We start from the raw sequence: 72,089 nt of genomic DNA, 5'->3' as shown, positions 1-72,089 counted from the left end.
TATCAAAAATGACAACAGTTCTCATTTTCTACAACTTTTCTCAAAAGATTTTTTTGCTCAACAAAAAGAAAGTCAACCTTCGAACTGTACGCAAAAAATTAAGTCTACCTTTTAATTATACCTGAATAAGTCAACTTTTATACCCCATCAATTTTAAACAAGTCAGATGATCGGGTGACTTGTGTAGTTTCGGTAAACATGTCAATTTTTAACTTTTTTGTTTGGTATTTCACTTTTTTTTATAAAAAATTTTAAGTTTTTTTTTTTTTTTATTTACCGACTTGATTTTTGAGTAATCATCTTAACCCATTTTTTCGAGGAATATTTTTCACACATTTTTTGAGCCATGATTTTTGAGCTGATATTTTAACACGTTAATGCACATTTTTCGAGATAACTGTTAGTACATAGTGTACAACGCGTTTTTCAAATGACTTTTCGGCATGTTTTTCAATGTGAATTTTTGATGCGATTTTTTAGGCCTCTTCTTGACACAATTTTATGGGGCAAAAAAAACATGACACAAAAAACACCTTAAAAAAAATAAAACCATAAATAAACAAATGAAAAGAAATGGTAATTAAGCAGAAAATCAAATACAACTTTTAGAAACACGAAACTATAATTCAACCGTTAGAGATAAGGATGGGATAACAAAATAACTTGTTAAGATTTGGTGACGATCAGAGAAAAATGGTCTTCCAATTACACATCTTTCATGTTCAAAGTCGATATTTGATTTTCGACTATCAATTTATTTAGATTTTCCCTTAGTTTTATTTTTATTCTTAAATTGATTTTTTTTTTGATTTGTTGCCTCGAAGAACATGTCTTAAAGGTGCCTTGAAATAATCTTCCAAAGCTCCACTCCGAAAACGTGTCAAAAGTGTCTTGAAAAGCGTATCGGAAGTTCAGCTAAAATGCATATTAAATAGTCGCATAAAAAATGTGTCAAAATTTTGGTTGACACGCATGTCAAAATTTATCCTAATAACGTGCCAAAAAACTCAACGAAGAACAAGCTCAAATATCATATTTTTAAGATTAAAAAAATAATAAAAAAGAGAAAAAAGTAAGTAATTACCTGTGATGTCACCATCCCGCCATCTATAACCGGTCAAAACAAAAAACGAGTTGTTTAAAATTGACGGGGTATAAAATTTGGTTGATTCAATTATAATTGAAAGGTTGAATTATTTTTTATCGAGTTGACAAAGGTTGACTTATTTCAATCAATTTCTAAAAATAAAAAAGTAGGGAAAACAAATACTTCATTAATAAATGAAAAATTATTATTTAAGAGTATTGCCAGCGGTGGTCATAAAAATTCTTGCTAGCGGTGAGGTAAGAATTTTGGGGGAAAATAATAAAAAATAAGAAGATAGATGAAATGAAGAGAGATGGAGTAACGACCAGGTCGTATCCACGACCCAAAAAAAAATTGTGGAATTCATTATAGGTAAGACACGTGTGTTGCTTTTGAGCAAAAAATAAATGTCTGATTTTTTATCATGATTTGCTGACATCAAGAGTATGCAACGAGTATCAAATCAACGGCATGAAATAATCAAAATCAACGGCTATATGTGTTTCATTTTGAAATAATTATTAACGTTACCTAAATTTCAAACGGTAATATCTGAAAAAATACAAAGTAAAAAATTACAAAATTTATACCAACGGCTTTATTTTTTTTTTCCTCTATAAAATGAGACCAATATTGAGATATTTTTACAAAACTTTACATTTACCCAAATCTTCCAATCTATAAACGTAATTTATTTCATTCTAGACAATCCAACCTTTTTTCTTGAAGATGAATACCAAAAAATCTAGTAGGAAAAAAAAATCCCCCAAAATCCAAAAATTCTTCACAAGTCCCAAATAATCCAAATGTTACACCTAATTTGTCATGTTATACAATTGATCTAAAATCTCAAGAGGTCTCAAACTCAAAAAAAAATCCGCAGTTTCCAAATTATGGATCACTAAATCTCAATTTCTCCAATCCGAGCTCTTTCTCACCAATTGCTTCAAGATCACAACAAAAATTTTCAACTTATGGGAATTATCAAATTTCACAAGATCAAACAACATTTCCCATGTCACAACATTTTCACATGTTAGAAGGTGAAAACGTTCTTCCGAATTTCAATAATTCATACAGAGAAACCGCGGTATCGGAAGATGACAATGACGATGATGATGTTGATGATGATGATGATGCCGAAAATGAAGGAGGAGGCAATTCATCGTCCAGAAGATTTTGGCCGCATGCTGAAGAGTGAAGACGAGGTCCTTGTGAAGGCTTGGCTTGAGGTTGGTTGTAATAAGAAAACTAACACCAAACAAAAGGGCTTGTATTTTGGGGTGAAATTGTAAAAATGTTTGATAATGTGAGATTATATAAAGAAAAGTTATATAATGAAGGTGCTGAAGGGGTTACAAAGAGTGAATTGTTGAAGGTAAGAAATTTAGAGCAACTTAGAAATCGATGGAAAAGGGTAGCAACTTCATGCGCCAAATTTTTTGGAGCATATACAAGTGCGGTAGAAAGGAGAGCAGGTGGTGAATGTGATGATGATGAAATGAAGCTAGCACACAAACTATATAGGGCTGACAATACCAAAAAAATACCTCTAAGGTATTTCATGACAAGCATGCTTGGGATATTTTGAAAAATGTTTCAGGATGGGAGCCAGTTGAAAATATTGTTGATACTTGTAAGAAAAATACATCAAACCAAGGAAACAACTCAAAGAGATCACGGGTAAATGAAGCCGGTAACTACTCTTCTTCAACAAACCCGGATACATCAACCAGTGGTGATATTTGGTGTTTTGGGTTCCCCTTAAGTGACAGATCAAGCAAAAATAAAGGTAATAACAAAGTGATGAATGTGCCTTCAGATTCATTTCAACAATGGTTATATGTTGTGCAAAACATGAACATTACAAGACAATCGTCTGAAACTTAGATGGAAAGAGAAATATTGAAATATGAAAGAGAAAGAGAGGTTGAAAAGGCTCTATTCGAATGAGAGAAAGAAGCATGAAAGCAACGAAAAATCAACATGGAGTTATTCAAGATACTTGAAGCCAAACAGTACTTGTCGGAAGAAGATCAAGAACGCCGTAGCAATTTAGTGAGGATATTATTCCCATGAAATTAGTGTAATATTTACTTAAGGCTTAAGTTATTTATTCTTAACGTTTTAATGGTAGTTAGTTATTTATGTTTAATATTTTAATGTTATTTTCTAAATCCTGATGTTTAAATTAAACTATTATTAGTATTTGTTTTGAAATTCATAACATTCCAATAATGTAATTGTTTTTTGTTTGAAAATTATTTCATAGCTCTATTATTGTTCCTGATAAAATTACTCCATTATTTTGAGTGACAAGACTTATCACTATGACTTATTGCTATGACAATGTTGGGTAATAATTACATTGATGAAGTGAAGTATGATTGCACCTTCATTACATGACCCATATGAAGTGATGTATCACTGCTACCATTTATCACATCAATCAATTTTTGCAGTAAATTATTGTATTCATAATGCTCATTACTGAATTAGATAGCTTCAATATTGTTTTATAAATTGAGTGAAAACATTTCAGTTTCACTCCACTCACCCTTAGTATCTTTTTATATCTTCAATCTCCTACGTGGTATCTTTTAATTTCAATCTAAAAATTTTCACTTCAATCGGCTTGCTTGAAGTGGAAGATGTCCTCAAACGAAAGTACCAATTCTTCAAATTCTTCTTCCATCTCTTCCAATAATTCTGATAATAGTAACCAACAATCTATCACTGATTATAACCGAAATTATGAAAAACGCAGACAAACAAATCGTGTAGTTGATCGTATGATGGATGAGTTCATGCTGGAAAATAATCCATTTGAATTTTTTCAAATGGCTAATCAAGTTCCAAGAGCACCAAGGGTCCTTGTACAAAGGAATCGTGATGATGGAAACGACCGTTTGTGGAATGACTATTTTGCTGACCAATCGGTGTTCCCCCCATCTTTATTTCGTCGGAGATTTCGCATGAGAAAACATGTGTTTCTCCGTATAACGCAATCTGTGGAAGAACGTCATGAGTTCTTTCAGCAACGTCTGGATGCTACCGGTAGACTCGGTGCATCATCATTGCAAAAATGCACTGCGGTTATGAGGTTGCTAGCGTATGGTACCGCTGCTGATAGTGTTAAAGACTACTTACGGGTCAGCACATCTCTTGCGCGAGATTACTTACAACATTTTGTTGAAGGGATTGTATCTTACTTTAGTGATGAATACCTCAGAAGGCCAATGGAAGCGGATATAGCAAGACTTTTACAAATTGGAGAAGCAAGAGGATTTCCAGGCATGATGGGCTCCATTGATTGTATGCATTGGCGATGGAAAAATTGTCCTCTTAGATTGAAAGGGTTGTTCTCTGGAAGAGCTAATAAGCCAACATTGATATTAGAAGCTGTAGCATCGCAAGACCTTTGGATCTGGCATGCTTGCTTTGGAATGTCAGGTAGGTGTAATGATATCAATGTTCTTGATAGATCTCCATTATTTACATATGTTTTTGAAGGTCGTGCACCACCTATTAATTATGCCGTGAATGGCCACCAATACAGTATGGGATATTATCTCACTGATGGTATATACCCAAAATGGGCAGCATTCATTCCCACGATATCCCTCCCCGAAAACGTAAAGGAAGGCTTTTGTGCCAAATTACAAGAAAGTCGACGAAAGGATGTGGAACGTGCATTTGGTGTACTTCAAGTTCATTTTGCAATAATTCGTCAACCTGCTCTAGCTCGTAATACATCAATGCTTGGAAAAATTATGATAGCTTGTATTATTATACATACATGAGTGTTGAGGATGAACGAGATACATATTTAAATTATAAGGACCCAAGTGAGTATGACCAAGCCGTGGAACAAACTTCATCCTCGAACAAAAGAAATAATGGAGAACTATTTCAATTTCACAACGGTGCTGAGAGGATAGCAAATTTGGATACTTACATGTCTAATAGAGTTCGAGTTCGTGATGAAGTTATGCATAGAGCCCTCAAGTCAGATCTGGTAGAACATTTGTGGCTCAAATATGGGGGTAATAATAGGAAAGAGGGTAATAATAGGGAGTAACGGACTTGATATCGTAACTATAATCATATTTATAAATTATGTTATGTTTATCGTGTGTATTGTCGTATCCTTTTAAGATGTGTTCTCGTATTACTGTATTATTATCTTATTATAATGTAATTTCGTTTTAAACTATATTTTCTTTGTTAACTTTTAATTAAATATTTATCTAATGTTGATTAGTGTTTAATTATAAGTCATAATTTAATTAAGAATAAGGTTTAATGCATTTATTAATAATTATTTTAAGTTATAGAAGATAGAGAATTGTGGTGGGGTAGGATAAAAGTAAGAGATATAAAATGGTGACCAAAATAAATTGGGCAACCATTGGGGATATTTGAGCATTGTTGGTCATAGGCTTTGGTTATGGTTGAGTGGGAAGATTATAAAATACTTATTTGATGACCCAAAATGTTGGGTCATCCATTGGCCATACTCTAAGAGTCCCAGTTGAATGTTAAGTCTCAAAAGGGATTTCAAAAATAAGGACTCACCATTGTTGGGGGGAAAAATACGAAAGGTTTTGGGGGTTCTCTACATTGTACCCCATGTGTTTCTTTGATTTCTACGTTATTCCCATGCATTTGAATCTCTTCCACAATATACCCTTGCACTTGTAAAATATAGTTAACTTTATCCTTGTTTTTAATCCTACGTTTAAAAATTCTGTTAGTTTTTAAACAAACAAATGCTTTTCTAATAATATAATCAACCTTATAGAAAATTCTTGATTTTTTAAAAACATGACGAAACTTGTTAACATTGAGTTAATGATAATTAACATTTGCAACTAAAAGGGTACAATATGTAAAATTTAAAACGTGTGGGTACAATGTAAAATTCGATGAACCATAGGGGTATAACGTAAAAAACACCAAAAATAAATAAATTACTGTAATAATCGCATTGATGTCAACAAAAAAAATACTCCACAATAGTCAGAGGTTGGAGAGGGGGATATCAGATATGTGTGGCAAACACATATGACCCCACAAAATGACAAAACACATACCACAACATGACAAAGTTGGAAAACTATAAGAGATAAAAACAAAACATTAAATGACAAAATGCAACAATTAGAACAGAAAAATAAGAGAGAAAAAGAGAAAACAAGTAGAGAGAGAATGAGAAAAATAAATAGAGAGATATGGAGACGATAGTAGAGAGAGAAAGTGACAAAGTGGAGAGAGAAAATACCATTTTTTTTAAAGTATCATTCCTTCTAAAACAAGTAGTACCATTTCTTTTAAAACAAGTATCATTCCTTTTAAAACAAGTACCATTTCTTTTTATAAAAGTATTATTTCTTCACTTTTTTCGTATTCATAACAATCTCAAAAAAAAAATTTGCAATTTTTTTTGTGTTTTTTCTATTTTGTCTTTTACTATGATATGTGTGTTTCCATACATATCAGATATGTATTTGTAGTTTCTCCAATAGTCACGGAGTATTGGTCATTTTCAAAAAAATATTTCATTCAAGGTCAAGTAATCATTGTCCTCGTTTACTGCAAATCTTGAATGCTTTTACTAGGAGGGACAATAAAGAATTATGAAACAATATGCAATTTATACAATTATAAATAAATTTTAAGGGGGGACCCGAGACATATAGAATATCCTCCACTGCTCGTGTATACGTAGTATATCATCATTTTAGTTTGCATACAGTCTTTAAATTTGGATAATATATTATTAAGGACAAATTATTTTTTACCACCTATGAAAATCGAAAAATTATTTATTACCACCTAAAAAACTAAAATTTGTTTTTTACCACCTAAAAGATAATTAAAACTTATTTTTTACCACTTGAAAAATAATGGTAATATTTTTGATATTTTCTCTTATTTCACGATTTTATATATTTAACTCCATTCTATTCTCCTACTTCATTCTCTTCCATGAATTCACGTAATTTTTTCCCTCTTAATTAACAAAATTGACAAAATTCAATGGTAGTAAAGAGAGGAGGGTGAAGGAGTTAAAGAAAGTCATACAGAGAGTGTAAAAAATTGGTGGAAAATTGAATTAGTGGGCCCCACATAAAGGTTACATCTATTTTCCGTTTTTAGGTGGTAAAAAAACAAGTTTTTTTTAGGTAGTAAAATAGAAGTATTAGTTTTTTAGACAGTTAAAAATAATTTTTGAATTTTTGTAGGTGGTAAAAAAACTTATCATTATTAAAGTAGACAGATTTGGGTGGATAATATAATATAATTATCCTTCGACACTATTGAAATTAAAGAAATAATTACTCCGTATTAGTTTTCTCTTGTTTAATTGTTTAATGAGAAAACTGTTGAAAAATAAAATATTTAACTTAGTTTTTCATTGCTTGGTTAGTTTGATGAGGAAAACTATTGAAATTAATAAGAGTATTTTAGATTTTCATAGTTTTCCACAATTTTCCCGTTGATTTTGAAAGAAAAAATATGGAAAACTAATATAATTAGGAAGTTTTGTGAAAAATAATCCAACCTGTATCCGGTCTACTGAAAAAAGTTTTACCTCCACCGTAAACTAAGAAATTATCCTTAGTCCTTCGCAAGTACTTAAGGATATTCTTTGCTACCATCCAGTGCGCCTCTCCTGGGTTTGATAGGTATCTACTGCACATACTCAAAGCATATGCAACATGCGGTCGAGTGCATATAATGACATATATAATGGATCCTACTGTAGAGGTATAAGGAACATTACTCATACGCTTGACTCATCAGTAGTCGAAGGACGCTGAGTCTTGCCAAGTGATATGCCATGTTGCATGGGAATGAAACCTCTTTTGAAGTTTTCCAGCTTGGACCTTGCAAGAACCTTATCAATATAAGTCTCTTAGCTAATTCCAATCAACCTTTTGGATCTATCTCTATGGATCCTTATTCCCAAGATGTACTCAGCTTCTCCATAGTCTTTCATGGAGAAACAACTTTTAAACCACTAAAAAAAGTTTTATCTATAAATAATCCAACGTGTATCCGGTCTACTGAAAAAAGTTTTACCTAATACCTAAACAACGAGTTAATTATATTTTTACAAGTTAAGTATGCACTAGGGATGTCAACGGATCAGAGGTGGATCGAGTGGGGCTCAATTCACCTCCATCAGTCAGCAGTTCATCTACCTACGACCCATCCATCACCCGCTAGAACCTTCGTCCATATCCGATCTACAGGTGAATCGGGTGGGCCGGGTTCTTAACGGGTTAATGTTTTAATATGTTCACCTACACTTTTTCATAACGCGGAAAACTTATTGCATCGCATAAATTACATCATATTGTTTTTACAAGTCGTAGCTTAGCAAAAAAGTACATGTATGGGCCAAAATAATCCCAATAAAGGGCGAGGGAAAAATAAATCCAAATAATGAAACGTAAAGTTCTTTAATTAATACTAATACATTGATTTCCTAATTAGCAACAAATACAAAAGACAACAGATCGATGATTCAGCAAATTCAACATCCAGCAGTTCTTCTAAATGTTCAAATCACAGATCCTAAACCTCTCCATCATATCATGAATTAAAGGAAAAGATCAAAACTCAAATATTATCAAGAAAAATAAGAGAGAGAAGTGATTAAAACATGAATAAAGAAGCATAATTACAAAAGCAACCTACAAATTAAAAATCAATATAAGAAACAACAACCAATCGAATAAAAGTCAATATAAGAAACAACGTCTAATTGAAAAGAATGAAGAAGCGTAATTACAAAAGCAACCTACAAATTAGATGAATTCAGGATGTTTCATTGAGATTTTATAATGGGAAATTATTCTATTAAATAAAAAAAATAAAAAGGTGTCAAAAAACAGGAGTTTATTCAAGATTATTGAAGAATTCATTTTTACGTTGGGAAAATAAGAAAAGAAGAAGATTAAACTACAAGAAGGAGAACGAAAAGAAGGCGATACCTTGTTGGCTTACCGCTTTGCCATAGATGTCTTTGTAGGATCATATAGATGCATAAAGCGGAATTTCAGGAAACAATTCCCTAACATCTATCGTAAGATCACATGCATAACAATAATATGAATTAGATTTATGGTGGAAAAATAATAACCTTTGTAGCGTGTTCTTCCGTTTGTATGCAAGCTTCGAAGATTTGAGAGCCCTAAGTGTTGCTCCTCTATTTAGTCCACGAAGACCAGTTGAACACCAACGTCTGCTAGAACATAAGAGACAAATTTATCTTGCTTTTGGTGGCAGTCTAAACGGCGTTTCCAAGGGAAGGGTTTTGGGTTTTCTTTTGTTTCAAAGTTACTGATTAACTTGTCGTACGTAAACCCCAATATTATATAATATATATAATATTAGAGTTCTAGGTTAGTTAGGAGAACTAATTCTCCATCCTTTTACCTTTAGAGCCGACAGGTACAAGGCCCACTAATGGGCTTAATTGTTTGCTTTTGTTCAACTAGTGTTGCAATGTGTGGCCTCATAAGATTAATATATTTTAGTTATAGGCCCAATAAATATTGTCCTACTAATCACGGAAACCAAATATGATTACTAAAATAATTAACTTATTATCTTCATAATTAATTCCTATTTATATTTAGTAATTGGCGGAAATGTCTTGGCATATCACTTGGCAAGACTCAGTGTCCTTCGACTCCTGATGAAGTCAAGCGTATGAGTAATGTTCCTTATGCCTCCGCAGTAGGATCCATTATATATGCCATTATATGTACTCAACTGGATGTTGCATATGCTTTGAGTATGTGCAGTAGATACCTATCAAACCCAAGAGAGGCGCACTGGATGGTAGAAAAGAATATCCTTAAGTACTTGCGAAGGACTAAGGATAATTTCTTAGTTTACGGTGGAGATAATGAGTTGGTTGTCACTGGATACAACGATGCAAGCTTCCAGAGTGACAAAGATGACTACCGATCACAATTTGGTTTCGTTTTTGCCTCAATGGAGGAGTTGTAAGCTAGAAGAGTTCTAAGCAGAGTTCCATCGCTGATTCTACAACAGAGGCTGAGTATATTGCAGCAAGTGATACAGCAAAAGAAGCTATTTGGATCAAAAAGTTCAGTAGTGAACTTGGGTAGTTCCTAGCATTGAAAATGGCATTTAGTTGTATTGTGATAACAATGGTGCCATTTCTCAGTCTAAGGAACCCATATCACACCAAAAGTCCAAAAACATGTGCTCTGGAGATTCCATCTTATTCGAACGAGAGATCGTAGATAGAGGGGATGTTAAAGTAAGTAAGGTTCATACTGAGGATAACGTGGCTGATCCTCTAACTAAACCGCTTGCTCAACCTAAGCATGAGAGTCATACTAGGTCTATGGGGCTTAGGCATATGGGAGAGTGGCTTTTGGTTGTTTACTTCGAGTTTACAATTGTAAAGACATTTATTATGGTTTGAATGTTTATCAATAATAGTTCATTCTTATTTAATTGCTTGGTGAAAATGTCCAAGTAACTTGTGTTTTCAAATAGGATTATCAAAAACGTTTTGATAATGGAACCCTATAAAGTGAACGAAAATCACAACTTTTTAAAGTCCCTAGTCTAAATCACTAAATTGGACATAAGTGATTTAATTTAAGACTAGCATATAATTAATTGATAACGCAGTTCCATGGGCTATGGAGATATAGAGATGTCTAATTGAATATATGGATGTATACTTGATGCATTGGTACGTACATAACCTAACTAGATTCTAAAAGTATAATCAAACTTCCATATTTAGTGGAGTCCTCAGACATGAGTATGTCTTAATAACCATGATACAATTAGTTTAACCTTGACACTATTAAACGTCGTGCCGTAAAATGAGGTTATAAAGGCAGTGATCAGGTTTGCTAAGAATTGAGTGGGATTTATGGTAACACAAGAGTGAATAAGTCCTCCTATTATATAGGAATGGTGTATGGGCCTCTTGATGAGCGAGAACTGAAAAATTGCATGGCCATGCGGAGTAGGATTAATCTTTATTTGAAAAGTTCGAACTCAACAATTAAGAAACAGAAATTTGAAATAACATTTTGTTTATTTGGCATTTAGAGACTTAAGGAATTTAGCATTGCGTCCTTGTCTTTGGACAAGTGGGAGATTGAAGGAATTATATCCTGTTGCATGGGAATGAAACCTCTTTTGGAGTTTTCCAACTTGAACCTTGCAAGAACCTTATCATTATAAGTCTCTTGGCTAAGTCCAATAAACCTTTTGGATCTATCTCTATGGATCCTTATTCCTAAGATGTACTCAGCTTCTCCAGGGTCTTTCATGGAGAAACATCTTTTAAGCCATTCCTTGGCTGACTCAAGCATGGTCTTATCGGTTCCTATGAGAAGTATGTCATCCACATACAAGATAAGAAAATAAATACTACTCCCAATTAACTTCTTGTATACACAAGATTCCTCTTTATTTCTAAGAAAGCCAAAAATTTTGACTGGCTCATTAAATCTGAGGTTCCAACTCCGAGATGCTTGCTTTAGCCCATAAATGAATTTCTTGAGCCTGCAAACCTTCCTTGGACTGTTTGGATCTTCAAAACCTTGTGGTTGTGTCATATACACATCCTCTTTCAAGAAACCATTCCAGAAAGCGATTTTGACGTCCATCTGCCAAATCTCATAGTCATGAAAGGAAATAATCGCAAGGATTATCCTAATGGATTTCAGCATGGCTACTGGTGAGAAGGTTTCACCATAGTAAATACCATGATTTTTTCTAAAATATTTTGTCGTTAGCCTTGCCTTAAAGACATCAATGTTTCCATCTTTGTCTTTTTTCAGTGTGAAAATCCATTTGCAACCAATAGGTTTAACCCCATCAGGAACAACAACCAAGTCCCATACTTGATTTTCAAACATCGAATCCATTTCAGATCTCATGGATTCGAGCCATTTCTCGGAGTCTTGACTAGTCAAAGCATTTGTGTAGCTATTAGGTTCCTTATGTTCTAAAATCTCTATTTCAGAACTTTTAGTCAAAGGGAATCAATATATGGAATGACGGTCCTACTTGACCTACTATGGGGAACAACAGGAGAAGTTTCTACCTCATTAGGTTGAGGGACATCGCATGGATTATCTCCAAGTGGGACGGTTGAAGGCACGTGAATGGAATGCACCGCCTCCTGAGCATATTCATGTCGGGCCACCTCTAACGAGGTGTGAACCTTATCCTTTTGTTGCTCATCTCGAATTTCTTCGAGATATACATTACTCCCACTTGTTTTTTTGGAAATGAAATCCTATTCCAGAAGGACACCATCACGAGCAACAAACACTTTGTTTTCTCTTTGGTTGTAGTAGTATCCCTTAGTCTGTTTTGGGTAACCCACAAAAAGACATTTATCGGACTTGGGTGAAATCTTATCAGAGAGTAAACGTTTTACATAAACTTCACAGCCCCATATCCTTAGAAAAGACAATTTTTGAAATTTTCTAGTCCACATATCATATGGCGTCTTCTTACCGCTTCGGAAATTGCTCTGTTGAGTGTGAATGACGCTATTTCAATCCCTAGAATGAGACAGGAAGGTCAGCAAGACTCATCATGGACTGAATCATATCTAATAGTGTAATCCCCCGTAAATTTATAAATTTTATTAATATATTTTAACGTATAGTTAATTATATTTAAATAGAATTTATGGATTTTAGTAATAAATATATAATTAACGTATATTTATTTTATTTAATTACATTCTAAATATTTTAACGATTTATGCAATCAAAAATAATTTTAGAATTTTATTTTGAAAAGAATTTGAATTACGAAAACACGTTTGAATTTAGAAAACAATCCTAATCGGTTTTGGATTCAAACACTAAAACTCAATCCTAATCCTAGCCCAAATTGGTAAAACCCAAAATAAATAAACCCATAACTCTCTCTCCTCTCCTTCACTTCACTTAAAACCCAAATACTCTAAACACCTCCTTCTTCTTGCTTCAGCATCCACGTGAACGCACAAAACCCTGCTCCTCTCCTTGTCGCCACTGTCCAGCCAATCATGCCGGACCACCGTCGCCCCTAGTTGCAGCCCTTCACCACCGGTAAATCCTCCTTCTCCCTTCTCTCTTTCGTTCTTCTTCTTCTTCTCTCTTTCGTTCGTTTTCTTACCGCCGCGAGTTTCCTCGCCACCAGTCCTAGCCGCAACGAGCTTGACCGTCGGCCCCTTTGCACGGTAGTCTTCTCTCCCCTCTTTCTTCGTCCTTTCTTCCATTTCCTCCTCCCCTTAACCGTGGTTCTGTTTCGCACAGCCACCAGTCGCGTAGCCACCTTCACACTGCGACCACCTGCTCACCGTCGTGCCTCTGATCGCTTGCCGCCCACTCTCTCCTCCTTATTTGGTTATTCCTTAAACCCTAAACTAATTAATGAATGTAATTACGTTTTAATAATTTAAATTCAGATTATATATTATGCTTAAATAATAATTTAATTTTCAGATTATGTAATTGCATTGAAATAAGAATTTTAATTTTTAAAGCATAAATTTCAAGGTTTTAATGGTTTTAAATCATGGTAGGATGATTATGAATTATTAAACTTATTGTTTCGATATTCTAAGCTTGTTAATTTGGTCTTGGCAAAGTTTTAAACGAGTTTATATTGCTAGAAATTTAAAAAATGATGTTTTGAAGAGTTTTTAATGAATTTCAATCATTAATTCAATAATTATTATGCTAGGAGATTAAATGTCCAAGTTTTGATATTGGGGAAGGTTCTAAATATGTTTAGGATGTATTTAGAATACCTTATTGTTGATGTGAATTATTGGAAGTTGATTGGGAATCTTTATTGGTTGTTTTGGGCGGATAATTCTCTGTAGGCGACTTTTGAAATTGTTAAAGTGGCCTATCAATTTTTTTACACAAGGTACGTATATACCTTTGTGTTTGTGGATGTGTGCTATTGTTGAAACTATGTTGAACGTATGTATGAACTGGTTTATGTTGAAACTTCATGTTCAATGTCGTTAAATGAATGCGTTGAGCATAGAACTTCATTATAAGAATTATAACATTTTAGCATGGATGATTGGTGCAAGCATGCCAGTTGGGAACTTTATATTATTTTATATATTGGTTTAGATCGATTGATCGTTGTTCTCTTTTAGCATTTCACTACTATATGAGGGCCGAGGACCTTGTTTAGTAAGTTGATACTTTACACCTATATAAAGGTGGTTAACAATTGTTAAGGAAAGATTGAATTAATTGGAATGAGTTCTTGATTAATAGCTTGTGATCGCTTACTTAATTCCAAGATAAAAACAGTGTGAATACTTGTTGATTTGTGTGATTGACGAGTAATAACAAGGTATTAATTGGTAAATCATGTAAAGTGAAACTGAATAGCAATAGCTTTAGACTGTGCACGTCTAAAGTGACGGACAATCAGGAGTTGGAGTTCATGGTGGTAGCCCATGGCTTTTTCAGTGACCGGATTGATCACCACGTTCTATTTTATTTAAAAGGTTCCTCGATATCGCAGGTCATTGAGGTTACGGAGTCGCGCCCGTACCTCGTCTTCCTTAGTGAAGGCTTCTAGTTAAACAACTCGGTGCATTGACTATTTCATTTAAAATCATATTAATGTTATACAAGTCTAGTCTAGTCCAGTCAAAATTTGGTCTTCAAGTTAATATGTTTCGGTTGTCCTTGCTTATATTTTATTAGTATCATGTTAGGAATATTTATTCATTGATTTAGTATGTAGTACTCAGCTTTGCTGATTACGTGCTTTGTTTGTGTGTGTTGATCATGGCTATGCCTTATTGATCCTGTGATGACCCATTTTGGTGAGCAGTATCTAAGGATCAATAAGCATTGTCCATCTACAGGTTTGAAGATGATGCATCATTGGGTTCAGGATTGGAGAGCTTGTATTTTAGTTTTGATTTGTTAAAGTAATTTTGGTTTGTTTAAATTGGACTTTAAACTTGTTTAATCAGTTGCATTGACTTTATTTTCATTAGTTAGTTTTGGGAATTTATTCCGTAGTTAACTATTTATAAATTTAAAGTTAGTTTTTGTTTTCCGCTGCAAAATTCTGAATAAGCTGTTACGTTTTCACACGGGCGATAATACTTTGATAATTCTATATAGTTATATTTATTAAAAATGTTATTATAGAAAAGGGAGAATTGTCGGGGTGTTACAAATAGAGTTTGATTCCTTCTTTCAGAAACCTCATCCAACTGTGGTGTCCCCGGTGGAGTCAATTGCGAAAGTATGCCACTATATTTCAAATGATCAACAAACTATTGAGATAAATATTCACACCACGATCTGATCGCAATGCTTTAATTTTCTTCTCAAGTTGGTTTTGTACTTCATTTTGGAATTCCTTAAACTTTTCAAATGATTCTGACTTAAGCCGCATGGGATAAACATATCCAAATCTGCTCACATCATCGGTAAAAGTAATGAAATACTTGTACCCTCCCCTAGCCAAAGTACTCATAGGTTCGCACACATCAGTATGTATAAGGGATAAAAGATCAGTGACCCTTTCCCTTGAGCCTGTGAAAGGAGACTTTGTCATTTTTCCCATTAAGCAAAACTCATATACTTCAAATGATTTGAGAATTCCATCCTTGTGAAGTTTCTCTATGCGCTTTGAGCTTATGTCGCCTAATCGGACAATGTCATAGGTAAGTAGGGTTCAAGTCATTTGGTTTGTGTTTCTTGTTTTCTATGTGATAGATATGAATTTTTAAGTCTAGTACATATAAACCATTTGCTAATTTAGTAGAGACATAGAACATACCATTCAAATATGCAGAACCAAAATTATTCATAATTTGAAATGAAAAAACCTTCCGAATCCAAAATCGGAATCGAAATTATGTTCTTGGTTATAACTGGAACGTAATAACAATTATGTAGTTTTATTATTAAACCAAAAGGCAAGCGTAAACTATAATCTCCTACAGCTAAAGCAGCAACTCTTGCTCCATTGCCTACTCGGAGATCCACTTCACCTTTGCTCAAGCTCCTACTTCTTTTTAGTCCCTGCACATTACCAATAATGTGAGATCCAAAAGAGGTATCAAATACCCAAGAAGCAGTAGTAGCTAAATTAACTTCTATGACATAGATACATGATATTGAAGCACCAGTCTTCTTATCCTCCAGATACTTGGGGCAGTTCCTCTTCCAATGGCCAATCTTGTGGCAGTAGTATCACTCATGTTGAGTAGCTACCTTAGCATTAGGAGTGGCCTTTGTCTTGTTAGAAGAGTTGTCATTGGCAACTACCGTTCGCTTGTTCTTCTTCATGGGAGCCCTTTTCTTCTTGAACTGCTTGCCTTTTCTAACCATTAGAATATTCTTATGTTCAGGCTCCCTAGGTAAGTTTTTCTCTGCCTGTACCAACAAACCATGCAACTCTTGCATGGTAGCCTCCCCTCCTTGCATATAGAAGTTCAACTTAAAGTTATGAAAAACTTCAGGCAAGGATCTGAAGATTATGTAAGTTGTCAGGTCCTTTAGATAAGGCAAGCCCAATTTATCCATGGTATGAAAATATCCAATCAAATTGAACACGTGCGGACCAACGGGCTTCCCCTTTTCCAACTTGGAATCCAGAAGTGTACAGTTAGCTTCAAACCTCTATAATCTAGGATTCTTCTGAAACAAAGTTTTCAGTTGCTGGATTATGGTGTAGGAACCCAAACCATCAAAACATTTTTGATACTCTGGTTCCATGCAAGAAAGAATCAAGCATGTTACTAGCAGGGACTTATCCTCTAGAGCTTGTCTAGCTCGTTGTTGAGCTACAGTGGCATTTTCTGGCATGGGTTTAACGGGGAGAAGATTGTCAAGAATACTTTCTTTTCCTTCCGCTCTAAGAACAATTCTCACATCCATTTTCCATTGTAGGAAGTTGATTGCATTCAATTTGTCTTTTTTTTTTTAATTAGAGGGCGCAAGTTAAAAGTAGAGTTGTTGTTTGCATCAGACATGATAACTACAACAAAATAGTAAAGTAAGATTCAATATAATGTTTATCAAAAGCAGCAATTAAACAAATTTATTTAACTACTACCCTTTATTCAAAATTAGAAGTCCCCGTTGAATAAAGAAATAACCAAGATCCCCTCCCACTACAATCAAACAGACTTTGGCCTTGCTACTTTAATTTATAGTAGTTGAGGTAAGTAAACATTTTACTAATTATAACTCTTGGTAGACAGGTTAACAACTCTTTGTATTTTCCTATCTCTTAGCTTCAAAACTCAAAACTTTGTCTTTTTATAGTTTTGTTGAGTTAAACCAAACATTAACATGTAAGTTTCAAAAACCTACCCTACTATCCCCGGAATTATAAGCAACACCCTGCTTTGGAAGAACCTATTACTTATGATCTTAGGCTTTATTGGTGTTGTATGGAAAAGCACTTAAACTCAATATTATTTTGGGACCTAAGTTTACTATGTTGGTTAATTAAAAAGTGAACACATAGCTTAATAACCACATACATAAACTTAATAAGCATTTTAAGGAAATATAAAATGCATAAAATTAAATGTCATCCTAGTATGGCCCCTAATATACAATCTCAAATCTTCTTAGGTTCATGTTCATCTTTCTTGGATCTCCATCCTTGATTTTCTTATTGAACCTCCTTATACTCCATTGTGCTTACAATATTAACTTTATAATCTAATTTTAACTTTTAAAATTAAATTACAACAATCAGAACGATGCGCAGACCGTATTTCAAAATTTACAAAAATACAAAACGATACACAAATCGTATTTTCTATCCTATTTTGGGTCATACTAGTCACTTGCCTGTAACAAAATATCATATATTCCTTACACGCATATAATATCAAAATATAATAAACACAAATTATTTACTTATTAACTATTTTTAAGCAAACAACCTTCCCAAAATAATTATAATAACTTAAACAATTTTAGTGTAATATTATTCGGAAACTATATTATTTGAATTCAATGATTAGTATTCATATATATGTGGAATTAGTACTATAATAAATAAGTATAATTACAAATATTGGATCGTAAACAAGACTCAACTCGTAACGGGCTAACGGCTCATAGAACAAATATGTAACAATTACATGGATTTGTCCTGGTTTCTAAAAAATAGATTAACCCCTAAATTGAACAACCATTTGCAATTTGGGGTGGGCCTAAAACTAATTATGGAGTCCATGCCCAAACCTTTAAATTCAGAAACCCTAAATGGCAAGTGACAACACGTCAGGAACCCGTGCAACCACCACCGGCCACACACATGTTCCTGACGTCCCGCCACCTTGGTTTCGTTCACTTAGCCGTCGACCATAGGAATCACGGAGACTATAGTCTGCGTCGAAAAAACCAAGCAACAATTGCTCAGCTTCTCCCTTCACGACTAAGCCACTAACAGTCACCCCACAACAATTGCACGGGCATCGTAGCTGGTTCATGCCGCTTCTACCTGTTTGCCAGACCATTTCTGACTACCCAGATCCCTCACTCTCCCTAGTTGCAACAATTTGCGCGACATCTGACTCGTCGCCGTGTCCCACCGTGAGGTGGTTTTGCCAACCAGCCGCGACCTTATTTCTCTCTCACTGAAATTTTGCAACCATGGTGGATCTACAACAACTGATTTGGGTCGAATTTGAGAGAAATTGAGTCAAGACGTAACAATCAGGTTTGATAAACTTGGGCATAAACAAGTTTTATGCAATAATTAATCAAAGTAGGGAAAATTTGGCATAGCTCGAGATTAATTAACCAAAATAATAAATTTATTTTATTATTAGGGGTTAATATGTCGTATCTATGAGCCAAAAAATGAGTGAGAATATGTGTATAAAGATCATACTTTTATACATACAATAATTAAAATCGATATTTTAATCATGAATTTTTTTAATCCACATAATAAATCTCTCCTCTTTGAATTAAAATAATAACGTTACATACAATAATGATAATAAAATATTATACAAGAGGCTAAAACTGATACCACAGTAGGATCATATAGATGCATAAAGCGGAATTTCAGGAAATAATTTCTTAACATCTATCATAGGACCACATGCATAACAATAATATGAATCAGATTTATGGTGGAAGAATAATAACCTTTGTAGCGTGTTCTCCCGTTTGTATGCAAGCTTCGAAGATCGAGCCCCAAGTTTTGCTCCTATATTTAGTCCACGAACACCAGTTGAACACCAACGTCTGCTAGAACGGAAGAGAAAAAATTCTCTTGCTTTTGATGATGGTCTGAACGGCGTGGGAAGGGTTTTGGGTTTTCTTTTGTTTCAAAGTTACTGATTAACTTTTCGTACGTAAAACCCAATATTATATCATATATATAATTCTAGAGTTCTTGGTTAATTAGGAGAACTAATTCTCCATCCTTAGCTTTCCCTTTATGGCCAACCGGTACAACGCCCACTAATGGGCTTGTTTTTCTGTGTTCAACTAGTGTTGCAATATGTGACTTCATAGGATTATTATATTTTAGTTGTAGGCCCATTCAATATTATCCTACTAATCACATTTATTCTCTAACAAGCAAATATGATTACTAAAATAATTAAATTATTATCTTCATAATTAATTCCTATTTATTTTTAGAAATTGACGGAAATGTCTAAGTACATAATTCCTTCTGTATTAAATGAGGAGAGTGTGCGACGACTCGGTTAGATTGAGGGAACCGCATAGCCAAAGAGTATGATTGCGTGAGAGAGTGGGGAAAGGTGAAAATGATACCTTGGATTTACTCATGAGATTCTTGTAGAAAAGTTGATATCATTAAAAAAATATATACTTGTATATATTAGAAAAAAACAAGTGGATGGATGGGTCCAGTGGTGAATTGGATATGTCTCAATTCAAATCTGACCCGATCTGTCACCCGATTAAAGTCTATGTTTTGTCGTGTTTCCATCCACTTATTTAGGTCACGTGGATCGACTATTTATCGAGTCACAGTGAAACTTCCAGCCCTAGATGTCACACCCTAATTGGTTTGAATTTTATTTTATAATTTTTAATTTAATAATTTAAAAAACCTCATCTTATCACCCATCCTGCCATCCACCACCTTCTTAATTTGATCTCCTCCCCTTCTCTGATCTTCTCCAAGTAATATAGGCTTTATTTCTAAATTGTCCCCTTTTTTTGCCTTTAATTAAGTTGGATTGCCCGTCGCTATTGTTAATTAATTATGTCGTCTAATTTGGTATGTATTGTTATGAAAACTCCATTAAACCCAATCATGCAAACCTCACACCATCAACACCCTTTAAACATCACCATGTCATTCGAACCATCGTGGCTCCGCCTCTTCAAACACATGTGGACCACCTACCACTACTACATAAATGTCATTTAATAGCGTTTCTTGAATAGCGCTTTTGCCTCTTCTGCTATCAGAAGTATACAAAACAACATATTATAGCAGTTATCTAAGAAGCGATATTATATGTTCATATATTATAGTACTTAAATCTTCTGCGCTATCATATTAAAAAACTTCCCGTTTATTATAGGGAACAAAATGTTAAAATGAGTAAAAAGTTAACCGCCTAACTCTGTCTTCCCACGGATGCTCTTCAGTCTTCAATCTGCAAAACCTTAAAACCCCAAAAGTCTCAATGGACACCGAAACCCTCCTATCAAAGTCCTTCACACGGCGGCGAGTTCCTTCAGGAGGCGGCGATTTATTTCAGGCGGCGGTGTTTTCTTCGCCCTGCGCCCTACGGTGCTTCTTCTCACGGAGAAATCGAATTTTAAGGTAATTCATCCACAAACTTTGCGATATTTGTTGATTTATGTTTGGTTTAATTTCCTTGAATTGGTTTGGCGGGAAGAAGGGGGTTTGGATTCAATTACGACTGGTTTAGTTATGGGTTATGGGTTTTTGTTCCTCTGCATTGGTATACCTAGGTAGTGAGCATTTAGATTGTAATTGGGTTTTGATTCTTTATTTTGATAATGGGTTGTTAAATTATGTGATTTCATGATTGCATTGGAGCACAACTTATGGCTACCATAATCCATTAATGAATTCACTCATGTCATTTCATATAAATTAAACACTGTAAGAAGATGAAGTATGTAATACAGCCAGCGGCAGAAGCCAACCCAACTTGTATAACTATTCCAAAGTTAACAAAATTTATGCTTTTTTACTTGCCAAATTTAGAGAGCATCTATGATTGGCAAGTACTGAGTTGCCCGTCTTTGCATGGATTTGAGGTTTTTAATTGTTAAAAACTCAAGCTTCCTAAGGTCTTGGTGGGACGGCAAAATAGTATTATTGAGATTGTAGGAGAGAAAGAATGGACTGATAAAGTGATGGAGTATGTTCCAAGCTCACATTTAAAATATACTGAAGCATTAGTGCCAGCAGTGCTGTCTATTCCTAAGTAAGATTTTTAGTGCTTGTTTGTTGTAATTGTAGGGGAATACAGTTAAACATAATAACATGTGCCGAAACAATCCCCAAAGCCAGGAAGCATGTATAAAGCACAGATTAAGCATACTTACATTTGAAGCGTGTTTTCCACAATAATTTGTCAACGAACATGAACTTAGAACTCCACTTGTTGTTTCTCTACTTGGTTCACCGACACGATCAGATCCGTCTTGATTATCGTAGCTTAGACAATCGATCAAGATAGTTTGCTTTTGGGAAGAACTAACTTTGGAGGCACAGAGAGAATTAGGGTTCTCTGAGTCTCTAGGGTTTGAGTATGTGTGAATTGTATTGTTGGCAAATCAGGTTAGAAGGTTATTAACATAACCTTGCTAACCGGCCAAGCCACAAGGGCCATGACCGACCAGCAAGCTCGCACAATACACGAGCACACAGCGTGTTGAGCCGTGGGCCGCGCGCAGCTGTTGCTGTGTCGTTGCTTTAGCCCGCGCGCACACACGCGCAGTTGCTCGACCATGGGCCAGCGCTGCCGTGTGGTTTGCCTTGCTTGCGTGCCGAGCGCCCATGGGCCTCGAGTGCCTCGCGCACTCGGCTCGTGGGCCACTCTTCGTATTCGCGACTTAATATCGTTCCGGATATTATTTATCTTTTCGTATACGACGAATCACCGTCGTACGATACGATTTATTCGTTTCGCCTAGCTTACGAATATTTGCGATACGATATACGATTCTGATGCAAGGTTGTATCGTATGATACGTTTTCCAACTATTTCCCGAAAAGATATTAAATGAATTTCCGATTCATTTAATCCGGTGATCTGTTACGTGTCATTGGTGTGACCTTGTAGGTTCAGTCAAGAGTAAGCTGTGAGTTTAATATTCATTAGAACTCACTGATCGGAAGCATTGCTCCAGCTAGCTGTTCCGATCACTTGATCTCACTGAATTAATTGTTCGCAATTAATCTGAACCTTGGTGTTAGACTTAATGCACCTTGGGTGAAGGTCATATTTCATTCAGTCTCCCACTTGTCATTCAGAAAAGTGTGCATTCACATTCCTTTTTCACTTAGTGTTACTTACTTAACATAAGGTAAGATCCAAGCCATCCTTATTAGGTCCAGAAGTGTTTCTCGGATTACAGAGCTCAACTGTTAAACTTTTACAGAAGGTTAAGCCTTAACCATTCTGAGCACGACCATGCATTTTACAGTATCTAACTCTCCGAGAGGCCTTGTTACACAACAACACCATATCCTATCAAAGATAGGAGGACAATCCATTCTTGCAATATATAATTACTCACTTTGATTCATAGTACGCCCAATAACTGCTTTTATAGCCTCCTTTTACGGTGCGACGTTTAGCGAGCATCAACGCGAACTAATTCTCAAACGAGCAGACATAATCGCTCATGTTCTGAGGAACGTTCTCTAATCACCATTAATGAGAACTACCTATGACATGACTTTAATCTCTTAAATTGTTCTCATGGTCAATCCGATACAAGATCCAATAAGTATCTATGCAAAAGATTCTGACATCCAATCACTCTAGTTCAAGAAACAGAACTAAGTAATCTACTTGAAATCTAATCTTCATTAGTCATTGGTCTTCCACCTTTCAATGACCTGGATTAGGGATCCTTTGTGACTTCAATATTCAAGTTCACTTATGGGTGTTTCTTTGTCGAAGAATCCATCTTGACATCCCATTTGAATGATTTGAATCACATGGACTTATCATTTAATACTAAACCAAAATTAAATGAATATGAAATAATAAATTTCATAAATATGAAATGGTTAAACCAATTGTTTTAAACATAGATCTAACAGATGTTCTAAAACAATACTTAGAAAATCAAAGCCATTCTCCATCATGCTTGATTCCCATGGTTGCTACATGTGCGTTGTGTTTCACTTGTGGCAACGGTTTAGTCAATGGATCCGCGACGTTGTCGTCAGTTCTAACCTTGCAAATCTCGATTTCTTTTCTTTCAACGATCTCTCGAAGTATATGAAATCATCGAAGTACGTGCTTGGACTTCTGGTAGTTCCTAGGCTCCTTTGCCTGGGTAATGGCTCCACTATTTTCGCAATACAGATCCACTGGTCCTTTAATGGAGGGGACAACCCCAAGTTCTCCGATGAACTTCTGAATCCAAACAGCTTCCTTTGCTGCTTCTGAGGCAGCAATGTACTCGGCTTCAGTTGTATAATGCGCAATAGTGCTTTGCTTAGCACATTTCTAGCTTACTGCTCCGCTGTTGAGGCAGAACACAAACCCAGACTGTGATCTGAAATCATCTCTGTCGGTTTCAAAGCTTGCGTCCGTATAGCCCTTAACAATCAACTCATCTGTACCACCATAAACCATAAACTGATCCTTAGTCCTTTTCAGGTACTTTAGGATGTTCTGGGCAGCAGTCCAATGTGCCTCACCTGGTTCTGACTGGTACCTGCTTGTTGCACTGAGTGCGAACGAAACATCCGACCTTGTATAAATCATAGCATACATGATGGATCCAATAGCCGAAGCGTATGGAATTCCACGCATCTTTCGACGCTCATCAGATGTTTTGGGACACTAATTCTTGCTTAGATATGTGCCATGTGACATGGGTAGATGGCCTCTCTTGGCTTCCATCATATTGAACCTAGCTAGCACTTTGTCAATGTAAGTGCTTTGGCTTAGTCCAATCATCCTCTTAGATCTATCCCTATAGATCTTGATGCCCAATATGTACTGTGCCTCTCCTAAGTCCTTCATTGAGAAACACTTTCCGAGCCAAGTCTTTATAGACTCCAACATAGGAATGTCGTTTCCAATAAGCAGTATGTCATCAACATACAAGACTAGGAATGCAATTTTACTCCCACTGAACTTCTTGTATACACAAGATTCATCCTGATTCTTGATGAAGCCAAACTTATTGACTGCTTCATCAAATCGTTTATTCCAACTCCTTGATGCCTGCTTTAGTCCGTAGATGGACTTCTTAAGCTTGCATACCTTTCCTTGGTTCTTTTGATCGACAAAACCCTCCGGCTGTGTCATAAACACAGTCTCTTCAAGAACACCATTCAAGAAGGCAGTTTTGACATCCATTTGCCATATGTCATAGTCATGAAAAGCGGCAATCGCAAGGATTATCCGAATAGACTTAAGCATCGCGACTGGAGAAAAGGTTTCATTGTAGTCAATGCCGTGAACTTGCCTGTAACCTTTTGCTACCAATCTAGCCTTGTATATGTATACAATTCCATCTTTATCTTTCTTCAACTTGAAGAGCCATTTGCATCCGATAGGTGTGAACCCATCCGGCAAATCAACCAAATCCCAGACTTGATTTTCAGACATGGAGTCTATTTCAGATTTCATGGCCTCTAACCATTTAATGGAGCTTGGGCTCGTCATAGCTTGCTTGTAAGTCATAGGTTCATCACTATCCAATATGAGAACCTCTAACTTTTCAGTCAAGAGGACGCTTGTCCATCTGTCTGGCTGAAAAATAGTTCTACTTGACTTATGAGGGGCAACAACGTTTTGAGGAACTACTCCCACTGGCTCTTCTAAAGACCTTGGAGGTTCATCAACCTGAACTGCTTCTAAAGAGTTCTGAGTTCGTTGTTCGTCTCGAATCTCTTCGAGGTCTATTATTCTCCCACTTGTCAATTTGGAAATATGATTTCTTTCCAAAAAGACACCGTCACGAGCAACGAAAACCTTGTTGTCTGACTTGTTGTAGAAATAATACCCCTTTGTTTCTTTTGGATACCCAACGAAGAAACATTTGTCAGATTTTGGTTCGAGCTTGTCCGAAATTAATCGCTTGACATATGCTTCGCAACCCCAAATCTTCAGAAAAGACAACTTTGGAAGTTTCTCAGTCCATAATTCGTATGGAGTCTTTTCAACAGCTTTTGACGGAGCACGATTCAGTGTGAGTGCTGCAGTTTGCAACGCATGTCCCCAAAATTGTAAAGGAAGTTCGGCTTGACCCATCATTAACCTGACCATATCGAGGAAGGTCCTGTTTCTCCGTTCCGACACTCCATTCCGTTGAGGTGTCCCCGAAGCAGTCAATTCAGAAAGAATACCGCATTCTTTTAGATGGTCATCAAACTCGTGGCTAAGATATTCACCTCTTCGATCCGATCTTAGAGATTTGATTTTCTTTCCATGTTGATTCTCTACTTCATTTTGAAATTCTCGGAATTTCTCAAACGATTCAGACTTGTGTTTCATTAAGTAAATATAGCCATATCTACTGAAATCGTCCGTAAACGTTATGAAATAGCTGAACTCACCTCTAACTTTCGTACACATAGGCCCACATACGTCCTTATGTATTAGCCCTAGTAGTTCGCTTGCTCTTTCTCCCACCTTTGAGAAAGGTTGCTTTGTCATTTTTCCAAGTAAACAAGATTCGCATTGATCAATCTTCTCTAAGTCGAATGATTCTAGAATTCCTTTCCGTTGAAGTAATTCCATGCGCTTTGTGTTTATATGGCCTAATCGACAATGCCACAGAAATGTGAGATCCGAATCACCAGTTTTAGCCTTTTTGGTATTTATGTTATAAATGTGTTTGCTCGTATCTAGCACATATAGACCATTTTCTTGTTGTGCTGAACCATAAAACATTCCATTCAAAGAAAAAGAACAACTATTGTCTTTAAATTGAAAACTAAAACCTTTAGAATCCAAACTTGAAACAGAAATAATGTTTCGGGTGATACTAGGAACATAGTAACAGTTTTCTAGTTCCAAACAAAACCACCAGGAAAAGAAATAAAATAAGATCCTACGGCTAATGCAGCAATCCGTGCTCCATTTCTCACGCGTAGATCCATCTCGCCTTTATCAAGCTTTCTACTTCTCCTTAGTCCCTGCGAATTGGAACATAAGTGTGAGCCACAACCAGTATCTAATACCCAAGAAGTAGAATTATTAGCAAGATTAAAATGTATAACATATATACCTGAAGTAGAAGCAACGTTCCCGTTCTTCTCATCTTCCTTTCTCTTCAAGCAATCCCTCTTCCAATGCCCCTTCTTCTTGCAGTAAAAGCATTCAGAGTCGGCAGGAGAACGAGTCACCCTCTTCTGTTTACCAGAACTGGTGTTGTTGGACTTGGATGAGGGCATAGCCTTTCCCTTATTCTTGCCCGATTTCTTGAAGTTCTTTCCCTTACGCACCATAAGCACATCGTGCTTATTCTCTTGCTTGAGCGTTTTTTCATCGGTTTTCAGCATACCGTGAAGCTCAGTAAGAGTTTTCTCCATGCTGTTCATGTTGTAATTCAACTTGAACTAATCATATCCACTATGAAGCGAATGGAGAATGATGTCAATAGCCATTTCATTTGAGACGTCAGAATCTAGAGCTCTCATGTTCTCAAAGAGTCAAATCATTTTAAGAACATGTGGGCTCACTGGTTCTCCTTTCTTGAGCTTAGTCTCAAGGATCAACCTCTGAGTCTCGAATCTTTCGATTATGTCTTGGTCCTGAAACATGTTCTTCAACTCCGAGATGATTTGGTAAGCATCCGAGTTAATGAACGTTTTCTGAAGTTCAGGACTCATGGATGCAAGCATCACACATTTGACATCCCTATTGGCCTGGATCCAACGATTAAGGGCAACTTGAGTTACCTCCGGCCCAGCCTCTTCCGGTAACTCTTCCTCAAGGACATATTCCTTTTCCTCATGCATAAGAACTATTTTCAAGTTCCTTTGACAGTCGAGGAAATAGTTGCCATTCAACTTCTCTTTGTCGAGAATTGAACGCGGGTTGAAAGTTTTGTTATTGTTTGCGGCCATTTGATTACTACAATCGAAAAGAATTTGCAATAAATAACCATTCATAAACTTTAATAACTTTGAAATAAAAGCTAGCATGCAATCGTTAAACCTATTAAACATTACATTCATGCAAAAGAAAAACATGGTCCAAAAAGAATGAAACGATTCCAAGACCCCAAAAGTCCTAAATCCTTAAGCAGCTTTGGCATGTCTTAAGTAGTTCACTAGTAGAAAAAACCCTTATTGCAGCGGGATTTTAGACCCCTGTTGCAGCGTACATCGTATGCTGCAACTGGGGGGCCTGCAACAAGTCTGACCTTGTTGCAGCGTACAATGTTCGCTGCGAAAAGTACTTTTTTGCAACGTACATATGTATGTACGTACGCTGCAACAAGTGTCAAAAATTTGGCCAAAATCTTGACTTGTTGCAGCGTACAAATTCATGTACGCTGCAAAAGACCCCACCTGTTGCAGGGTACATCTATTTGTACGCTGCAACAAGTCTGAAATTTTTCTAAATTTTACACCCTTGTTGCAGCGTACACATATATATGTACGCTGCAACAAAACACTTTTAGCGGGAAAATTTAATTTTGTTTAGGGATACCTAGAGTGCCTTGCACCAAATATAGAAACCTGTCACAACAATAATAGAATATCGCAACCTGTATAACAAATATAAAAACAATAGGTTGTTGTTTTGTATAAATCCCAACACCAAAGTGCACGTACCACATACATTTAAATATATGTACGTTCCAATTTCAACGAACGCATACATTTTAATATAAAAGATTATTCTATTATATCTAAACCAACTCGATCAAGCGCCCAGGCCAATAACAAATACTTGCTGGTAAAAAACATAGCCCATTGCTCACGAACCATATCAATTTCCTCACTAGCATAAGGCGCATTCCTCGGAGTATATACCTTTACAAAAATAAAAATAAAAATTAAGAATTAGATTAAATGAAAATTAAATATCACATTTTAACATTCAAACAACTAATGACAGTGTCCTAAAAGTCTAGAATACGAATCAAAAGTAAGGAAAATGTCATTTTAGCCTAAATATGACCTATAACGATTCAATGAGCCTTAAATGTGCATAAATAGATTGAAATGAGTTTTAGAAAGTTAAAACTATGAATATTAATCATATAATAAGAATAAAATGAGTCCTTATGTTCTTTAGTTCAAAGTTGGGAGCGGAAATGTCATTTTAGCTCTAAATATGACCTATAACGACCCAATGAGCCTTACATGTGAGTACAGAGATTGGTATGAGTTTTATAAAGTTAAAACTATGCATATTAATCATGTAATAAGAATAAAATGATTACTTAGGTTCTTTAGTTCAAAGTTGGGAGCGGAAATGTCATTTTAGCTCTAAATATGACCTATAACGATCCAATGATCCTTAAATGTACATAAATAGATTGGAATGAGTAATGTACTTTTAGAAGAGCAAGAAACATGAAAGTTTCACTCAATGTTTCCTATTAGTTGTACTAGATCGGGTACGGGAACGTTAATGCTATGCGCTACCTAGTTTGGTTTTTTTTGTTACAATTCACTTGGAAGTAATGGGTTGATCTTAATTGCAATTATAATGGATAAAAGTGTCACGATGATGATGATTTTCTCAATACCAAAATTTCTATAGTTCTACTAGTCAATGTTTTGCTGGCATGAGAAAGGTTTTTTTATAAAAAAAATTAAAATAGGAAATTCAAACAAATACCAAAATTCACATGGCATATTGGCATGACAAAAAAGATTTAAGGCCAACCTAACCTTAACATATGTGTCTGATTCTAAGACCAAGCAGCCCGCTCTGCAGGTTTATTGTAGACCAGATATACCACAAACTCTCCATATTAGGTTGTAGTTGTAAATAAATTTTGTTTAAAAAAGTTTCAAGGATGAATCATCAAGTAACGACTGAAGTGCCTGCCCAGTCTATCACTATTAGGTACTAGCAACTTAGCAAGGTTTTTTGTTTTGATGGTGTATATAATTGCTGATCAATAGTAGCTAAGACAAACAGAACTATGAGCACAGAATTACTGATACAGGCATCAAATTCTCATAAGAAAATACCTGATGGCGGGTCTTCTCTGATTCATAGATTCTGTCCGGCTGGATTCAACAAGTCATTTACAACCTAAATACAAGAAAAGTAGGACAATATAAAGGCCAAGTTAACCAAGCCCAAAAGAGTACCAATCACGTGTACCGATTTTCTATTTTAGGATAGCAGTTTACGCGGTGGGTGGGTGGAGGGGGGGATCAGTCAACATTGGTTCTCACTTGCACTGACAGGGTTTATTTGTATGTCTGCAGCTTCTAGAGGGGATACTTTTCAATCTATTTGAAACCAGGATTCGGAATTGTGGAAAGTAGTCAGTTAGTAAAATTTAGGAGAGTGTCATTTCTCTTGAATCAGGTTTAGTTTGTATTTAGTGCATTTCACCTTGATTATCATTAATACATTCATATCCTTACATATTCTTCCTTCAATTTCTCTTTTGTCCATTGATCTTATTGTCTTAGGTCGATATCTATGCTAATTCATACCAACAATGTAACCCAATTTCAAACCAAGCCATACTAAAACAATATGACAGATAACAAATACTTTTTTGCAAATTGCAATAGACCTGAATTCACCCGCCTAAATTATACACAATACAAATGACCCATTTTCCTGGTCTAACAATATGACAAATAACAAATACTTTTTTGTAAATTTTCAAGGCATATGAGGGCACAATGTTTGCTACCACACCATGTGTTCAATATGTGTCTTCCACGGTTCATGCTAATATAAGTTCATCAATTTAAGCTCAAACAGAAGGCTCAAGTTCACAAGAATTGCAATTCACCTGAAGAGTATTAACCGAAAATTCAAGTGCGGCTTTTGTCTCTGGGGGCCCAGTCTGTATGGACAACAAAGTCAAAATCAGATACTACAAGGAATTCATCTGCTAAACTTTCTAATAACCAATGCTTAGAGAGAAGAAACACGATGTAGCTACCTCAAAAGGAAACACCAGATTCGCCACATTGCGCATAGTGAAAGCATCTCCAGGTTGAATTCCAAGAATGTTAGAAGGGAAAACTCTAGAATCTGCACAGGCAATCACTGTAAACTGTTCCCAAAATTGTCAGTCATCAGTCTCAACTTCAGTCCTCAACAGAAGTAGAAATGAAATGGGGGAAAAAGTGAGCAATGTCAAAGTGGCAATCACATAATGTAAGAGGAATCACATAATGCAGTTATGAGCAGGAATCTTCGCTTCACGATAAATAAGAAGCCTTAAAGCTTGGAGCAACTTTAAGTCTATATTCAAAGTTGGAGCTGCAACTGAATTACATGCTAAAAGGGTACAATTACCTTTGTTTTGCAGTCTTTGCCTTACAATCACAGATTTCAGAAAAAAATCGTCTTATTAAATCATGAGCTGGTAGTTGCTGGTTAGCTAACATTATAGTCGGCGCTCTAGAGCTCTCAACTTACCTAGCGTATATATGGGTGATGGCAACGTTTGATATATTAGTTGAAAAAAAACTGATATGCAAGGATCAGAAAGATGTCTGTTGGAGAGAATGATTGCTCAAATACTACTTCATTAAACTAAACCTTATTAAGAGTCTAAGACATGATCAATTCAAATCATTCTCTTTTAAACTAATAGTCATAGACTTTTAAACGGCTCTGAGTCCCTTTTTGCACATCAGTATCTTAATAGTTTAGCTACCTCTGCCAGATTTTGTAAGCACGGTGCCAATCAAAATTACACTGCGGTGATGACCATTAAATCTACCAGGGAGTATTTACCTTCCTAGAAACAATTCTTCATGCAAAGACTATATCTTAAATCATCTATATCCATACACCAAAACCTTAACAACAAATGCAACACCAGTCAACATAAGTACAGATCAGTGCAGATCAGATAACAAATAAGTACAGATCAGTGCAGATCAGATAGCAGATCAATGCAAAACAGTGCAGAACAGATAACATATCAGTGCAGATCATTGCAGAACAATGTAGATCAGATAGAAGATCAGTGCAAAACAGTGCAGATCAGATAACAAATTAGTGCAGATCAGTAAAAACCGTGCAGATCATATAACAAATAAGTACAGATCTAGTTTTTGTACTTTAACAATCAATGACTGCTTTTAGCTTTCTTCTGTCTTATTTCAGACTGATTACTGTTTCTGTTCTAGTTTTTGTGATTTTTTTTCTTTCGGTATACAAATTTAGAGTTTTTAATTTCCATTAAGATCTTGTGCTAAGCACTTGCAGTATACATTTTGCTGCAGCTTCCTCTTGTTTCGCGCAGTGGAAGAATCCGTAAGCTCTTATTGGAGGCAAAAGATTCAAAGGTCTCAAGGATTAGCCTCCCTTCGGTACCAGGTGGGTCAGAGGCATTTGAGCTAGCTGCCAAGTACTGCTATGGGATCAATGTTGAAATCACACTTTCAAACGTAGCTATGCTGCGCTGTGCAGCGCATTTTCTTAAAATGACAGAGGAGTTTGCAGAGAAAAGCCTTGAAACCAGAACTGAGGTATATCTAAAAGACATAGTCCTCTCAAATATATCAAACTCCATATCAGTCTTACACAAATGCGAGACACTCTTGCCTATAGCAGAAGATATTAACCTGGTTAACCGGATGATTACTTCAATTACCAATAATGCATGTAAGGAGAAACTCTGTTCGGGTTTAGTGAAACTCGAACATAATTTCCCTGTAAAAGTATGTTATCCCGGTTGAATACATAAACTACAGAGAGTGCACTTTGAAGTGATTGCTTCTTTTCAAGTGATCTACAGCTAGCTTTACTTGCAACTACAACGGTGAGTTTAAAAATTGCCAAGAAAACTTTAAGTGACATGCTTAATTCACTTCAGATTATTGTACTATACCCATTTGTCAAAAATGAAAAATGTCATAACCTTTCCAAAGATGATGTCTAAGTTGTTATAGATATCACATAATAATCATCTCTAAATAATACTAACCAGCCACGATGACTCATTTTGAAAGGTTGGCATGATATCCAGATTTTCTAGGCGGATGAATTGCTGAACTAAAGCAATCTTTTCAGAAAGCTGTTCATCAATCTTTACATCATCAGGAAATGAAGCGAAAACACGAGTAAATAATTTTGTCATGACATACTTCTCCAGTCCCTGCAAGTGAAAGTTAGCCAGGTTAGATATAAAGAATACAACATTACCTGACTTAATACACAATAGGAATATTTATATCTCCAGTGGAAGCATTGATCTCATAAACTGCACTTACTGCAGTCATGTTTTTCAACTGGTTGATGTGTGTTTGAGCACTTTTTCAGTAGTTGCCTTAGTTTAAGGTGGAAGCTCACTGGCCACTTTGTTGCCTTTGTTTAACATTATCAGAATTTGGAAAGGTATTAGCAAATGCAGATTACAAAATGATTAAAAATACATCCAAGAGTCTAGCACAAAAGGGCCCGGGAACCCATTCTCGCCACTAACATTATCAGGACTGTTTTTAACGTCTGTTACAAGGGGTAGTACGGTTTGAGTTGAGATGTAATTTCAATTAGTTATTGACTTTTGGGCATTTGAGGAATTTTTTATTCTGCATTTAGAAATTATACTTTGAAATGGATACGTAATTAACACTCAGTATCTCAGTAACAGATAGAAAATTCAAAAGTAGTTGAGAAATATATGTAGTAACCAAGGAAGAGTCACTGGTTTCAAACAACAATAGCTTTGGGGAACTAAATCAGACATATACAGACATTAAAAACTGTCCTGTAAAGCCATATAATACTGCAATTTCATTTCTTTATTTCATCACCTATCAGTCTACCACAACCTAGATAATCTTCATTCTTCATTACATTAATTAACTACCCTACAATTTATTCGGATTTCCCCTTCATCACCAGTTAGGACACCAATCCTACCCATGGCCCCCAAAGCATCAGCAAACTTCCATATTGGCAAAGAATTTCTAAACTACGGCACTATCCTTTTCTGGATCAGGAGGTTTGTTTGAGAAGGAGACAATGAAACTGCCAGAAGCAGAAATACCAATTTAAGCTTAAATTTCAAATTAAAACCATCACTTGTGCATCATTATGAAAACACAATTGCAGTAGTTTTCCAATTAAACTCATAAACTAATGTGTCAACTTAAAAAGCACTCAAAATTAACAACAACTAACATAGGTAGCAAAAAAGTATCAGGAGAGAGAGGAAGAAGAATGGAGTGTCGTACCTTGGGCTAGAAACGAGCAGCAACAATGGAGGAGAGGGAAGGGGAGATCAAGAACATAATTAGCTTTCACACCAACGAACAAGGAGGCGGCGGAGACGATAGAGCGCCGTTGCACCCAACAACCAGAACGCGCGGCGCAAGCCAGGGGTAAAAGAAAATTGAATCGATTAGTTAGGGTTTTGGGATTTTAAATCAAGAACTTATTAAATCAATTGAGGGAGAAATTGAAATCAATTTACCAATTAGTGATAGATTGCAAATGATGTTGTGTTGGTGGCCACCATTATTGGCGGCGACAAATAGAGGAAAGCCGAGCACGGACGCAGGACAACACCATCAACCACAACAACGCAATAACCATCGCAACCACCGCACCAGCAGCGTCGGCATGAAGGAGGTGGTGGCTGGCGATGTAGAGGAACGAAGAGAAAGAGTGTTCGAAGTGAGGAGAGGAGAACGGGACGCGAACAACAGAACTGAAATTTTGAGATGCGGCTTAGGTTTTTTCGTTAGGGGACGACGAAGGGAAAGGTAAGGGAAGAAGAAGGGAGTTGAGCGCGAGAAATGAAAATTTGAGATGCGGCTTGATTTGTTCTGATTTTTTTTTACCCGGCTATTGCAGGGGGCTTTTAAACTGTACGCTGCAACAAAAAGGGTTATTGCAGGGGGCTTTTAAAATGTACGCTGCAACAAACTTTTTTGCAGGGAATAATTAAATTGTACGCTGCAACAACCCTTTAAATGGCTTGACCCGCGTTGACCGACTGGTTGTTGAAGCGTATTAATACATGTACGCTGCAACAAGGGGGGTGCAACATGGGTTTTTTCTAATAGTGGTTTAAGATTCTAGGTAAGCAAAACCTATTGCTAGTAATCTCCAAATTACTCTTGGTTAATAAATTAATACCATAATTTATCCCATTGCCACAACATAATGCCATTGTTGTTTGAGTTGAAACCACAATCAACGTGCTCCTTTGGGACGCCTTACCACCTAAGTCAACTAAAATAGCCCCTCGCTTTGGCGTAAACCTACTACCTTAGATCCTTAGATTTTTGTAAGTGCTTGATTTGGAAGGCAATTTTTAAACTCAATATTACTTTGGACCTAGTTGTTTCTATGTTGGTTCGATTATTTAGTGAACTTAATCTAATCGAGTCATACGAAACAACCTATTCATGAAAAACATACATACATACATTCAAGCATAATATATATATCAAAATGCATAAATATTTGGTGAACTAGTATGGCCCAAAACATCTTGTCTTGAAGCATCCAATCTTCATCATCACCTTGTTAGCTTGGCATCGTCTTGAATCTTCGTTCAAATGCTAACTTAAAGTTCTAAACTTAGAAATACTTGAAAATAATAAAATTACATCAAAATTTCCATGGTACGCAGACCATATTTAAAACTTTACATTCAAAGATAGAACGGTTCGCATACCGTATTTAACTATCCTAAATGGCCATACTAGTCACTTGGAGTACCTGCATTACATAAAATATACATTCTATACATTCACCCATTCGTATGCTAAAACGAATGGCCCATATAATTATGCAAGTATTTACGTGAATTAATTAAAATTCACGTTCACATAAACGCGTCCTAAAAGATTAATCAATTTCCAAATTATTAATCCTTAGACTTTATTCTAATTAAAATTGAATTTAATTAAAAAAATGCGACCTACGAAAATAATTAAAATTAATTATTTCATTTTAATTTCATTTAGTGGCTCCCAATCAAACCAATAATTATTCCGGATAATTAATTATGAAATATTAAATTAAAACTCGCGGCCCGGCCCAAGTAAATAAAATATTAAATTAAAAATCCCGTTAGCCCAAATTAATGCAAACATGCGAAGCCCAACGAATTAAACAACTTCAATGAAAAAGTCCAAGTGCATGGTTGGGCTAGGCTTGCGCCCAGCCCATTGCGCCGTTGTGTGGCCTATGCGCGCATACCCCGCAGCCTATGCGCGCGCGTGCCCACAGCTCGTCGCTGCCCTGCGCGCTCGTCGTGCTCATCGCAGCGCTGGACGTCGCAGGCTAAGTGCCTTGCTTCGTCGCAGCACTCGCAAGCCAAGGCGTGCCTTGCTTGCCCCTTTCCTCGCCCAGCGCGCGCGCGGCACGCAGCTCGCTTGCTGCTGCCCGCGTCGCTGCGGCTCGGCACTCGTACAGCAGCCCGCATGGCTCGTCGAGCCACACGTCCACCATACTCGTATGTTCGTGCCTTTGGTTCGTGCCTACGGACCAACTCAATTAAAAAAAAATTAATTTCATGAACTTGCATTAATGTTATTTTTCATAAAAAGTTACGATTTTTATTTTCGAAAAACAACGATTTTTACCGATTTAATAAAATTTTAACGACAATCCAATTTCGTAAAATATTAAATCAAGGCTAACATTATTCAAATTTTTAAGAAAGAAAGAATCAACTTGAAAATTTTCAACTTTTAAATTATAAAATCTAAAACTTTAAATCGTTCTTTAACATTTAAATTTCAGATTTTAATAATTAGGTTTAAGTGCGATTAAAATTAACGAAACCATTCAAAATTTTAATCCAATAATTTAATTTTAATCCAATAATTTATTAAATTAGCCACTAACACATGAAATTATATTCCTTTCCCAATTAACCGAATTATTAGACCAAAATTATTTAAAAAATTAATTAGGGTTCTAAATTCTACGAATTGGGGAAAATCAAAGTTAGGGTTTATACTTATCGGAAAAATCTGAAATGTTTACCATAGATCAAGAATATACCAAGTGACATCGTGTCAAAATTTCATGCAATTCCGAGTAGTTTAGGTCGATCTTTTAATTGAATTACTTTCCGACACTTTTAATTTTTATTAAAAAATTAACAAAAACGCCCCAAAAACGACACATCGAGGCCTGTTTTTGCGATTCCGTTCTCCTAAATTGATCTTAGAAAATAGTTTTCAATCAGATTAGGGTTTGAAAAGTCGAAAAAGCGAATCTTTTTGAAATCAGACCTTATTACGCAATTCATCCAAAAATTCATAATAAATCAGAAAAATTCACAAAAAATTCCAAAATTTCGACAGATGCAAAAACAAATAAAACATGATAAAATATTCTTTGAATACATAAGGCTCTGATACCACTGTAGGGGAATACAGTTAAACATAATAACATGTGCGGAAACAATCCCCAAAGCCAGGAAGCATGTATAAAGCACAGATTAAGCATACTTACATTTGAAGCGTGTTTTCCACAATAATCTGTCAACGAACACGAACTTAGAACCCCACTTGTCGTTCCTCTACTTGGTTCACCGACACGATCAGATCCGTCTAAATTATCGTAGCTTAGACAATCGATCAAGATAGTTTGCTTTTGCGAAGAACTCACTTTGGAGGCACATAGAGAATTAGGGTTCTCTGAGTCTCTAGGGTTTGAGTATGTGTGAATTGTATTGTTGGAAAATTGGGTTAGAAGGTTATTAACATAACCTTGCTAACCGGCCAAGCCACAAGTGCCATGACCGGCCAGCAAGCCCGCGCAACACACGAGCACACAACGTGCTGGGCCGTGGGCCGCGCGCAGCTGTTGCTGTGTCGTTGCTTTGGCCCGCGCACACACATGCGCAGTTGCTCGGCCATGGACCAACGCTGTCGTGTGGTTTGCCTTGCTTGCGTGCCGAGCGCCCATGGGCCTCGAGTGCCTCGCGCACTCGGGTCGTAGGCCGCTCTTCGTATTCGCGACTTAATATCGTTCCGGATATTATTTATCGTTTCGTATACGACGAATCACCGTCGTACGATACGATTTATTCGTTTCGCCTAGCTTACGAATATTTGCGATACGATATACGATTCCGATGCAAGGTCGTATCGTATAATACGTTTTCCAACTAATTCCCAAAAAGCTATTAAATGAATTTCCGATTCATGTAATCCTGTGATATGTTACGTGTCATTGGTGTGACCTTGTAGGTTCAGTCAAGAGTAAGATGTGAGTTTAATATTCATTAGAACTCACTGATCGGAAGCATTGCTCCAGCTAGTTGTTCCGATCACTTGATCTCACTGAATTAATTGTTCGCAATTAATCTGAACCTTGGTACTAGACTTAATGCACCTTGGGTGAAGGACATATTTCCTTCAGTAATTTCAGTAGTTTTAGTGGCTGAAGCAGAAGTATGTGAGTGAATACTGAACATTGACATTGATATTGCGTATCACTCCTGATCGAGCATTGACATTGCGTATTTTCTTGCAGTTTTAGGTTAAGAAGATTGGAGTCATTTGTCAGCTTCAGGGATGCTCATCAAGGTAGAAGTCGAAGTCTTCGTATATATAAAATGCAACTAAGTGAGGATTCATTTATTGTGAGCATCGAGTAAAATGTATACGTTTTTATGCCAAAACCTTTTTCTCTCAGTATAGCAAGTATTATCTAACATGTAGTTTTGACCTATGTAGCACAAGTACTTCACTTGATAGTCATCCCCATACCGTATACTTAGCTGCTGCAATGCTACTGTCCCCCTCAATAAAAGAATGCAGAATCTTGGGATTGGAGTTATAAAACTTGGGACTTTACTTCGAAAGGCGGATAAATTTATTCTTACATATGTTGTATGGTTTGTTTTAAGTCATAGATGTGTGTTTGGGCTGCTTCATAGTGGTTGAGCTTTTAGAGTTCTGACTTGTTGTAGTTCAAACTTTATGTCAAGTTGTCGTTGACTTTACTTAAATAGGTCGAAATTGTCTAAATTTGAGGGTTTTGAATTTTCGGTGTTCTTGTGTTGGGTTGCTTGAGGAGGCAGAGATTGTGGATGTTACATGTTATTATGCTTAGGTATCTCGCATCGCCTGGAAGCTCACCACGTTGTAAAGCTGGGAGCTTTTTAACCATTCTCTACAATTTCTTGTTTTAAAAGGCTGAATTTTGAAAGGAAGTTTCTTTTATTATTCAACTAATAAGAATTTTTTTATTATAATATTGTGCTTCTGGGGTTGTTAATAAGTTAAAGAGACTCTCAAGAGCTAGGGGCTTGACAAAGTACAAAATATATAGGATCGTTACATTGAGTGCTGAATTGTTGTTTGAATTTTAATGATATTTTGGTAGTAGGACATCAGAATTGGAACTACAAATTTAGGCAATTTTCCATAATGAGAATGGGAGGGGGTGAAAATTTTGTGCAAAGTTTTTTTAATTGCTGATAGACTTTATGATGTTGATTTTGTTCTAAAACAAATTTCTTACTTTATCAGGTTAATCTAACAATGTGTTCTGATGCAGGTTATTGACTATTGTAGCTCATATTGGTGGTATAATATTTGTTAAAATAGTATATGGATTGTTGGAATTATGGGTTCAGAAGGTCCTGCTCCGTCAGCAGTAACAGTTCACGTGACAGATTTTAAGAAGTATCATGGAGTTGCCGAAAATCCAACAGAGACAATTGTGCATAATCTGAAAGAATACATGGAGAAGAAGGGTTTACCAAAAGGGTTGGCTTTAAGGAGCCGCAATGTTCTTGAAACTGCAGGACTTGGGGCAGTTGCTCCTCTTCATCAGACGCTGCAATCTGCCATTAACGGGAATGATTCAGAATTGCCAAATTTTGGGACTGTTATTTGGGTCAGTTGCTCAATACTTTCTTCTTCACAGTTTGTTGAATAACATTTGATGCAAAATAGTTAAATAGCTATCTGGCATTTGTTGCACCAAAAGCTGAATCATCTGATGTTATTATAAGTTGTTGTTGATTCTATACCAACTTGGAGTTTGCCTGTGTGATAGGTGGAAATCATACTTTGAGTAATCTTTTACCCTTCACTTGCTGAATAAGTTTTATGGTACTTTCACTATGCCATATCGCATGCTTAGATAGTGATACCAATCAATTAGAACCCACGATTTGGTGGGAGCTTGCTAGTGTTCGGACACATTATGTTTAAGTGTCAGCACTATTAAAAAAAAAGGGTTTCTTCGCGTGGGGTAGGAGTAGCAAAATATGTTTGTGGTTCAGTGTGAACTTAGTTACCTTATATAATGATTGGAACTACAAATAGGAACTAGGACATCAGAATTGGACATGTTGAATTGTTGTTTGAATTTTAGTGATATTTTGGAAGTAGGACATTAGAATGGGAACTACAAATTTAGGAAGATGGGAGATTTTGCATTCTAAAGTTGGAGGTTAATACATAGCTGTAGACACCTACTTTTGTCCCCATTCCCGAAAGGGAAAGGTTCGATGATGAAAGCATAAATCTCCACTTGACAACGCATCTCCTATAAAATAAACGAATCTCAATTCACCTTTTCATTTCACCCGAAACCTGATATTTATAGAAAACTGCTATTTATGGAAACCTGCTAAAAATAGTAACTGCCGTAAAGGGTAGCTGCTAAAAGTGGCGAGTCATAAAAGATGTAAACCTGTCAGAATTAGGTGTTGCACTCCAACATAAATCCTAAATGAGATAGAAAACTGCGAGAATCCTATTCCTAATATGATTCGAAAATAAGAGTTACGTATTAATTAAAATCCTAACGAGCCTAGAGTTCGTAACGGGCCCAGACGCATCCCGTCACAAGGTTAATACGCACTAAAAGACTCTATTAAGTCTCAAACACTACGGATTTCAGGAATCCGAATCTGACTAAGAAAACAGCCCATACCCTATTTTCAACCCCTGGCTCTGGGCGCCGAGGCGCTGAAAATACCTGGGTACGTGTTTTTTCCTAATTCTTTATGGATTAGAACTCTGCAATTCTATCTTTCCACGAACTCTTCCCTATAAATACAGCCCCAAATTCGACGTGAAAAGGACACACACAACACACAATTATATTCTGAGTATTGACTCCAACCCCTAGCCTAAGCCTCACGCTGCGAAATTGTTCACGCGTTCTGTCGCAATCGATCCATAAATCGAACAGAACGTATCCTGTCCCATAATTGAGATTCGTTAAATAAAAAGGAGAAATAGCATAGTCAAAGTGGTTAGTTTTCTGAGAACCATGACGCACCTCTCAAGGGTGCGTCGTAATGTGCCCCTTCTCGATGATTTAATTGCTTTCCTCGCCCTTTTTATGAACTGTTAAACTAACTAAATCTGATTGTTCTATCCCGCCTAACAAATATAATATTTTTGGGAAATTGAATTATCATGCTAGGTCCCTTAATGCTATTTAAATCAGATAATCGCGATCGATCTAGTATTATATGTTGCATATTGCTAAAATCAACTCAGATTAGTTTAATAGTTAACGCATGTCCCTTCAATTATTTATGCTGAGCTAGTAAGGATATCCTGCCTCTGGAGTTATCGACGAGCGAAGTACTCCTCTCGGTAGTTACAGTCCCCCGAACCCTCAATCTCTACCTTGCGGGTGTATGTTGAGAGATCCCCACACCAGGGATCACAAGGGAACCTACGGTCGTCGTGGTCAAACATAATTGCACTCCCTTTATGTCACGATAACCGGGTTTTGTCAGTTTTTCTCATTGTTGTTAAAAACTGAATGGCGACTCCTATATTACTAGTCAATTGAGTGTAAACTCACAGAAAATCCAATTACACTTGATTGAATAAAAAGAATCGTCACACCCACGAGGGACGAGGTCACGCATTAGCCTCGTGCTTTTTCGACCCCCTCACAGTGGCGACTCCACTGGGGATAGTGAAGGAAATACTCGTGCTTGTAGGTAATCAAAATAGCCGAAGGGTGAAACGATCCTACCCCGCGTTTATTTCCCCTTCAAGTTGGGACGACCTGAAAATCAGCATATTAATGTGGACGGGCAGAACCGCATAACGAATCTCGGCTCCCTCGGGAGTTGGGACTAAGGATACCTTTTTCGGCCAATAGGGGGTGCATACGCCGCGCATGTTGCCCACTCGGTACTAGTGCAGGTAGTACACCTATCCTGAACCCAATCGCTCGCTCATTAGGTCCCTCTCGCCTGCATGCCCCCTTGGCTTGCACTTGCGGGTTGGCCTCTTGGGCGAAATTCGTCTGTTGAAGACACTACCTCGACCGGGGCAAGTGTTGGATCTACGATAGAAGCGGTACCAAGCTAGGCGCAAAGAAACTACCCATAGAAGCCTATCATAAACTACGTGACATGCTTAATTTTCAAATCCATGTTTGTAATGTAGTTATGTGTAGCGAAATATGTGATTGTGTGTGACAAACTATCCTAGAAAACCAACGACCTTAAAAATTGCCCAAACATTCATAGACTAATTTGCCAAAGAGTTATACCGAAACACGTGTTCTGCAAACCCGAATGATCGCCACAAAGATAAGCGACGCTCGGGATAGCCTGTAACGAATCCCACAAGCGCTGCTACGCGTAAAGGACGTTATTAGGCAAGCACGCAAATCGAAGTCGCATAAACAGAAGACAGAAAACTAGAACCAGCCAGGGACGCATTTTCAACGCCCCTGGCTGGGCGCCAGAATTTCTCACGCTCCTCGCTGGGCGCTGAAGTTGCTGCTTGGCCTTCTGGTCAGGCGCAGCAGCCTCGGTGCCCGCGCGAAAGGAAAATACGTAGCGCAAAAAATGTTCATAAAAAGAATTGCTACGAGGGCGTAAGAAAAGCACTCGATTTCAAAAGCGACTCGTGAAAAAATTAATAACTCTTTGTGTCATTGTTAGGCCTCCTACGACGACAATGCTCGGCACCAAAACCGAACATGCTAATAACTATGAATGTCACACGGGCAAGTGTTTCAAAAATCCAAAGAATGACCAAAATATAAAATAAAAAAAAACCAAAAAGTGTACCGACAAAAGAAAAGTGAAAAACCAATTTAGAGAGTCGAAGTCTAGACTAAGTAATGCTTGAAACTTTGGGAATCTAAACTTTAGCTTATCTTATGCCTAGGACTGGTCCTGCCACTTGGTACCGATCAGGGAATCAACGGTTAGTGCGTCTCGAAGATACATCGCCGACATCAGGTTTAGTGACTCCAAGCTCCGTCCGTCATCCCTCATTTCAAGGATCTCCGCTTCCCCAACCTCGATTCGCACCTTCAAACATGTCCATCGAAGATTTGCAAGAGCAGATGGCTCAAATGACCCGACTCATGGGCCAACTGAAAATGGAAAATGAAGCTTTAGCGGCTGCGCAAGCCAAAAATGACCTCCATAACGAGAAGATGATTTAAAAAATGGTCCTACAGCAAACCATGGGGAGCAAATACTTCTCCCTCGATCCTGAACCTTTTCCTGGCAAACTACCAGAAAAGTTCAGTTCATCAGACTTACCAAAGTTCAAGGCCACGGACAACCCCCGTGATCATCTACTGAGCTTTGTGAATGCCATGAACTTGAAAGGCGTGGACAAGTCCATGTATTTACCTGCCTTTCCTTTGTCCTTGTAACCTGTGTCACTCAAATGGTACTATCACCAAGACCCTAAGCTCTTCCCCACTTGGGAAGACTTTGTCAATGTCTTCATCAAGCAATACTCGTCGAACATGTATTTCCAAGTCACCATGCGCGAGTTGGAAGTTCTCTTCCAAAAGAAAAATGAGGGTTTCACGACCTACTTTGCTAGATGGAGGGACCAGGCGGCCCAGCTAATCAATAGGCCTCCCGAAACAGAATTGGTCCAAAAATTCATTGACAACCTGGACCCGGCTTACAGACAACACCTTAGGTACCTGGAACTTGACACTTTCAAAAGAGTTTATGATGTGGGAATAAAGATCGAGGACGACCTCGCCAAAACTATACAAAGCAAACCCACATATAAAAACAACACCTATTATCGGGGTAACACATCCCAAGCCCAAGAAGTCCATGTTGTAGAAGAGACTCCCGCCCGAAGAAGCCCTGGAAGATGGGTCCGAGACCGAAAGTTTGCCCCACTCGGGTCGACTTTGGTACAAGCCTTTGAAAGACTAACCAATCAAGGAGACCTATAGGCCCCACCCGTGACCCTCCTGTCAAAAGCAAATATTGGGTCGAAGGTACTTACTGCAAATTCCATCAAGGAAATGGGCATGACACTGAAAACTGCTGGAATCTAAAACATACGATCCAGGACATGATAGAGGATGAAGTGATACCTCTCCCTAAGGTTGGCAAACCCAACAACAACAAGAGCCCACTCGGCTCTTGTCACATCTCTCTCGACCAACCAGAGAATTTCGACCCCACGGTGTATATTACACCTCAAGGTGCACCACTCGCTGTGGTCCCTATGGATCGAATCGAGAGAGAAGTGTGCGGTGTGTGGAATGATGATGCTGAAGATATTTACCTATCTCAAGTGTCGGGCCAGGACCTCTTCACTGAAACTTGGCCCGGGTACGCTCTCATTGACACCACCCCTCAGGAGCTCGAGGTCGACAACCTCACCCGATCCGGAAGAATATACCAACCGGATATTCACCCACCTCCTATGGACGACATCCCGGTTAGGCAAACTCCTGAGAATGGACGGCACGCCACCGTCGCAGAAGTCACTGAAAATCCTCTCCTGAAACAACTAAAAAGAACCAAGGCCGAGATTACCATCTGGGATCTCATGTGTACTTCAAAGGAACATCGCGAAAAGCTTATTCGCTCACTTGACCTCATCTCAGTACCTACAGATATCACACCTGACTCATTGGTTAGCCATGTCACGAGAGATGCCGGAGAAAAGGCCATAGTTTTCAGTGATAAAGACTTACCCAAAGAGGGGGGTGCTCACAATAAATCCCTTTACCTAGTGGTTGGATGCAAAGGACAAAACATCCCCCTAGCGCTTGTAGATAATGGTTCGGCGGTTAATGTCTGCCCATTGCGAACCGCCCATTGCTTGGGGCTATGAAACGATGACTTCCAAACCTCCACGCAAGGGGTACGAGCTTATGATAACTCCCGAAGACCTGTATTGGGAAAAATCAACCTTACCATACAAACAGGGCATGTGGCACGCACCACGGAGTTTCAAATAATCGACATCAAGCCCACTTTCAACCTCCTCTTGGGGCGACCTTGGCTTGGCTCCATAACTTAGGAGGTGTGGCTTCTACCTTGCACCAAATGGTTAAACTTAACCATAACGGGGTAATACTAGAAATCCGCGCCCCTCCTCTCGACGTCAGTTGTACTATGGTTGGAACGGCCGAAACTGCAGACGACCTTTATGGGTTTCAAATGGAAGAAGCAATCCAGTTCATCGAAGATTATGATCCAGCATTCCTAGACCCGCATGCATCCCGAGTCATCCCTAGAATGCTGTTAGCTCAAGGTTATTTCCTAGGAACCCCATTGGGCATAAGGAAGAAGGAATACACATTCCATCCTTTTCCCGACAAATCTACTCCCTTTGGCTTAGGTTATGAACCAACGGAGGAAGATATTGCTGACCGCCTGTCTAGGCTACGGCTTAACAAAGCCAAACAAACCACCCTCCTTCCCCCGTATCAAAGGACCCTTAACGGGATATTCGTTCGGGAAGGAGAAGAACACCCATGCTGTGATTTCCCTGAACCCTTCGTTCAGGATGGCTTGCTAAAACCCGGATTTGAAATTTTCCATGACTGCCACACCTTGGATGAGGCACCCCACCTCACCAAGACTAAAACAACTGAAATATTGGACAACTAGGCTCTATGGACATTGTTTAACGAATCGAGGCCTATGGAGAACAAGACTGTAATGACTACCCTAGATTTACAAGATGAAGGTTTCGATCCAACCCGGTTAATCTCTCCTGTATCAACACTAGAAGAGGTCGAGAACGGATGGGTGAAGACATATCAGTGGGTCAATGCAAAAGGAATGGAATTCAAGATGAGTACCGGTGAAGGACCGAAGTTTTATGAGACTAAACCCCAGGCTTGAGCCACATAGAGCACCATTAGTAAAGAGCGCCTAGTAGTTCTTTAGATTGATAGAAAAAATAATAGAGACTTTAGATGGTCCTAAGGCCCCTTAGAATATGGGTCAGTTTTATTTCAGTGTGTTTTCCTTACTTTCCGAATCAATAAAGGCGTAATATTTCTCCTAAATTTTTTTTTTTCTAACACTAAATAAACACCAAATGTACTTGCAAAATACAAAAATAAAGAGGCAGCCCACTCCAGGCCCAACAAACAAAGCCCACTCGGTTTTGAAATAGTGCCATGGGAACCAATTCCCGAAACCCACAAAATAAACCACACTATCCCATTCATATCCCCAAAACCTAAAAAGCCCAACCAGTGTCATCATAAGAGTCAATCCATGCAACACAGAATCAAAGGAAATCAAAATCCAAAACAATGCAAAAGTTACCAAAAAAAAAACAGATTCATAAAACATAGATTCCATCATACCCTTCACTAACAACACGCACTTCAACCCACCTCAAAAAGCCCACACAAAGATCTTCATAACTTCCGCACCCTAACCCCATTTTCAAAACTGTTTCGAGTCACGAATAGAAAAAATTAATCCGGACAAAAACGCATTTCACGCTAACAGTCAAAAAAGCCTCCTAAATAACCTAAAAATTGGCTTTGAATACGAGCAATATATCAAGGCACAAAAAAAAGAAATAAATGCAAGAACATGTGAAGCAAAGCGTCAAAAATTGACCGCCCAAGTCATTTTCAGCGCCCAGGGCTGGGCGCCGAAATTTCTGACGCCCCAGCCTGGGCGTTGAAACTCTCTGCCTGACAAAAAATTTCTTTTCAGAAGTGCTCGTCATTTTATCCGCACACAACGGAAAAATAACGAACACTTGGGGGTACAGTATGCATCCAAATAGGCTTACCAACCAAGAATATAGCCATACAAATTAGTCGAATTTCGAATTTCATATGCTCGCGACTTATGGCAAAAAAAAAAAAAAAAAAAAAAAAAAACGGCAGATGAAAATAATGATAATACTTCACTCATTTGACCGATTAAGTAATATGTTTCCACCTCAGGGCATATCTACCGAAATCCGGCATACTAGAACTTATTCTAAAGCTAGAATTACGCGCGACCTGATTCTGACAAGATACGTAGGCAATCCTTACCAAGGATTCGGTCCAATAAAAAAACGAATATTCTTTGTGCAAAAAGTGTTAGACATATAAAAACATAAAAAAGAGGAGAAACAAAATAAATGAAAATGAAAAATAAAAATACGCCTTTATTAAAAAAAAAAATAAGAAGGAAAACAAAGTGCTAAGAATAAAAACAAACACAACTGAAATAAATAGAGGGCACCTACACCCTAGCAAGAACTACACTACTCTAGTTCTTCCGGATCATCAAATAAAGTCTTGTAGAGGGCAATGTTCGCAGGATCCACCCCCACAGTCTTCTGCGCTGCCCCAATATCAATCTCCATAAGAACCGGCTCCTGGACACTGACTTCCAAAGATGCCAAGGCTTCAGAAACATTCTCAGTTATAGCCCGCTCAGCCTCAAAGGCACAGACAATGGTGGGAGAAGGATTATTATCATCAACTAGACTAGCCACTGTTTCTACAGGCGGCTGAGCCTTCCTAACCCATACATTGTTCCGGCGACGATCTCCGCGAGAGCTTGCATTACTTTTAACAACAGCAGGCCCCTTCATGTTAGGCATCTTTTTAGGCCTAAAACTGGAACGGGGAGGAACTTCCTTTCGCTTTCGATCAGGACGAGCTTTCACAGTCTTAATACTATAGGTACGAGATTTGGCAGAATCAAGACCCTCATACTTAACACGAATACGAGGTATCAAAAGCTCAGCCGGCTCCCCATTACGAGCCTCGGCCCTCACATCTTTATCATCGGAGCTCATCCACAACTTGTAGTTTTCAGAAAGACCCACAAAGCCATTTGTAGCTACGGCCCAACGCGGGAGACCATCATAATACTTAGCCCACCCTAGGACCCGTGTTTGTGAAAAGGCCGCTACCTTAGGTGGTACCGTATCAGAAAAGGGGATAGTCTGCCTTAAACCATATTGACGCATGACTCGGTAAGGGAAAATATAAATGGGACGAGATAGCCCCAACAAAGAAACATAAACCGATACATCAGAACTCCCTGTCATAGTAGTCAAACCCCACCACGATACCACCACTTAATAGAACAAATGCCATAAGTAAAAAAGGAGGTCCATTCGGCCTCGTCCTGGCCCTGGTGCAAGTATTTTCGGTTACCCAAGGCTATAGGGCGATAATGTTTAGGATCGGCAGGAGCTTCCAAAAGTCTAAGCCGTTCCGCGAGCCAAATCTGCGAAAACAGGTACGATCGAATCAAAAGAATGAAAAGAAAGAAAAAAAAACGGTTCCTGGGGCGCAGTTTCAACGCCCAGGACCAGGCGCCGAAAATTCCAGCGCCCAGCCCTGGGCGCTGAAACTCAGCCCCAGGCAAAAAGAAATATATGCAAAAGGGACGTATACGTGCGCAAGGAAAAATCGATTACCTGCAGTAATAGGGGGCTTCCCTTAAAATGGTCAGATTTGGCATCCTTCTTCAGCTCATCCGCACTCAGCAAAGTCTCGGCAACAACCAACGGCATAATAGAATAGCAACTTTCCATCTGGCTAATCAAGGGGATCAACCTTATGTCACCGAACTCACCATTGTTATTCGATAGCAAATAGTGATTCAACAAGCAAAATACAAGGGCTCGAATATTCAATTTCTGTTCGGTCATATTCTTACTAGGCCTAAAGTGATGTTTTACAAGTTTTGCCATGTTAACCTTGTCCTCTACAACAATTTCAGCAAACATGTTATCATCTAGTCCTAGGAAAGCCCTTATGGTTGTTTTACCCTCTTCAATAGTGCCAGGGGTAACAGGAGTAGCATTAGTAGGATAACCAAGGATCGCAGCAAATTCATCGGGCAAAGGACATATTTCGTTGCCCCGAAAGGCAAAAACATGATGATCGGAGTCCCAAAAGCTTAGGGCAGCATGCAGAAAGTTATAATCAATATTAATTTGTTGTAAGCCTAAAAGTGCCTCTAAGTGGTATTCTTTTAACAAAGCCTTTTCTGTGGGAGTAAGGGCCCGTAGCCAACGCGTAACAGTCCGTTGGAGTGAGAAAGTAGGGATCGACATGGCAAAAGCAATGAGTAATTAAAACACAGCAAAAAGAGAGAAAGAATTTGAGAGTGGTGGAAAATAGGGACGTGTCTAGCCCCTATATATAGCTGGACGCACCCAGTGACATCCTGATCCCATTCGGAAACGTGTTAGGAAATCCGAATGTCAAATATCACCAGGAAAAGACTTTCAGCGCCCACGGCTGGGCGCCGAAATGTTTAACGCCTGGCCTTGGGCGCCGAAAATGCAGCCCAAGGCCCAGATTTCACAAAACGCGGAACAGGAAAGGACTTAAGACCGTGTTACTAAACACGAGGCCCTATTGCAAGTAGGATCAAGCCCAAAGCACCTTTAGCTCCCAAATAAGCAAAAAAAAAAAAAACATTAAAAACTTGGTCGAAACTTAGACTCATCTCAGAAAATGCTTATGTACACTTTTCAAAAAACAAGTTAAATATCATGGTCATTCTTCCAAACACCAAAAATGTGTATCGTTAAGTCGTTGGTTTTCCAAATAAAAAATAATTGTCTGTCAAAGGATTAATCCGGGCCAAGCTAAAACTGGATGTCGCCTGAAAACTAAAGTCGCACTCCACGGCTTTGCTAAAGTAGCACACTATTATAAAAGGTCGCTCGCACATACGAGCATGACCCCAAACATGATTACAAGATGCGAAGAACGACCGACGAGCCCCAGTGCTTGGGGGCTCGCGAAAAAATAGACTCCAACAAGGAGCGCACGATCAAAATCACATTCCCGGACTGCGCCATACACCATATCATGTTTGGGTATCTCAAAAAAGAACAACAACAGGTTCGACCTCATCGAAAGGTCGTCATTGACACTTGTGCACGGTCCTCTGATCGAAGACCAAGTCGAGCCGTAAAAGACTAGCTCAAAATCACGAAAGCAGACGGTCGCAAGACAAAGGTCCGTCTGAACACGTTGTTAGCCCACGTTCAGGTTACAACTAAATTCGAGCATCCCTCGAAAGAATTCTCTCTTGCAAGAATGAATAAAAAGAAATTCTCAAAAGAAATCACAAAGAACCAAAGAAATAGGAACTTGCCCATCTTCAGTCGGCAAGATCGCGTCACAAACCGCGCGAGTTCCCAAATCGAAAAAACGAATTCAGGGACGTCCACCCTTAGCGGACAGGGCTCGCCCACCCTCAGCAGGCGGGGTCTGCGTCACTAGCCGCGCAGGTCCTCAGTTTTCGAAAAAATAAAGTCTTCAAATTTAAAATAGGCTCGCCATCTTCAGCCGGCGGGGTCTACGTCAGAAACCACGTAGGTCCTTATTTTCAAAAAGCACAAGTAAAATTTCAAAATAGATTCGTCCACTTCTATCGGACGAGGTGTCCACCCTTAGCGGACAGGTTAGCCATCTTTAGCCGGCGGGGTCTACTTCACAAGCCGCGTAGGTCCTTATTTTCAAAAAAAAAAAGCAAACAACTTCAAAACAGATTCGTCCACTTCTATCGGACGGGGTGTCCACCCTTAGCGGACAGGCTCGCCATCTTTAGCCGGCGGGGTCTGCATCACTAACCGTGCAGGTCCTTAGTCGCTGCAGCGATAACTTTTTCTGGTTCTCCCTTTTCCAAAAATTAAAAGGATTGGTTTTCCGTTTTTTCCAAAAAAAAGAGCGATGTGCTGGATTTTCCTTCGTTTTACGTCCCATAAAAACAAGGGGGTTTTCTCGTTTAGCTAGCCCTGAAAATGAGAATCTTTAAAAAAAATTTACCTCGTGATTGGGCTTGGCCAGGCCCAATTACACTTTATAGCTTTGATTTCGAAAACAACTGTAGCTACTCCCAATGACAAAGTGAGGGAGTTTCTACGCACCTTTAGATCCTTCCAATGACAAAGTGAGGAAGTTTCTATACTATTAGTTGACAAAACCCAATGACACGTGAGGGATATGTCGACACTTCAAGTGATGACCCTTAAGTCAAATGTTATCACTCAGGGGCTCGTGAGACCCTCGCAAAATAGGTCACATACACCATGGCTTGTGTGACGCACTCCGTCTAATACTTTGGCCATCGTCTTACTCCAAGACTCAGTCAAAGTGGGGGCTAACTGTAGACACCTACTTTTGTCCCCATTCCCGAAAGGGAAAGGTTCGATGATGAAAGCATAAATCTCCACTTGACAACGCATCTCCTATAAAATAAACGAATCTCAATTTCCCTTTTCATTTCACCCGAAACCTGATATTTATAGAAAACTGCTATTTATGGAAACCTTCTAAAAATAGTAACTGCCGTAAAGGGTAGCTGCTAAAAGTGGCAAGTCATAAAAGATAGAAACCTGTCAGAATTAGGTGTTGCACTCCAACATAAATCCTAAATGAGATAGAAAACTGCGAGAATCCTATTCCTAATATGATTCGGAAATAAGAGTTACGTATTAATTAAAATCCTAACGAGCCTAGAGTTCGTAACGGGCCTAGACGCATCCCGTCACAAGGTTAATACGCACTAAAAGACTCGATTAAGTCTCAAACACTACGGATTTCAGGAATCTGAATCTGACTAAGAAAACAGCCCAGACCCTATTTTCAACGCCTGGCTCTGGGCGCTGAAAATACCTGGGTACGTGTTTTTTCCTAATTCTTTATGGATTAGAACTCTGCAATTCTATCTTTCCACGAACTCTTCCCTATAAATACAGCCCCAAATTCGACGTGAAAAGGACACACACAACACACAATTATATTCTGAGTATTGACTCCAACCCCTAGCCTAAGCCTCACGCTGCGAAATTGTTCACGCGTTCTGTCGCAATCGATCCATAAATCGAACAGAACGTATCCTGTCCCATAATTGAGATTCGTTAAATAAAAAGGAGAAATAGCATAGTCAAAGTGGTTAGTTTTCTGAGAACCGTGACGCACCTCTCAAGGGTGCGTCGTAATGTGCCCCTTCTCGATGATTTAATTGCTTTCCTCGCCCTTTTTATGAACTGTTAAACTAACTAAATCTGATTGTTCTATCACGCCTAACAAATATAATATTTTTGGGAAATTAAATTATCATGCTAGGTCCCTTATGTTAGGTTATGATACATATGACAATTCATAAATCATGCGGAAAAACCATAAACCCAGGAATACATATTATTTACACATAATCATTTAGCATAGAATAGATGCATACTCTTTGTTGCGTGCCTTCCCTAGCTGCGCCCGAACCGAACAAGAACAAGTCTTTAGGACTCCAAGTGTCGTCCCTCCGTAGATAGTCCACAGCACGTCCGGATCCGCCTTAAGATTGACCAACTAGAATCGCCCTTAAGGTACTATTATTTTCGGCACTTTATAGGCAAATGTGTGACTGAATTTTTCTCTCAAAAACTCACTTTGAATACTTTGAAACTTGTGTTATAAATTGTGAGCCCTAGCCTCATATTTATAGCGGTATGGAAAGGGAATCGAAATCCTATTCAGATACAAATTAATCAAACTTAGAATCCTACAAGAACTCTAATTTAATTAATTTATCAAATAGAATTAGGAATTTAATCATTAACCGAACTCTGCATGTTTTAGGAAACGTGCACGAACACAAACACTTGCACACACACGCACGACAGCCACGATGGGCCTCATGCGTGCGCGCGAGCAGCAGCCCACTCAGCGCCCGCGCGCGCTGCGCGCTGCGCGCGGTGTGCGCGCTGTGCGCGCTGTGCGCAGCCTGCTGGGCCTGGCCTTGCTGTTTGTGCGGCGCGCTTGGCTTGCTGGGCGATGGCCTGGCTTCGTGCTGGGCCTCGTCCGGCAGGCCTCGTCCGATGCTTATTCGTACGATGCGCTTCCGATTAAATTTTCCGATTCCGGAATTCATTTCCGATACGAACAATATTTAATATTTCCGATTCCGGAATTAATTTCCGTTTCGAACAAATATTTAATATTTCCGTTTCCGGAATTATTTTCCGATTCCGGTAATATTTCCGATTCTGACAATATTTCCGTTTCCGGCAATATTTCCGATTCTGGCAATATTTCCATTTCCGATAATATTTTCCGATACGTACCATGTTTCCGTTTCCGGCAACATCTACGACTCGGATAATATTTATATTTCCGATACGATCCATATTTCCGTTTCCGGCAATATCATCGTTTCCGGAGTATTCATTTCTTGCCTGTGACGATCTTAGCTCCCACTGAAACCAAGATCCGTCGGTTCCGAATATTCATAGATAGAGTATCTAATGCCATTAGATACTTGATCCGTTTACGTACTATTTGTGTGACCCTACGGGTTCAGTCAAGAGTAAGCTGTGGATTAATATCATTAATTCCACTTGAACTGAAGCGGCCTCTAGCTAGGCATTCAGCTCACTTGATCTCACTGAATTATTAACTTGTCAATTAATACTGAACCGCATTTATTAGACTTAACATAGAATGCATACTTGGACCAAGGGCATTATTTCCTTCAGTCTCCCACTTGTCCTTAGGGACAAGTGTGCATTTCCTAATTCCTTTGTCGCTCGATGCTTGCTCTTGAACATAAGGTAAGAGTTGTCATCCTTATTATGTCCAGAGGTGTTCCTCGGTTTCAGAGTTCAACTGATCAAATAAACAGATAATCATAGCCTATGATTCATCCGAGCACGGCCATGCATTTCACAGTTTCTAGCTCTCCGAGTGGCCTTGTACAACTTTTAAGCATCTCATCCCGATTTATGGGAGGACAATCCCAATCTTGCGATCTTGAGATTAGACTTCGTTTGATAGGTGATTACCTGAGCGTTGCCTTTATAGCCTCCTTTTACGGTGCGACGGTTGGTCAACGTCAAAGCAACCAGTTCTCAAACAAGTAATCTCAAATCACTCAGGTATTGAGGATTTAGTGTCTAATAATTTAATGAAATTTACTTATGACAGACTTTCATCTCTTACAGTAAAGTTTCATAGGTCTTGTCCGATACTAGTCTTCCCAAAGTAAGTATCTATGCAAATGATTATGACATTGCCATGTCCTCATAGTTCAAGAAACAGAACTACTAGTCATCTTGCATTCTAATCGTCTAACGTTTTCTATGCGTCCAATTTTATAGAAAACTCCGATTAGGGACCATTTTCAACCTTTGACATTCAAGTTCACTTGATAGACATTTCTTAGTCACAGGACTGGTCCTGACAGTCTATCTTGAATATATCGTCAAGTTGAAGGGACTCATCATTTAATAAACCACAAATTAAATGGAAAAATGAATTCCTTTCATTTATTGTGAATGATTAACCAATAATGTTTTACAAAGATTTAAACTCTAAAACTTTAAAACATTAAACAGAGACATCAAAGCCATTCTCCAATATGCTTGATTCCCATAGCTGCAGTGTGCGAGTTGTGCTTCGCTTGCGGCAGAGGTTTAGTTAATGGATCTGATATGTTGTCATCAGTTCCAATTTTGCTTATCTCGACTTCTTTTCTTTCAACGAACTCTCGTAGAAGGTGAAATCTACGAAGTACATGCTTGACTCTTTGGTGGTGTCTAGGCTCTTTTGCCTGTGCAATAGCTCCGTTATTATCACAATACAGGGCTATTGGTCCTTTAATGGAGGGGACTACACCAAGTTCTCCTATGAACTTCCTTAGCCATATAGCTTCCTTTGCTGCTTCATGTGCAGCAATGTACTCCGCTTCAGTTGTAGAATCCGCAATGGTGCTTTGCTTAGCACTTTTCCAGCTTACTGCTCCTCCGTTGAGGCAGAAGACAAACCCAGACTGTGATCTGAAATCATCTTTGTCGGTTTGGAAACTTGCGTCCGTATAGCCTTTAACAATTAATTCATCATCTCCACCATAGACCAGGAAGTCATCTTTGTGCCTTTTCAGGTACTTCAGAATGTTCTTGGCAGCAGTCCAATGCGCCTCTCCTGGGTCTGACTGGTATCTGCTCGTAGCACTGAGTGCGTACGCAACATCCGGGCGTGTACATATCATAGCATACATTATTGAACCAATCAATGATGCATATGGAATCCCATTCATTCGTCTACGCTCATCAAGTGTTTTTGGGCACTAAGTCTTGCTTAGAGTCATTCCATGAGACATGGGTAGGTAGCCTCGCTTGGAGTCCGCCATCTTGAACCTATCAAGCACCTTATTGATATAAGTGCTTTGACTAAGTCCAATCATCTTTTTAGATCTATCTCTGTAAATCTTGATGCCCAATATGTACTGTGCTTCTCCTAGATCCTTCATCGAAAAACATTTCCCAAGCCAAATCTTGACAGAGTTCAACATAGGAATGTCATTTCCGATAAGCAATATGTCGTCGACATATAATACTAGGAAAGCAATTTTGCTCCCACTGACCTTCTTGTATACACAAGATTCGTCCGCGTTCTTGATGAAACCAAAGTCACTGACTGCTTCATCAAAACGTATATTCCAGCTCCTGGATGCCTGCTTCAATCCGTAGATTGATTTCTTTAGCTTGCATACCTTTTTAGCATTCTTTGGATCCTCAAAACCTTCAGGCTGTGTCATAAACACAGTTTCTGTTAAAACGCCGTTTAAGAAAGCAGTTTTGACATCCATCTGCCATATTTCGTAATCGTAATATGCAGCGATTGCTAACATTATTCGAATAGACTTTAGCATTGCAACTGGTGAAAAGGTTTCATCGTAATCCACACCGTGGACTTGCCTGTAACCTTTTGCAACCAATCTAGCTTTGAAAACTTCAAGTTTCCCATCCTTGTCCTTTTTCAGTTTGAAAACCCATTTGCTTCCAATGGCTTGGTAGCCATCTGGCAAATCGACCAAATCCCATACTTGGTTTTCAGACATGGAGTCTAATTCAGATTGCATGGCTTCTTGCCATTGCTTGGAGCTAGGGCTCGTCATAGCTTGCTTGTAAGTCGCAGGTTCATCACTTTCAAGTAATAGAACGTCATAGCTCTCGTTCGTCAAAATACCCAAGTACCTTTCCGGTTGAGATCTATATCTTTGCGATCTACGCGGGGTAACATTTCTAGATTGACCATGATTCTCACCAGATTCTTCTAAAGATCTCTGAGTTTCATCCTGAATGTCATCTTGAGCATTCTCTAGAGTTTGTTGTTCGACTCGAATTTCTTCGAGGTCTACTTTTCTCCCACTTGTCATTTTGGAAATGTGATCCTTCTCCAAAAAGACACCATCTCGAGCAACAAACACTTTGTTCTCAGATGTATTGTAGAAGTAATACCCCTTTGTTTCCTTTGGATAGCCCACAAGGATACATTTGTCAGATTTTGGATGAAGTTTGTCTGAAATTAATCGTTTGACGTATACTTCACATCCCCAAATCTTAAGAAAAGACACATTTGGAGGCTTTCCAAACCATAATTCGTATGGAGTCTTTTCGACAGCTTTAGACGGAGCTCTATTTATAGTGAGTGCAGCTGTATTTAGTGCATGTCCCCAAAATTCTAATGGAAGTTCGGCCTGACCCATCATTGACCTGACCATGTCTAGCAAGGTTCTGTTCCTCCGTTCTGACACACCGTTCCATTGTGGTGTTCCAGGAGGAGTCAATTCTGATAGAATTCCACATTCTTTCAGATGGTCATCAAATTCATAGCTCAGATATTCACCGCCTCTATCAGACCGCAGTGCCTTGATCTTCTTGCCTAATTGATTCTCTACTTCACTCTGAAATTCCTTGAATTTGTCAAAGGATTCAGACTTATGCTTCATTAGGTAGACATAACCATACCTACTGAAGTCATCAGTGAAAGTGATAAAGTAGCTGAAACCACCTCTAGCATTTGTGCTCATTGGTCCACATACATCTGTATGGATTAAACCCAATAGTTCATTTGCTCTTTCTCCAACTTTAGAGAAAGGTTGCTTTGTCATTTTGCCAAGTAAACATGATTCGCATTTACCATAATCCTCTAAGTTAAATGGTTCTAGAATTCCTTCCCTTTGAAGTCTTTCTAAGCGTTTCAAGTTTATATGGCCTAATCGACAATGCCACAGATAGGTGAGATCTGAATCATCCTTTTTGGCCTTTTTGGTATTTATGTTATATACTTGTTTGTCGTGATCTAATAAATAAAGTCCATTGACTAATCTAGCAGATCCATAAAACATCTCTTTAAAATAAAACGAACAACTATTGTCTTTTATTATAAAGGAAAATCCCTTAGCATCTAAGCAAGAAACTGAAATGATGTTTTTAGTAAGACTTGGAACATGGAAACATTCTTCCAGTTCCAAAACTAGCCCGGAGGGCAACGACAAATAGTAAGTTCCTACAGCTAATGCAGCAATCCGTGCTCCATTTCCCACTCGTAGGTCGACTTCACCCTTGCTTAACTTTCTACTTCTTCTTAGTCCCTGTGGATTGGAACATAAGTGTGAGCCACAACCTGTATCTAATACCCAAGAAGTTGAATTAGCAAGTATACAGTCTATAACGAAAATACCTGAAGATGGAACGACTGTTCCGTTCTTCTGATCTTCCTTTAGCTTTGGACATTCTCTTTTGTAATGGCCTATTCCATCACAATAAAGACAGCTTGATGTGGACTTGTCCTGCTTTGATTTAGCATTGCCCTTGGACTTTCCACCTTTCTTGAATGGTCTCTTTCTAGCCTTGAGTAAATCTTTGGCTTCACAGTCCAGTACTATTTCAGCCTTTCTGACAAGGTGAATAAATTCTGCAACTGTTTCTTCTCTTGGTTCACTTAGGTATAGTTGCTTGAAGCGACCAAACCCACTGTGTAGTGAATTGAGCAAGACAGAGACTGCCATCCTTTCGCTTATTGGTGTTCCTAGTAGACTTAGGCGATCAAAATATGAACACATAAGATCCACATGGAACCTCAGTGGGACGCCTACCCTTTGTTTAGTGCGAAGGAGCTGAACATGTGTTTCTTGGACCTCCATCCTATAACACCTGTTGGGAGAACTAACCTTTAGACCAGACATTGATTCAATCAACTCATGGACGTTCAGGTCCCTGTCCTCCGTACTTCCACGACAGATATCCCTCAGATTCTTGATGAGCGTAAAAGGTTCATAGGCTACAAACCTTCTAGCCCAATCATCAGGGATATTGTTCAGCATGAGACTCATAACCTTTTTGAGATCCGCATCCCAGGCGTAAAACCTCTCAGGGGTCATGTCTCTGGCATAGTAGCTTGGCATGGGATGTGACAGTACATACTCAAGTCCATTGAGTTTGACTATTTCAACTAGCTTAGCTTCCCATTCAAGAAAATTTGTCAGGTTCAGCTTGACCATAAGCTCAGAACCCATGATGATGTTTTGATTGTTGTTTGCCATATTAAAAACTACAATTGAAAAGAATAAACAAATAAATAACCATTCACAGTTTCTCTTAATAAACTTAAATTCTAGCATACATGCATAATTCAATGTTTATTAAGCATTTTATTCAAGTTATGTGTTCCGGCAGGTGTGAATAAAATGATTCCAAGATCCTAAAATCATTGAAGAACTAAGCACAGTTTGTCGACTTAATCCTAGAACATCTTAGGTAAGCAAAAGCCTTTTGCTAATAGTCTAGAAACTATTCTTGGTTGATAGGTACGTCTAAGAACTTATTAGGTAAACCTATCGAATTTGCCACGACATAAAAGGACTCCTTACTTATATCGTTGAGTTTCACCAAAACTAACATGTACTCACAATTATTTGTGTACCTTGCCCCTTTAGGACCAATAAGTAACACCTCGCTGAGCGAAAACTATTACTAGATTGATGTAAAGGATATCCAAGCAAGTGTATATTTTGGCATGGCACCTTTTAACTCAATTTTTAAGTTTGGAACTTAAGGCTCTTACTATGTTGGTTAGATTTTAAGTGAACTAAAATCCTTAATCATGCAACATAATCAAGCTTTTGATCTCATGCATTTTAAGACATATTTAAAACAATAAATAACTTAAAACATGCATAAGATATTTGTGATCTAGTATGGCCCGACTTCATCTTGAAGCTTTGACTTCAAAGTCCGTCTTGAAAATCTCCGTGGGAGGCACCATTTTCTTCAAATAGGATAAGCTATAACTAATTACAACTATTTGATGGTTCGCAGACCATATTTGAATTGAAAAATAACTTTGGTACTTTAGACCAATTACATTCAAATTAATGGTACGCAGACCATATTTTCTATCCTATTTGGGCCATACTAGTCACTTCATAACCTGCAAAACAGTACATATACAATATATACCATTCACCCATTCATTATCATGAATGGCCCACATAGCTGGTTAGTAAAACACATTATGCATCACGTAAACATTTGCAGCAATTAATCAAGGGCACCAATAATCTACCAATTATTCAGTCCTTATTAATTCTAATCAAGTTGTTTTAACCTTAAGGATTTGTAGACCTAATCAAGAGTTTATGACTAAAAGCGCTCCCACTTAAACCAATAAATTTATATGCTTTACCAATTTTAAACATAAAAATGTATTTCTAGTCCAACCGGAAACATACAAATTTAATTAAAATTTAAAGCTCATATCAATTTATAATTGAATCCAAAAATTTAATTTAATTTCAGTCGTATTTAAATTAATTCATGATTTTAATTTTAGTAAAATAATTAGAATAAATAACATTTATTATAATTATAATATTCAAAATTAAAATCCAAGAAAATAATTCAAATTATTAATTTTAAAATTAATTAAAATTACGTGAACTGAAATTTTCAAATTAAACATTCAAAACGATCTAATCGTAACGCAAACACCCTACGCGTTGCACGCCCATGGGCCGTACGCACACAGCCATTGCTGGCCATGTGCGCGCAGCCCATGCGCTCGTCGCATAGCTGCTGCTTCCCTATCGCAAGCCTCCGCACGCATTGGTGCTCGCTGCGCGCGCCAGCGCTCATCGCACGCGAGCTATCGCTCGCAGTGCGCGCGCGCGACATCGCTCGCTGGGCGCGCGACATCGCTCGCTGGGCGCGCGAGCCATCGCTCGCTGGGCGCGCGAGCCATCGCTCGCTGGGGCGCGACATCGCTCGCTGGGCGGGCGACATCGCTCGCTGTGCGCGCGAGTAATGCTGGGCGCAGCGCTCGTGGCACGCGAGCTTGCGCTCGCTGCGCGCGAGGCTGCGCGCTCTTGTGCGAGGCAGCGCGCGTTGTGGCGCAGCTCGCTTGCTGCCCACACGCGACTGCCTTGGCTCGCTCTTCGCCCATGCCCATTCGTTCATTGCTCGTGGCACACGACACAAGGCAGGGCTGCTGCCTTGTGCTCGTGCACTACGCCCTTGCTCATTGCATTCGTGCCGCACGGGCGACGAGCTCCCTTGCTCGTCGTCGCATGCCCGCATTATACAACACCCCTTAAGGGTAACACGAAGCGTCCATTGCTTCGTGCGTGCAAGTTTTATGAACGAATCGCATAAAATTTAAAATTTATATTTAAAATTAATGACAAATTAATAAATAATATTAATTTCATAATTTTAGGGCGAAAAATCGAAAATTTATTATCCAATTGATTTCCGATTGATATGGATTCAAGTCTAGGTCATAAAAATTTAAAATTTATCGTAAATTTACAATTTTTATGGTGGTTTTTAATCATAGGTTTCTAATTAAATTACAATTAATTATGAAAATCAAATTAATTCTAAATTATTCTAATTTTCAACAAATTAATCATAATTAATAATTAGATTGCATAATTAACAAGACTAGGCATTCAAACTTGTTAAACATATGCAGTAGGTCAATCAAAAATTCAAGATTTATCAACAAGAATCGCAAATATTTAATTTAACATCTTAAATTTACGAAATTTTGCATTCGAAAAACTAAAACCTTCGAAAAGTCATAGTTAGGCTTCGAATTTGAGAATTCTGGGTTCGGCAGAAAAACACTATTTTTGTCAAAATTTTTAGAATGCCTTTTACATGCGGAATTGACATAAAAATCACTCAATTCGGATGAGTAACGAAGAAACTGCCGAAAAACTGCGTACGTATAATTAAATAAACGCAATTTGCAATTAATTAACAATTACGAAAATTAATCACCCCTTTTAATTCTTGCAAATTTGTAATATTTAACCATGTTCATGCAATTTAGATTATGAAAATAATAAGGGGCTCGTGATACCACTGTTAGGTTATGATACATATGACAATTCATAAATCATGCGGAAAAACCATAAACCCAGGAATACATATTATTTACACATAATCATTTAGCATAGAATAGATGCATACTCTTTGTTGCGTGCCTTCCCTAGCTGCGCCCGAACCGAACAAGAACAAGTCTTTAGGACTCCAAGTGTCGTCCCTCCGTAGATAGTCCACAGCACGTCCGGATCCGCCTTAAGATTGACCAACTAGAATCGCCCTTAAGGTACTATTATTTTCGGCACTTTATAGGCAAATGTGTGACTGAATTTTTCTCTCAAAAACTCACTTTGAATACTTTGAAACTTGTGTTATAAATTGTGAGCCCTAGCCTCATATTTATAGCGGTATGGAAAGGGAATCGAAATCCTATTCAGATACAAATTAATCAAACTTAGAATCCTACAAGAACTCTAATTTAATTAATTTATCAAATAGAATTAGGAATTTAATCATTAACCGAACTCTGCATGTTTTAGGAAACGTGCACGAACACAAACACTTGCACACACACGCACGACAGCCACGATGGGCCTCATGCGTGCGCGCGAGCAGCAGCCCACTCAGCGCCCGCGCGCGCTGCGCGCTGCGCGCGTTGTGCGCGCTGTGCGCTGCGCGTGCTGTGCGCGCTGTGCGCGCTGCGCGCTGCGCGCAGCCTGCTGGGCCTGGCCTTGCTGTTTGTGCGGCGCGCTTGGCTTGCTGGGCGATGGCCTGGCTTCGTGCTGGGCCTCGTCCGGCAGGCCTCGTCCGATGCTTATTCGTACGATGCGCTTCCGATTAAATTTTCCGATTCCGGAATTCATTTCCGATACGAACAATATTTAATATTTCCGATTCCGGAATTAATTTCCGTTTCGAACAAATATTTAATATTTCCGTTTCCGGAATTATTTTCCGATTCCGGTAATATTTCCGATTCTGACAATATTTCCGTTTCCGGCAATATTTCCGATTCTGGCAATATTTCCATTTCCGATAATATTTTCCGATACGTACCATGTTTCCGTTTCCGGCAACATCTACGACTCGGATAATATTTATATTTCCGATACGATCCATATTTCCGTTTCCGGCAATATCATCGTTTCCGGAGTATTCATTTCTTGCCTGTGACGATCTTAGCTCCCACTGAAACCAAGATCCGTCGGTTCCGAATATTCATAGATAGAGTATCTAATGCCATTAGATACTTGATCCGTTTACGTACTATTTGTGTGACCCTACGGGTTCAGTCAAGAGTAAGCTGTGGATTAATATCATTAATTCCACTTGAACTGAAGCGGCCTCTAGCTAGGCATTCAGCTCACTTGATCTCACTGAATTATTAACTTGTCAATTAATACTGAACCGCATTTATTAGACTTAACATAGAATGCATACTTGGACCAAGGGCATTATTTCCTTCACCTTAATGCTATTTAAATCAGATAATCGCGATTGATCTAGTATTATATGTTGCATATTGCTAAAATCAACTCATATTAGTTTAATAGTTAACGCATGTCCCTTCAATTATTTATGCTGAGCTAGTAAGGATATCCTGCCTCTGGAGTTATCGACGAGCGAAGTACTCCTCTCGGTAGTTACAGTCCCCCGAACCCTCAATCTCTACCTTGCGGGTCTATGTTGAGAGATCCCCACACCAGGGATCACAAGGGAACCTACGGCCGTCGTGGTCAAACATAATTGCACTCCCTTTATGTCACGATAACCGGGTTTTGTCAGTTTTTCTCATTGTTGTTAAAAACTGAATGGCGACTCCTATATTACTAGTCAATTGAGTGTAAACTCACAGGAAATCCAATTACACTTGATTGAATAAAAAGAATCGTCACACCCACGAGGGACGAGGTCACGCATTAGCCTCGTGCTTTTTCGACCCCCTCACAATAGCTTCTATTAATTAAGAAGTGTGTATACTTCGTTTTTGTTTTGTCATAAGTTATTATGTTTCTTCCATAAGTTTGAGATTTTGCATGATTGAAGAGATGCTAGCCAATAGAGGATTGAGCAGATCCAATAATCTTCCTTTTTCTATTCCTAATGTTTTTGTTTCATAATGTAACTATGTTTTTATAGGTATGCAGAGACCGTATGATTCAGGAGGAGTTCAATTATCCTAGCCTTTCTGAGTTGCAAAAGCATTTGACAGATGAGAAGTATTTGACATATGAGGAATACAGGTAGGTGACATTTTTATTGCCATATATCAGTATTGTTGTACTTATATTTGGTTGCAGTCTACACTTATATTAATATGGAAATAGATAGGAATCTCTCTCCCCGTCAATTTTGCTTAGGTTTTCTTCTAGGAAAAATGATTTATGTGAAGAAAATATCCTTGGGTGTTGGGCTTTACAATTATATATGTTCATTACCGTGTAGTGTTCTGTTGGAGAAATTTAACCAAATTGTGTTTGTCATTGTTCCTTAAATATTCTTGGTGCCGGTATTTTTTTTTTCCCTGCTACAGTATGGCTATTGGGTTTTATATCTTGTTGCGGGCTGTAGACCAGTTTGGTGCTAACTATAACAGTTTTGCTGGCCAGTTTGACGGGTAGCTCCTCATTCTCTTTGGAATATATTGCGATTTGGTTGTCATTTAGGACTGAATCTAAATGTTTAAACTTCATCTTGGCAGAGAGATAGATATAGACTAAAGACTAGTTGTTAGCTTACTAGCTGATCTTGGCTGCAATGGATCAATCTTGTTCGAGGATCTCATAAACGAAATCTCCCAGTTTGGGGCCGTAGAGCTACATGCGGTCTCTTCCTTCATAGGCGAGATTGCTTCACATGAAGTGATGAAGGTATGCTATATTTGTCAAGATTTTATTGTTTTATTCTGTTTTATTGTCAAGATCCATAGTGCCTAAGAGTTGGATTAACACTTGCAAAATACTTTGTGTGATAGCTAGTGATTAGTGGCTTTTTTGGACATGCAACACTTTAGAGATTAATTAATAGTACGCATTCCCTGTAAAGATCTCAGCAACTTAAGATTACTTTTCTATACCTGCTGCTTTGTACTAGAATTTTCACTTATGGCTTCTGATGTCAAAGGAACAACCTTATTCTGTAATGGTACTCTGACCATCTTCATCTTTGTCACTTGTGTCTGAGTAATGAGTAAACAAAGTGGAAGGCCTACGAGTCTGATTTGATGAACAAGACTTCTTTTGCCTTCACTTATTTGGTAGACTAGATTCCTTTGTTTGGACTACTATTGTCTCGTGTAACCGGTTACTTTGTCCCACATCTGACATCCCAAATGAACCTCTTGGTTGCTGAGTCCGTTTTTTCAAGGCATCCATCTCGGATCCATATCTGTAGCTTCAATTTATAATATATCAGCAAGGCATTATCTGCAATTCTTTTCCAGCAACATCATAATTTATTCCTATAATGTGAAGTTCAATTTTTTTTCAAGTATGGCACTTACTGTTTATGGTAATACTAATTCTTTCGGGGTTTTTCCCTTCTATATATGTATGAATTCTTATACCCCATTGGTTCGTTGTACTTTTCAGATTGTCAGTTTCCAAGTTATGACAAAGAGCAGATTGACGAAGTAAGAACCGAATGGGTGCGCCATGTTGTTCAACAATTGTATAATAGCTAGGTTATGTTGAAGGAACCAACAAACACAGGACTCTATTAATTAATGTATATTACGTAGTTTAATGTTTTGAATTTTATTTTAGATCAATGTAATCGGTTTTATTAGGGTGATAATTGCAAAAATTCTTTTAATTAAGGTTTGGAAATAAATTTTTAACTATTTACTATTCTTCAATATATGGTGTTATTTTTTTAAATGAAATATTTTTCAGGTCTATTATAAATAAATATATATATATATATATATATATATATATATATATATATATATATATATATATATATATATATATATAACTTTGATAGCGCTTCATATACATCCGCTATTAGAAAATAATTTAAAAGTTGGCGGTAAACCTTTAACAGCGTTTCTTTAATAGCGCTTATAAAGTGCTATGAAAGGAACATTTGAATTATCCTAAATACTACATAGGATAGTGCTTTTGAAAAGCGCTATTAAAGGTACCTTTTATTTTTAATAGCGGAGCCATCAACGCTTCAAGAAGCGCTGTTAAAAGCATTATTAAGCGCTATTAAAAGCATTCTTCTGAAACAAAGTTTTCAGTTGCTGGATTATGGTGTAGGAACCCAGACCATCAAAACATTTTTGATACTCTGGTTCCATGCAAGAAAGAATCAAGTATGTTACTAGCAGGGAGTTATCCTCTAGCTCCTTGTTGAGCTATAGTGGCATTTTCTGGCAGGGGTTCATCGGGGAGAAGATTGTCAAGAACACTTTCTTTTCCTTCCGCTCTAAGAACAATTCTCACATCCATTTTCCATTGTAAGAAGTTTATTGCATTCAATTTGTCTTTTTTTTTAATTAGAGGGCGCAAGTTAAAAGTAGAGTTGTTGTTTGCATCAGACATGATAACTACAACAAAATAGTAAAGTAAGACTCAATATAATGTTTATCAAAAGCAGCAATTAAACAAATTTATTTAACTACTACCCTTTATTCAAAATTAGAAGTCCCCATTAAATAAAGAAATAACCAAGATCCCCTCCCACTACAATCAAACGGACTTTGGCGTTGCTACTTTAATTTATAGTAGTTGAGGTAAGTAAACATTTTACTAGTTATAACTAATTATAACTCTTGGTAGACAGGTTAACAACTTTTTGTATTTTCCTATCTCTTAGCTTCAAAACTCAAAACTTTGTCTTTTTATAGTTTTGTTGAATTAAACCAAACATTAACATGTAAGTTTCAAAAACCTACCCTACTATCCCCGGAATTATAAGCAACACCCTGCTTTGGAAGAACCTATTACTTATGATCTTAGGCTTTATAGGTATTGTATGGAAAAGCACTTAAACTCAATATTATTTTGGGACCTAAGTTTACTATGTTGGTTAATTAAAAAGTGAACACATAGCTTAATAACTACATACATAAATTTAATAAGCATTTTAAGGAAATATAAAATGCATAAAATTAAATGTGATATCATCCTAGTATGGCCCCTAATATGCAATCTCAAATCTTCTTAGGTTCATGTTCATCTTTCTTGGATCTCCATCCTTGATTTTCTTATTGAACCTTCTTATACTCCATTGTGCTTACAATAGTAACTTTATAATCTAATTTTAACTTTTAAAATTAAATTAAAACAATACAGAACAATGCGCAGATCGTATTTTAAAATTTACAAAAATACAAAATGATATACATATCGTATTTTCTATCCTATTTTGGGTCATACTAGTCACTTGCCTGTAGCAAAATATCATATATCCCATACACGCATATAATATCAAAATATAATAAACACAAATTATTTACTTATTAACTATTATTAAGCAAACAACCTTCCCAAAATAATTATAATAACTTAAACAATTTAAGTGTAATATTATTCGGAAACTATATTATTTGAATTCAATGATTATTATTCATATATATGTGGAATTAATACTATAATAAATAAGTAAAATTACAAATATTGGATCATAAACAAGACTCAACTCGTAACGGGCTAACGGCTCATAGAACAAATATGTAACAATTACATGGATTTGTCCTGGTTTCTAAAAAATAGATTAACCCCTAAATTGAACAACCATTTGCAATTTGGGGTGGGCCTAAAACTAGTTTTGAAGTCCATGTCCAAACCTTTGAATTCAGAAACCCTAACTAGCAAGTGACAACACGCCATGAACCCGTGCAACCACCACCGGCCACACACATGTTCCCGACGTCCCGCCACCTTGGTTTCGTTTACTTAACCGTCGACCATGGGAATCACGGAGACTATAGCCGGCGTCGGAAAAACCAAGCAACAATTGTTCGGCTTCTCCCTTCACGACTAAGCCACTAGCAGTCACCCCACAACAATTGCGCGGGCATCGTAGCTGGTTCGTGTCGCTTCTGCCTGCTTGCCCGACCATTTCTGACTACCCAGATCCCTCACTCTCCCTCGTTGCAACAATCTGCGCGACATCTGACTCGTCATCTGACTCGTCGCCGTGGCCCACGGTGAGGTGGTTTTGCCACCCAGCCGCGACCTTATTTCTATGCCACTCAAATTTTGCAACAATGGTTGATCTACAACAATTGATTTGGGTCGAAGTTGAGAGAAATTGAGTCAAGATGTAACAATCAGGTTTGATAAACATGGGCATAAACAAGTTTTATGCAATAATTAATCAAAATAGGGAAAATTGGGCATAGATCGAGATTAGTTAACCAAAATAATAAAATTATTTTATTATTAGGGGTTAATATGTCGTATATATGAGCCAAAAAATGAGTGAAAATATGTGTATAAAGATCATATTTTTATAAATCCAATAATTAAAATCGATATTTTAATCATGAATTTTTTTTAATCCACATAATAAATCTCTCCTCTTTGAATTAAAATAATAACGTTGCATACAATAATGATAATAAAATATTATGCAAGAGGATAAAACTGATACTACTGTAGGATCATATAGATGCATAAAGCGGAATTTCAGGAAACAATTTCCTAACATCTATCATAGGACCACATGCATAACAATAATATGAATCAGATTTATGGTGGAAGAATAATAACCTTTGTAGCGTGTTCTCCCGTTTGTATGCAAGCTTCGAAGATCGAGCCCCAAGTGTTGCTCCTATATTTAGTCCACGAACACCAGTTGAACACCAACGTCTGCTAGAACGGAAGAGAAAAAATTCTCTTGCTTTTGATGATGGTCTTAACGGCGTGGGAAGGGTTTTGGGTTTTCTTTTGTTTCAAAGTTGCTGATTAACTTGTCGTACATAAAACCCAATATTATATCATATATATAATATTAGAGTTCTTGGTTAATTAGGAGAACTAATTCTCCATCTTTAGCTTTCCCTTTATGGCCAACCGGTACAAGGCCCACTAATGGGCTTGTTTTTTTTTTGTTCAACTAGTGTTGCAATATGTGACTTCATAAGATTAATATATTTTAGTTGTAGGCCCATTCAATATTATCCTACTAATCACATTTATTCTCAAGCAAGCAAATATGATTACTAAAATAATTAACTTATTATCTTCATAATTAATTTCTATTTATATTTAGTAATTTACGAAAATGTCTAAGTATATAATTCCTTCTGTATTAAATGAGGAGAGTGTGCGACGACTCGGTTAGATTGAGGGAACCGCATAGCCAAAGAGTATGATTGCGTGAGAGAGTGGGGAAAGGTGAAAATGATACCTTGGATTTACTCATGAGATTCTTGTAGAAAAGTTTATATCATTAAAAAAATATATACTTGTATATATTAGAAAAAAAAAACAAGTGGGTGGATGGGTCGAGTGGTGAATTGGATATGCCTCAATTCAAATCTGACCCGGTCTGTCACCCGTTTAAAGTCCAAGTTTTGTCTTGTTTCCATCCATTCATTTAGGTCACGTGGATCCATTATTTATCGAGTCAGAGTGAAACTTCCAGCCCTAGATGTCACACCCTAATTGGTTTGAATTTTATTTTATAATTTTTAATTTAATAATTTAAAAAACCTCATCTTATCACCCATCCTGCCATCCACCACCTTCTTAATTTGATCTCCTCCCCTTCTCTGATCTTCTCCAAGTAATCTAGACTTTATTTTCTAATTGTCCCTTTTTCTTTGCCTTTAATTAAGTTGCATTTGTCCGTCGCCATTGTTAATTAATTATGCCATCTAATTTGGTATGTATTGTTATGAAAACTCCATTAAACCCAATCATGAAAACCTCACACCATCAACACCCTTGAAACATCACCATGTCTTTCGAACCATCGTGGCTCCGCCTCTTCAAACACATGTGGACCACCTACCCACGACCGCCCACACACCCTTAGCAAACTAGATCCCTCGCATGAATCAACCTAGCTCCTCAACCTACTCCCTTTCTCTCTCTTCCTTGATAGAAACCACCACAACACCGCCTAACACCAAGCACAAACCCCTTTCAAACCACTCCTCTCTCACTCTCATTCTCGCATATCCCCCCCCCCCCCACCCCCTGAATCTAACGACGATGAGATAAATCAATTGAATATTTTGGTATTTTAGAGGAGAGAGGAAGGGGAAGAGGGGCAGAGAGATAGAGATGAGATTTCGGAGGAGAAAGAGGGGTGATGGCGTGGTGCAACCATAAGAGGAGACTAGGGTGGATGACAAGGAAGATGGATGACAAACATGAGATATGAGAGAAATAGAAAGAAAAAGTTTTTTTTAAAATTAAAATTAAAAAATTTGTAAAAAATCATCCAACCTTTGGCATGTCTTCTAAAAGCAGTATCACTTTTGAGTAATTCATGAATAATCCAATTTTTAAGGTGTATCTTACGAAAACAATCTTCAACCTGTTGGTAACCGGATTGACAAGTAAATATGACACATGTCACTCACACATTGGTCTAAATTATTAATTAAAATTTAAGTTTTAACAATTTTTTTTTACTAAAGTTACTCCTTTTCTTTCTCTTTCTTATCACCTCCTGTTGCTACCCTCTCCCATATCTGCCATCTTCTACCGCACCGCTACACTAGCCCTTCACCTCTACCTTAAAAAACCACCCATATCACCACCAATTATATGGTCCTATACATATTGTGCAAAATAAATATTATTGTCAACAACGAATTATTTGAACTTCATTAACATCAAAACTCCACCTCATATATTTTTTCCACCCAATTCTTCTTTTTGCTTACCTCCCAATTATCTCAACCTCATACTTAACCAGTGTCAAACAAGCAGCCAAATGTCAATGGCATTGGATGATTAATTTTCTTAAGCGGGGTGGCCGGAGTGGAAGAGAGGGAAATCAGGGGAGGTGAGAGGAAGTAGCTAGGGGATAGTTTTGTCGGATCTGGAAAGTGACTAAAGTGGCTCGCCGACAAAGATAAAGGCGGCGTGGTTGGGCAATGGTGGCGCGGCAACGGAGGTGCGACAGAGGAGGGCTGGAGGAAGCAGGGAAGCGCAAGGAGGAGAGAGCGAGACATTAATTAGGAGAGGTTTTAGGGGAGGTTGTCGACACCGATTGTGGATGGGCAATGGTGTCGACGCCGACTGTGGATGGGGAGGATAGAAAGATGACGGGTCTGCTACGAGAGGGAGGGAGGAGGAGGAAGAGATCGAGAAAAGGGGTGGGGGCAAAATAGTTTTTTTTAATAATTAAAAATTAATAATTGCAAAATGATTTTTGGTCCAATTATAGAGCGACACATGTCTAGCTTAACCTTTTAAAAAAGAAATTAACCTGCTATTAAGGTTGTAGGTAAAAAAGACTGTTATGGGAAGATACCCCATAAACCTGGGATTATTCATGAATTACGTTACTCAAAGCTGATACTGTTTTTAGAAGACATGCCAAAGGTTATATTGTTTTTTCCAAATTTTTCTTTAACTTATTAGAGGGAGACACGTGTCATATTAGCTTATTATTCAATCAAGGATGAAATTGATTTTAGAAGAGTGGACAAAGGTTGAATTATTTTTTTCAATTTTCCTCATAACTAAAAGGGTTTTCACATATTTAATTTTTCATAGTTTTCTTTCCCAATTAGCAGACTTGGTAACATTAACGAATTTATGCATTTCTACAATTTTACTTAGTACCATATTAACTTATGAATTAGGTCACCAACGAGTCAAGGATCAATTAGGAATATATTTTCTAAAGCTTGGATTATTCAAAGATAGAACTGTTTTAAAAAGAATGGGCAAAGATAGATTTTTTTTTTACGGAATACAAATTTTCCTTATAGTTAAAAGGATTTCCATCTATTTTCACATATTTACTTTTCCATATTTTTCTCTCCCATTAAGCAAACTTGGTAACAATGACAAACTCATACATTTCTACAATTTTACTTAGTTTTCCTCATTAAAGTCAACTTACCAAATATACTGTTAAAGTCAACAAACAACTATCTAAGGGATTTTATTTCCTTGTCCCTTTCTTGAAACCCCCATAACACCCTTTTCTCTTTCAAAATAGAGTGGGGTGGAGTTTTCAACTTTAATTTATACTCAAATGGATAATTTTTATACTAGTAAAAGTTAACCCGTCACGTGGTTTGAAAGATAATCTCTACAGATTTACTCCTTAAATGTTATTTATGATAAACAGATGTAACTATTAATTTTAAATCTTGTTTTAATGGGATCAATTTAAATCTAAAGCAAGATATAGCCCATTTATTAATATAACTTTACTTCTCATGCATCACTATATAATTGGCCTAATTACTTTCAACAAATAATTCCTTGTAGATTAAGCATATATACATACATATATATAAATATATGTCATTGTTCTGGTCGAACTGCGCGATATTGCTTACACTTGGGTACTTCCATTTACAATCGCTCTCGAGGTTTAGGAGAAGCTTTCTACTTGAAGTTGAAGGTAAATCACAACTTTAATTTTGTGTTTGATATTTGATTATCTCATGTTATTTCATATAGATATTCTACTAGGGTAATGATAAAGGTAGTAAGTTGCGACAAATAAATGTTACGTGTTGGACTTTAATTGGTACATATAAGCGTCACGTATATTATGCGTCATCAGAATATTTTTACTATTAATTCAATACTTTTACTATGTAAATAAGGTGGTCCATATGAAGAAAGAAACAAATTAGAATTTTAAGATTTTTTTAATTTTTTGTAACATGTATAATCTAATATATATATATATAAAGGGGAGTTTTTTCAAGAGTAATGAGAGCGTCCACATAGGATTGCCACGTCATCACATATTATTAAATTATTAACTAATTAAATAAATAATATGAGAGTCTTGCCATGATTGATTACTTAATACGATAAAGATAGATTAATAAATAATATGGGAGTCTTACCATGATTGACTACTTAATACGATAAAGATAAATTTCACAAACTTTTTTTATCTTTGTGTATATATATACATATTTAAAATCTCAACCCTCACCAAATTGTACGGAGGCTTCATTGTATGTGCTTCATTCCATCGCAAGAATATGATGTTGCATGGCGTTGGGTGAGGATGAGGTTGATGATCACTCTTCATCCTTTTCTTTACAGTTGAATTCCAAATTTTTTTATTTCGTTGTCATAATTTTACTTTGATTTTTATTGTT

At 37.7% G+C, this 72,089-nt stretch overlaps 3 protein-coding genes across 4 annotated transcripts; 2 read left to right on the top strand and 1 right to left on the bottom strand.

Moving 5' to 3' along the window:
- Nucleotides 1–3,738: 3,738 nt before the first annotated feature.
- On the top strand, nucleotides 3,739–4,890 carry LOC110774748 (uncharacterized). Its single transcript, XM_021979329.1, has one exon. The coding sequence runs from the start codon at nucleotides 3,739–3,741 to the stop codon at nucleotides 4,888–4,890; it is 1,152 nt and encodes a 383-aa protein (XP_021835021.1).
- A 23,241-nt stretch (nucleotides 4,891–28,131) lies between these two features.
- Nucleotides 28,132–34,238, bottom strand: LOC110774747 (beta carbonic anhydrase 5, chloroplastic-like). 2 transcript variants are annotated; one of them, XR_008929981.1, is made up of 6 exons: nucleotides 33,698–34,238; nucleotides 32,446–32,616; nucleotides 30,445–30,598; nucleotides 30,292–30,345; nucleotides 29,507–29,570; nucleotides 28,132–28,333 (listed from the first exon to the last, which is right to left on the bottom strand). XR_008929981.1 is itself a non-coding variant. In XM_021979328.2 (6 exons), exons 2-5 carry the CDS (start codon nucleotides 32,596–32,598, stop codon nucleotides 29,529–29,531), a joined length of 363 nt encoding a protein of 120 aa, XP_021835020.1. In that variant the 5' UTR covers nucleotides 32,599–32,616; nucleotides 33,698–34,233; the 3' UTR covers nucleotides 28,132–28,333; nucleotides 29,507–29,528. The 2 variants fall into 2 exon arrangements, 1 of the variants encoding a protein (XP_021835020.1); XM_021979328.2 differs by having other exon boundaries at nucleotides 30,445–30,558; nucleotides 33,698–34,233.
- Nucleotides 34,239–39,065: 4,827 nt separating this feature from the next.
- LOC130470122 (uncharacterized) lies at nucleotides 39,066–63,537 on the top strand. Its single transcript, XM_056839717.1, has 4 exons — nucleotides 39,066–39,367; nucleotides 62,965–63,060; nucleotides 63,351–63,434; nucleotides 63,519–63,537. The coding sequence occupies exons 1-4, from the start codon at nucleotides 39,066–39,068 to the stop codon at nucleotides 63,535–63,537; spliced, it is 501 nt and encodes a 166-aa protein (XP_056695695.1).
- Nucleotides 63,538–72,089: the final 8,552 nt, after the last annotated feature.

This window comes from Spinacia oleracea, chromosome 3 (genome assembly GCF_020520425.1).
Source record: "Spinacia oleracea cultivar Varoflay chromosome 3, BTI_SOV_V1, whole genome shotgun sequence".
NCBI classification, from domain to species: Eukaryota; Viridiplantae; Streptophyta; class Magnoliopsida; order Caryophyllales; family Amaranthaceae; genus Spinacia; species Spinacia oleracea.
This window is presented reverse-complemented; position numbering and strand designations above follow the sequence as displayed.

Excerpts from the sequence above, each read along its gene's own strand:
- LOC110774748 (XM_021979329.1), top strand. The coding sequence starts at position 3,739 with ATGTCCTCAAACGAAAGTACCAATTCTTCAAATTCTTCTTCCATCTCT.
- LOC110774747 (XM_021979328.2), bottom strand. The coding sequence starts at position 32,598 with ATGACAAAATTATTTACTCGTGTTTTCGCTTCATTTCCTGATGATGTA. Across the intron at positions 30,559-32,445 it reads AAAATGAGTCATCGTGGCTG|TTTACAGTGATTGCCTGTGC; the intron begins GTTAGTATTATT and ends TTTTGGGAACAG. Across the intron at positions 29,571-30,291 it reads TTTCGGTTAATACTCTTCAG|GTTGTAAATGACTTGTTGAA; the intron begins GTGAATTGCAAT and ends TCTTGTATTTAG.
- LOC130470122 (XM_056839717.1), top strand. The coding sequence starts at position 39,066 with ATGGGTTCAGAAGGTCCTGCTCCGTCAGCAGTAACAGTTCACGTGACA. Across the intron at positions 39,368-62,964 it reads TCAATACTTTCTTCTTCACA|AGACCGTATGATTCAGGAGG; the intron begins GTTTGTTGAATA and ends ATAGGTATGCAG. Across the intron at positions 63,061-63,350 it reads TTGACATATGAGGAATACAG|TATGGCTATTGGGTTTTATA; the intron begins GTAGGTGACATT and ends TCCCTGCTACAG.